This window comes from Mesocricetus auratus, unplaced genomic scaffold (assembly GCF_017639785.1).
Source record: "Mesocricetus auratus isolate SY011 unplaced genomic scaffold, BCM_Maur_2.0 Super-Scaffold_100020, whole genome shotgun sequence".
Classification (NCBI taxonomy): domain Eukaryota; kingdom Metazoa; phylum Chordata; class Mammalia; order Rodentia; family Cricetidae; genus Mesocricetus; species Mesocricetus auratus.
Genome location: NW_024429201.1, coordinates 33,798,262 through 33,870,350, shown reverse-complemented (window position 1 = coordinate 33,870,350; position 72,089 = coordinate 33,798,262). Strand labels below are relative to the sequence as shown.

General features: G+C 39.1%; 1 pseudogene; it reads right to left on the bottom strand.

The window, feature by feature from the left end:
- Positions 1-22,592: 22,592 nt before the first annotated feature.
- LOC101836772 lies at positions 22,593-71,473 on the bottom strand (annotated as a pseudogene).
- Between the last annotated feature and the right edge of the window lie 616 nt (positions 71,474-72,089).

The following is a 72,089-nucleotide window of genomic DNA, read 5'->3' as shown; positions in this document are numbered from 1 at the left end:
GTACACACATTTTCAATGTGCTATTGTCACTGAGATTACTATAATAACCAAAATTTTACTTGGGGTAGAGGCACTTAAACATAATTTTATTCAACATACATTTACTCAAGAAAGGTGGTATTGTGTAAAAGCAACTGTTTCTCCTTTTTATGTGCTGCTTCTAACTCAGACTTTGCATAAGAAGCACATACCTAAAGATAGCCTTTTCTTTATATGACCTAGTAATACAGAAATACCCAAAGATAACCCTTTCCTTATATGACACAGTAATACAGTAGTTCATTGTAACTTTCGATGATAACATAAGTGAAATGTATATTCTTAAGGTTAGAAAACAAATAATGGTTTCAGAATAAGATTATCTGACTGGTCCTGGAAGAGTCAATGGGATAAAAGATAATCTAACTATTTCTTTTCCAACATACTATTAATCAGAAATCAAAACTTCATAGTTATATAATTTAGTGTCATGGAAATTTTACTTGTGAGAAGTATAGTGTCACACAAGAAATTTGAACAAAATTGTAAAATGGATGTGAATTGCGTGTTTTCCTTTGAGCATAAGTATAGTTAGGAGATTTGTATGAATCATTTCCTTGTATTTTTAAAAATTAAATATTTGCCATTTTTAATTGTGTGTGCAAGTGAGTGTGTACATACATGCGAGCACAGTTGTCGGCAGAGGCTTGAATGAAGGATTCCGCCCCCCACCCCGTCTGCAGAGGCTAGAATGAAGGATTCCGCCCCCCACCCCGTCTGCAGAGGCTAGAATGAAGGATTTCCCCCCCACCCCACCCTGTCTGCAGAGGCTTGAATGAAGGATTCCGCCCCCCACCCCGTCTGCAGAGGCTAGAATGAAGGATTTTCCCCCCTACCCCACCCTGTCTGCAGAGGCTAGAATGAAGGATTCCTCCCCTACCCCGGAGTGGAGTTACAGATGGTTGTGAGCCACTCGATGTGAGCACTAGGAATGACCTCAGGTCCTCTGCAGGAGCAGTAAGCCCTCCTAACTGCTGAGCCATTTTTGCATCTCCCTTACTTTGGATTCTTAAAGACTTGGTTTCAAATCCTGTCTCCCACTTTTTGACACATGATTGGACAGTTTATTTGTCGTTATGAAGTATTTTGGACTTTCATCCCTATTTGCTAGTGCAGCTCCGTGGACTGAGTAGAATTAGAGAGTTTTATGATAAATGAAGCTGTTTCAAAGTACCGTCTTTCAAGTGAAGAGCAAATCCTGGTGTAGAAAGCAGCACTAAGTAAAAGCAAATATCACACCGAGTCGGAGTCTGTGCTCTTTGAATCATGACCCGTGCTGCAAGCAACCTAAAAGACTGGAGACTTTGGAGTTGACACACTCAAGTTCATATTTCTGCTCTGATGAGGGTTAGGTGTGAAGTCAAATGGAATGCTAGCAAGAGTGACACAGATTTTGAAGGCAAAGGGAAAGAAAAAGAAGAGAGGCTTGTCTCACATCTGGAAGACTGAGAATGGCCAATGGTTTTCAGAGGAAAATAAACAGCAAGTATCCTAAGCATTGATGAAATAGGATATCAACCACTTGCTGACTCACCATCCTTCAGGTTGTGCAAAGTGACAGGCAACTGTTTCTTTCAGCAGAAGAGGCACAGCTTGGTAAGTCCTGGGAGGTCCTGGGAATTTAAAGGGACAGACAAATGTCTTAGATGGATAGCAATAGTTTGGATATGACTCTTTGAGAACCTAAGCTGTCAAATGGCTGTGCAGGGAGACAATGTAAAAAGCAGAAGCTAATTGTGCTTGTCAATACATCATCTGGAATGAAAGGACATCAGAAAGCAAAGGAGATCGGGATTTTCCTTTTCGGGGGAAAGAGCAAGTGAAGTGTATCTTAGAGATAAAAACACTGTGTTGATCGAGGGAGTGTCAGCTTGTATTGCTGGCATTGGCCTCTCAGAAGTAGAGCTCATATGCTAAAGTCTTTGTCCCAACAGAATTCCCATCATACTTGGATTCAAATTATGAGGCAAACTTTCCACTTATGAGGATTGTTTCAGCCTTCATGCTGTCAACCAACACACTTAGATCTTGTTAAGCTGAACACAAGGAAAAATTGTAGATTTCACTTTTATTGTACTGGAACGTTCTTTGCATAGCTTTAGCTATGGCCACTTAAATGTCAACATTGTTAACAATGCTGTCTCTAAATGAGATACCTGCAGGAAAGCTCTTTTGCTTAGAGGACCTTGTGTGTGATAATGCTTCTTATATGTGAATGCATTATTAATAAGAAGTCACTTTCAAAGTATGTGTGCTCCCAGTGTAAGAAAGACATTTTTTTCAGCGTTCTAATCCACTGGTTTTTAAATTCAATTTAAAAAATTTTATGAGTAGTAAGAAAATCATCCTAAATATGAATGCATTAAAAAATAATTGGACATTAGGTGATTAAATATTTTTCACTGATCCTAGAACTAATTTTTAACAGAAATACATCTTGAGATAACTATTTGTATGAGAACATTTAGGTATTCTGAGTCACTGTCAATTTTTCAAGTGATTAAGATTGTTCCATATTTATCCAAAGTGGAACTCTTGGTTTATGTCTGTCCTTTGGTCTCTGTGAACTTACTTATCTGCCCCTCCCATCATTTCTGCTTAAGAAAGCTATGAATGGAGATATAGTGCAGCTTGTTAGAGCAACAGATGGAAACAGAGCACGAATTTCTCACTCCTTTCTGCATCCCACACATCTCTCACTTACCTAGCTTCCATGGTCATCTCTAGCAGCCTTCCTTACTCCTCTTAGGACCTCCTTGGATGTAAACTATTGGGTCATTTAGAAAATTACCTTCTATCATTCAGAGTGCTCCTCTTTCAAATGTCTATAAAGTAATAATGCCCATAATATAATGTTCCTGCCACCAAAGTAGAAAAAGGGTTGAAGGTAAATTTATTTGTGTTCTCTCAAATCCATGTGATCCTTTAAAATATAAGCCTTAAAAAAATTAATCAACGTTTTTCATACAAATATACATGTGCACCACATATGCTCAGTGCCTGCAGAGGCCAGAAGAAGGTGTTATATTTCTTGGAACTGAGGTATTTTGCTTTTTTCCAATTTAAATTTTTATTGATTCTTTGTGGATTTCACATCATGCATCTCACATCTCCTTGTCCTTTCCCATCTGCCCTCTGCCATTGCAACCCTCCAAGATAAAATAAAATTTAAAAGAAAAGGAATGAGAAAAAATGAAAAGAAAAATCTTGTTGTAGATGCTATAGTGTGATACAGCGAGTCCCACACTACACCTCTTAGCTCTTTACTTGCAAGCGTTCATTGCAATAAGTCATTGGTCTGGTTCAAAGCCTCTGGTTTTTGGTACCCAATAGATACTCTGGACTCTCACTGCGGATCCTCTTGGGCATCCTGTTGTTGCCCTGTGTCATGGAGATCCTGAAGCTTTGGGTCTGCAGGACTAGACCCTCCAGGTTCATGCTCCAGTAGATCATAGATGGGGTGGATGTTGGGATGGGCCAATTCCTGTATCTTGGCCTGGGTAGTTGTTGAGTTGATCAGTTCTGCAGCTGTCCCCCTATCCTCAACACTATGGTGAGCTCTCTAGCACTCCCTCAGCTAATTCACGCTATGTAGTAAGCAGGAAGAAGCAGGGCGTTTCTTCTGCTCTCGTGTCCTTGTGGCCAGCTTGCCCACACCAACACCGTCAGGACCAGCTCTACTATGCTACTATGCTGCCCAGGTGAGGTCCAGGGACCTGCTCTCTCCAGTGCCTGTGGGAATAAGACCAATTCTCTCTAGTGCTGCAGCCAGTGAGGGGCGGGTCTCTGTGCATCCCTATCGATGATAAAAGGTGCCACAGACATCAACAGTTACCAAGGCTGCAGCAGGGCCACGGATGGGCATTGACAGGGCCCTTGGCAGCAGCTCAGGCCCGGATATCGCTGGATGGCAAACAGGCACCAACTTCAGTGCCCTTACTGTTTTCACCTCTTTAGCTCTTCCTCTCTCCGCAGGAAATGAACCATTTTGTCTCTCTCTCATACCCCACCACATATCTGTTCACCGTAATAGAATTCATCAGCCTGGCATCTCGCGTGTTTTCTCCTCCTGCCCGGGGCCAGAGAGCCCCAGACAGGCCTGTGGGTCTTTGTCTCCCATTCAGTCTTATGGACACTGAGGAAGTTCCAGTGTTCTCGTCCAGGTCTGGGGTGGAGATCCCCGTGCTGTGTGCGGATCTTTGCCTCCCATTCAGGCACTGAGTCGGAACTGAGGTTCTGAGTTGCAGGCAACCAAACCCAGGTTCTCGGGAAGAGTAGGAAGTGCTCTTAGCCATACTTCCAGTCCCCAAACACAAGTTTTTAAAGGAACAAGCCTCACTACATATGGCAATATATATCTTTCAGGGTAGCACTTGGGTGCTGAGGGAGGACCACAAAGCTTGCAGCCAGACTCACAGACAACAAACAATTGTAATGTCATCTGCTCCCTGTTCCAGGCATTAGTCACAATAGGGATTCACAGAGATAGTCACACAAATATGTGAACCAAATAGCAACAAATACAAGCTTTAGAAACTAAATATTCATTTTGTAACAGAAATAGTTACATTTTCTGGTGTTCTTCCTTTCTCCATCGCGGGTTGTCTTCATTTTTAAAAAGCCTTTAAACTACACAGCAAAAACAGACTATTCAATAATTTAAAGTTTACATATAGAAAGTAAGATGAGATGTGAAACAAGCTTGTTTCTAATTTAAATCAAAAAATCAAAAAAGTAAGATATAGAATTATACTAAGCACAAAGCACAAGGCAAAGCATTATGTTTAGGTATACATTACAGATGTGTATAATCATATGTTATGTATACCTACATATGTAGATAAGGAGATTGTTAGAGATTACATATCTAATATATGTGTTCACAACTATAACTGTCAACCAATTTGTTACTATCTAGTATATAAATTTTCTGTATGTTCCTATATGTATATATTTGTTTTTAACTATAACCACTTGTAGATTTATTCATATTATATTTAACTTATTATCCCAATCTCCCCATTGTTCAGAAAAGTTACAATTTAAAAATGGTTAATTATGTTTTTCTTAACATGAAAACTAAAAGTTTTGCCTCAATTTAAAACTGGAAAGAGTTCAATTGAGAGTCTTCACTGGTCCCTCCTTATCAATTATGCCAACATTTGTTAAAAAAATAACACATGGATATTTCATCCTGTCGTGTTTAACAACAATATTGTGAGATGCTTTCAAATGAAAAACAATTTGTGAAGTTTGTGCCTGCATCTCAACACATCTCACTCCCTGCTCACTCTCACTCACTGTGTATTTGTGAGGCTTCAAAAAGAAACAAGAATGGATTGACATACCATCTTATATTGGACAGCCACACCCCAGAAGTCAGTGCACAATCAGTCTCCATTTAAATCGTAAGACTTTATCCTAAAGTCCATGTTACATCACTTGAGAAACCCACTCAGAATTCAGTCCCCAACTTCCAGTTTAGCTTGAAGACCTCTGGGGAAATCTCAGCTGGTAACTACCGAGTCTGCGTCTTTTCCCCACAATCCTGCAGAACACCACTCTAATAACACTACTACTTCCAACTTACTATAAATTGGGCACAGCACCAGACATTCAGGAAAGCTCTCTTGGCTCATGTCCTTGTAGACACACTGTTTTCTGCCAGGTGAGACTAACCTTACAACTTTTGCTTTTCACTCTTTAAAGATGAACAGTATACCCAAGACATAAATGAATACAGTTCAATTCACTGAACGTTGCCTTTCATGTAGGGCAGGGAGAGGTGCTCTGACTTATGTTTTAACACATCCTTATCCCATACCCAAATCCTGCTACTGACTTCCCCCTCCAACACAGCTGTGGGCAAAGTGGTAATTACTGCTTAGTTAGGAGACTGCTCTGTTAGACACATACAACTCACATTTGCTTTTGCTTTTCTCTCTCTCATCTTTCATTCTTTCTTTTGTCTCAAGACTTCTATGTCCATAGATTCTTTTTTTCTCCTTGTAAACGGAGGAGTCTCTCCAGGCTATTCCCACAGTGCTCTGTGTCAAATACGTTACAAAGGTGCCAACACGCTAAACAGAAATGATACCCTTGGGAAACCTCCTTTCTTCTATAGTTGTCCCTGTCGCATTGAATGAAAGATGTCTGTGAGGTTACAATATGTTTAGCAACATCTCCACACAAAGTTATTTCAGGTTGTTTCATTGAAATTCCATGGAGAAAGCATTCCTACCTAACATAGGCAAGAGGTTATGAATACACTCTCGGAACAAGGATGTTTTATTGAATAGGCTCTTTGTCTTCTTCTGAGGACCCTAATGAGCTTTCGAGGTTGGTGCATCAACATGGGAGCCAGGAGAGAAGTTCTGTGCCCTTTTGTCATTAGTCCTGCTCTTCTTTGTAACTGGGTTCCTTGTTGACTCACAGCACTCATGGCTGAATAGAAAAGAAGTGTATGACTTCCACTTTACAGTCCGGAGCACCCAAGGCATCGTCTTGTATCACCCTATGTGATGGCCATAAGGACCTGGTCTCTTTCCTTCATGCCTCTAAGAGACAGATTTTTTTTCCTGTTTCAAAACCAAATAAAATATAAATCAGACAGCTTAAGCGATATGCTCATTTGTTACTTTTTCCAGGCTTAGTATCAAACCACTGGAAGCTCAGTTTGCTTTCAGTCATTCATGAGGAAACTTTACAAATGAAGTGAACAACTGAGAACTTGTCAAGAGAATTTGGCATGAGTAATAACTTATTTTTTCCTTTATTCATATCATGCTTTAAGTCTTACCATGTAACATATGTGGATTCAGTCATCATGGTACTGTTTTCTTACCCTATATTCAAGGAAATAAAGTCTTACTGAGTTTATTTATTTGAGATATAATTTATAATTGCCCCTGCAATTTAGTAACTTTCAGAAATATTCTATCAGAAAAAAGAATTAAATCCATTCCTAGGTAAAGGCAAAAATAATTCCTTGCTTAGAATACACAGAGGGACTTCATGTGGTGGGCCTGTCCTAATAAGTATAGTTCTCACCCATCACCAAAGGGACTTCTGTTTGCAACAGATGGAGAGCATTACAGAAAACCATGACCAATCAAAATGCAGAGAACAAGTGATCCCCTAGTGCTCAGCCCCAGTTGATACAAGGCAACCTCCACACCTAAAGCTCAGGATATTTTGGAAGAGGGAACAGAAAGACTGCAAAAACCAGAGGGTTAGGGATTATGCTGTGAGAGTGTGTCTCCTAGAAATTACAGGGAAACTGCCCTCATAGTATTTTAACAATATGGTTGCCTTAAAATGACATGGACAATGACAACAGAGACGCTAGTGTGGGAGGGGATATCTCACAGAGTCCTGCCCATAGACAAAGAACTGTGGGTAACTAATGACTCCTGAGAGAGGAAGAATCAGTCTTCCTCAGGGCTAAACCAATGCCAAGTGATAAGCCCTGACACACACCCCCACCCCACTAACTAGACTCAGCAAATTAATTTATGTATTTATGCATATATTATATCAATAGTGATTGAAGAAACAGAGGCCATGTATGAGAAGGGAAGCCAGAAGGTCTATGGGAGGATAGGAGTGAAGAGGGATGATAGGGTTAGAATTTAATTAAAAATTAAAATAAATAAAACATACAGATATCTAAGTCCAGCTGTAAGCTTTTCTGAAATGATTTACCCAACTCTCTGAAACTGCACCTAACTGAACTCTCCTTTGGCACCACGTTCTGCAACAGTGCTACATTTGAAGACAACCTAGAAATGTGTTTCTTAGGCCATAAAAGTACAGATAGTACCTTTGCTGTAGTGTGTCATTTCTACCAAAATGTCATGAAGCATAGCAAACAAAAGCAATACATGTCTCACATGCTTTCACTGACCGGTAGCTACAGGCAACCAAAGACCAGTTTCTGAATGTAATTTTCCTGATGGAACTGAGCAGCTTGGTATGACACTTAACTGTCAGCCAAGTTGTGCTCACCTTTCTGTACGGTGTGTGCCCTTTCAAATAACGTAGGATATTTTTTAGCAGAAATGGATTACAACAGTTAGACCCAGTTATTTTTAAATCTAAAAGCACTTCGTTTTCATAATCATTGAAGGGAAGGAATTCCTTTTCTTTGATTACTTTTGTTTCATATATATGTAGTATATAAATTCACCCTGCTGAACCCATTTCCATTGTGCGTGTGTACATACAGATTCAGGGTTGGACACTTTGTATTGCGTAACCAACCAATAAGAGTACGCTTGAAAGGGGGGATTCTTAACCTCAAAATTAGACATTCAGTATAAATTTCACATATCTTTGTGTGTGTGTGTGTGTGTGTGTGTGTGTGTGTGTGTGTTAACAATCAAGTATTGCACCCTGTAAGTTATTCTTAGCTCTGTGGCATTCTGGCCCTCTGTTCTGTTATTTTATTATTTTGATGGAAACCTCAGTTACAAGATGTCTGTAGGACAAGCAATGCTACTACCTTAACTGAGCCATTTGCCTGGCGTTCATGGGTGATAAGTCACTGTGTTTTCCTGGCATATTCTGCAGAGATCCAGCATGTCCGGTGCATGCCTTGTGTGCACTGTACAGGATTGTTAGTAGCTTTAAGTTCTTAAATGGGCAGCTCCTAAAGCAGCTGAAATATAGTACTTGAGAGGGAAAGGATAAAAGCAAAACCAAGACAGGCATGTAAACTCCTGGGTGAATTCCTAGCCTCATGCCAAAGTTGCTGATTACACTTATGACAAGAATTTAAAGGCCTGTATTTATTCATATGAGGAGATGCTACACAGAGAGAGAAAGAAAAATAACTGGGCAAAAGTTATCCAGTTAGTCTTTATAATGAATGAAGAAACAGCCATAGTAATGTGGAATGTGAAGCATATACTCTATCTTAATTTAACTTGTGAGCTACTTTATTTCAACTTCCATAGGTTAATACATAGTCATTCTTTGATGAGTGTTCAACAAACTAAAACAGTATTTCAGCTGCCATGGGCTAGTCTTCATGTGGCCTAGAGAGTGCGTGTGTATGTAAATGGTAGGTTGAAATACACCACTTGTTTCATTAATTATAGGCTCAACAATGGCATTATAAGGAGAAAAGAGGGGAAGATTTATTAGATTATTTGTAGAGCTTTCTGGTGGGAACTTCTCTTGATTGACTTCAATATAAAATTAATGAACAATTTTTACTCATTATACTTTACGGATAGGATATAATACCCCATGTTTTGAAACTCAGAGAAAAGAGCTGAGGGTTGTTTTCTAAAAACAGAATTTTCTGGTGAGAGCGTGTAAAAATGTACCCTCTGCTGATGAGACAACTGGGGGCTGTAGTCTCACTGCCCTGACTTCAGTCACCCTGGGAACCCACATGTTTCAAGGTGGGCTTCCTCATAAGCCGGATTGTGTATTCTGAGTGTCTAACTTGACTTTATTCTATCTCTGTCCCCCCTCTGTGTACTTAATTTTAGCAATTAGAAAGGAAGATTTTATATGGCCTACTTTAAAAAGCAGCAACCTTCAGTCTAGCAATGAATCAAGTTATTTTTCTCCATGTTTATCCATTTAATTTTGTGTGCTTTCTCATCAAACAAGCAATTAAATCAAGCATTTTTTAACAATTGCAGATGATCAAATAGGAACTCAAAAGTGGTCATATGCAAAGCTTGGGTAAACGATATAGTAATAATAAAGTACATTTAAGATAACCTGGAAGAATGAACCATCAGTTTTATTTAAAGGGTGCTTTAATTTTGACCATAGAGGTAACATATTACAGCCTGAGAAACAAGCAAAATTGCTGAAAAAGAAACCAGAAATGTTTCTTTTGATTTGGAATTTCAATGGATGTTTGGTCATGAGTACATTCTTTTAAAAATATTTACTTAAAGACTACTAAATTATTTTCCCCATGATGCTTCCTCTCTCCACACCCACCCTCACCTTTGAAGTAATTTTTCTATATCAATAATAAATGTGTGTTTTAGTCATATGCATTTAACAAACTCAGCCCTTCAAGACATATTTATGTCTGAGAAAAATGAATTGCTTCTGGTTTGTTCTGACCCAACTTGACATTTCATTCAAGTGTCTCTTTTTAGGCTACACTATTTACTAAATGACATTTCTGCTAATCTAAAGGAAAATATCTGTTCTTCAAATATTGTCATTGCCAAGCTTTAAACAGATTTGATTGTACCATGTTAGGGAAACAGTGTCAGAATCCCCATCAAACTTTCTTCCGCTGTAATAAGGGAATACAAAAAAATGAACATTGAGTGATGAAATGGCTGGAAAGCAAATTAATGCAATCAAGTCATTAGCAACAACTCTGTCCATATCTGCTAAATATTTTCAAACGATTCTAAAGAAACACACCCAGAAGGCAAACTAACAGTGAATGGAAACAAAATGGTCAGCAGTGTGCGTTGCTTGTATTTCAATGGAAAGTAATTTATCGTGTCTGAAATAAAAGCTGTTTATTCTTGTGTTTCACTGTCTGTAACAATCTCTACCATTTATCTGTGAAAAAGTGAGAAACTGTACCGCTATTAGCATATGAATACTTGACACATCAAATTGTACAATAACAGAAGGGCATTTGCTATTGGTGTGTGCAACAGACAAAGCAGCCATTTTGAAGAAAAAAAATGAAATAGTGTGGGTGGGTTAACCCTTTCCTTCTCTTTTCGATTTCTTGATCTTGACCAGAACCGTCTGGCAGTCGGAATCAGAATTTTTTAAATAGCAAATAAAAGTAATCAGGGGCCATTATGTATGTGGCAATTATATTGATACATTCACTTCACTTGAAAAGTAGAAGCGGAACGATAATAAAGGGGTTTGTGTGAGTGTGTGCACTTGCATGTGCGAGTGGGGGAGTGCGTGAGTCTGGCAGCGTGTAGAGGGCCCAGAAATGAAACAATGCAGACGTACAGTTTTATTTCGTGGCAACAACATAGTGGTCTTTGGGTCAGATGTGTGAAACTATTTCTCAAAGAAGCTGCATACATAATTGAGGCCCTCTGAAGGGCTCCCCGTTGAAGTTGCCAGGCTGCATTCATTTCAAAAGCAGAGCCGTTTGTTATCAAATTTAAATTAACTCTCTGCACACTGAACTTGAATTTTAGAGCCCTGCTCTCTTACAATTGTTAAAATAGTTGAGAAAGCGGGAAACACATATTTGGAGAGTGGAAATAGATGGTCCCCATGAGGGGCTGCAGTGGTTCCCAGGTAGGCCTGTGTCCAGCAGCTTTTTTTAAACTGTGAAAACCCCATCTGTGGTTGCTAGGACCAAGGCTGTATCTTGTCATATAGTTCCTTCACAGATGCAGATTTTTATGAAGTCTTTTCTACTTGGATTTGTAACCTTATATTTCTCATCTCTAATATCCTAGATTGTTCTTTTCTGGAAGATTTAAAGAAAGATCATTTAAAGTAGTACAAAACTCATACTGATTTAATCTAGTAGTTGACTACAATTCTTGGCTGTTACATAATATTTCCTCCCATTTATTTGGATTTATTTACCTTCTTAAACAAGGTTTACATCAATATATTTTTAAAGGGTAAACAATCAACCAATATGTGCAAACTTAGTTTCTGGGAGATCTTGCCATGCTTATGTGAAGAAGTGTCCCAAATGAGAACGTATGCATGCTTTTTCACAGCACCGTGGCCCATTGTGGACACCTCGGAACCCATTAAAACATTTAACCTTGTTCCTTTACTAGGACTTGGTAAAATGCATTGCGGAATAGACTTTTATTCCTTCTAAACTTAATGCATAGAACTGCAGCCCAGCCTGCATATGCCTTTCCTATCTTCTCTGCTTTGAAACACAATCACCACTGCTTCATCATTGTGAGACACTGATTTCCTATTATCAAGTGAACCTATCTTCAGTGTAATGAAATAACGCTTTTTTCTGGACTGCTTAGCAGAGCTGGCTTTGAAGGCAATACAAAGAAGGAGGGAAAAGATAAAACAAAGCAGCAACAACCGAAAGGAAACTGGGAAACACCATTAAAAACTGTGACATGAACAGGGATCTTCAAAGTAGCCACAGAAAGATGTACATAGAAGACAAAGGACACTGCTCTGCTGCGTCTGAAGACCAGCAATGTGGAGTACTACTAGCATCACAAAAAGGAATGGATCACCTTATAGCAGCATCTGTTAACAATGTAATAATTGTTATGAAAGAAGGAAAGGGCAGAAATTATAGTTTTAAATTTCTCCAGTTGTTCGACACATGTAAAAGGCACCTGCATGTCTAGCTTTCTTTTCTTCTGAAAATATGTATTATTATAAACCCACAAACTATTTGCTTAAGATTATCTGCAGCCACCAACACTACAGATTAATGTGTTTTACAAAAATGCATTTTGCTTCCTTATTGGTGGATGCATGCTTGTGTATCCATGACAACACTGCAACACGCCAGAGTAGTAGTAGAACTTTTTCTATTATTTTTGTAACTGTGATATGAGATTAAAAGTAAGGGGTTAAAATTATTAAATATCAGCTTCTTTTCAAAAGATAAAATATAAAGCCTGTGAGAACATATGAGAACTGCCTGTAATGATATATTTCAGCTATTTTGAAGCTTTATCTAAATCTGTAAACTGACTATAAATAGTTCTGGATGGTAGGAAAAGGAGGACAGATGAAACTTGGGAAATTCTCCCTCATTTTTATATTATAATGACTCAATCACCATACTAGCTTCATATTAGATAACTGTTTCATATTCTTTTCTTTTTGAAGGCATTACGTTATTTGTCTTTAGTAAAGTCCTTTTTAAATAACACTTAGAGAATAGAGATTATTAATCTTTGAGTATTAACACTTAGAAGACATTCATTACCAATAATACATCTTGGTAACACTTTTATTTAAATATTTTAATTAATGTACAGAACAGAAACTTTTTAATGATATAGAGAGATTCTATTTTATTTGCTAAAGTTTTTTATTATTCTGAAGAATACTTTACAGTTTGTAAATATTTAAACAGTTCTAAGAATTGTATAAAAAGTGTGATTTTTCCCTTGACAGACAGGATTATTTCTTGGCTCTAACAAAAGGATGCTGCATTTAAGGTTTTATATTGAAAATTTTCAAAATGTGCCAAGCTTCCCTGAATCTGAAATTAGCATTTGAACTCAAATGGTTTGTCTCATTAGATAAATTTGTCATTTATCATATGAATAAGCTTCAAAATGATTAGAAATCCAAACATCTCAAAGACTTGGCTCATCTATTTTGCACTTGGATTTTCTTGATGTTCAATATCATTGAAAATTTCTAGTAGTAAGAAAACTACTGTGACATAACTGGAAATTTTCTCATCAACATTGACTGAAAAGTAAGTGAGCACACTAGAAAAACACAATGAAAACTAATTCCTCCTTTCTCCTCTTCTCTATAGCTCCCACCTTTTCCTTGCCTCTCAATTTCTGATTCTGCACGCATCTCCAGTTTACATCTTGTGAGTTAAGCCAATCAACTCATGTGCAGTACGCTGTGGAGAAGCCGTGGCACACATATGGTTGTGGACTGGTTTGGTAAACATATGTCTTTGCAGGCATTGCACAGCATGCCGGGAATGAGCTATTCCATTTTGGAGAAGGAGGTGGCAAGTGCTTAACCACCTACAGATGTTTTGCAGCGACGCAGAAGAACAGCAGTCAGGGCTGCAAAATGTGTAAATTTGGACATTTTCCAGGTTTCCTTTTTTTTTTTAATAAGAAAAAAGTTAACAGCTTTCCTATTCATCTCTTTTGAGAAAATTTACAGTCGTTTCCCAGTCTGGCCCCATTCTGAAGGAAGGACAAAGGACTGAACCTGAAGCTGTCCATCTGTCCATCTGCTCCATAACAGTAATGTTATAATGGGTGCTGTCTATTTTATGCCACTGCTCATGTGTGCCCAGGGGGAATGGAACTATTTAATTCACTGATTTCACAGCTCTGCTGTGTGTCACAAAAGGTTAAAAAAAATCCAACACACTTTTTAGCACCCTGTTTACAAGGACTCCCTGTAAATCTAACCAGAGTAACAGATTCCCACCCTGCCCCCCATGCCAGTCCCCCTAGATAATCCGGTGCATTCGGATAACAGGTAATAGATGGAAACTTGCACCATTGACTTGTTGTGTGCAAATAGTGGATATTTTAAATCTGCTGTGAATGTTACTTTCAAAGGCCACAGATTCCAGAAGTAGATTTGAAAAGAAAGATGTTTGCCTTTAAGATTTTAGGATTAGACAACTATGTTTTCCCAGAAGTCCAAGAATTAATGCTATAGATTAGAAGAGAGTTAATGAAAACCTGTAGAGGAAGAATGACACCTTCCAGTCCTCTCCACAGGGCAGGGGACTGAGCAGTCCCACATGCAGCTGGTGCATGCTGGTGTTTTGCCAAGGCCTTAATAAAGCCAGTTCACTCCAGGGCATTTTACTGGAAAGATGTTGGTGGCCAAGAAATATGCACTTGGGACAGCTCCGAGGTCTTCTCAAGAGCGCTGGTGTAGGATGTTGAAGCTGGCATTGATGTTTATCTTCAGAGAGAAAATGGAAACCTGAAGTCAAGGGAAATTTTTGTTCCCCACCAAAGAGGGTTCTCTGTATCAGTGTTTCAGTATATGATGTCCTTCCTGATGCTTATTATGACGACATACTTCTGCAATATTTTGGAGAGTCAAAACACTAACTATCTAGGTATAACTGTCACTTTCATTTTGATACCATTAATCAAATTCAATTCCAACTGGGGGAATTGCAAAGACGCTTTCACATATTCCCTTGAAAAACGAGCTTGTGGGTGAGCAGGCCTCCAGTCAGTGAGGAGACTCTTAGTTTGTAAAAGAAATTAATAACTGTTTTTGCTCACAAGGTAGAAAGAACTGGATGTTGTAAGAATCTTTGAAAACATCAATTAGAGCTTAAGGGGCACCATCATTTGCACGTCAGTCAGCACTTTCCCTTCTACTCACTCCTGGCTTTTCTGTAGAATCTGCTGTGTATAGAGCCCTGATTCTCAGAGATGCAAGGAGCAGCTCAGGAGATGAGTTCTTTTGCAAATTGAATTTGGGGAAGACCACGGATTAATTTCTTCTCTTCACCAGGGAAGATCCATTCCAATTTATTATACCTGGAAATAATTTAATTCACATTTCCCACAATTGTTGGACTTTTTGCTTTCTCTAATCTAGAATCCTAGAGTACTGAAGTTGAAGTTCAGTGACAACTGGTATAATATGGAAAAAAAATCAGGTAGGATGATTTCTATTGCACTGATTGTTAGTAGACTTGCAAACCGGTGAGGTGGCAACAGAAGAGCACATACAATATACTTCTTGACCACACATTCTTTAAAGAATTGACATTGTGGCTGTTTCAAGGTCTTTGAATCTTAAAATCAGCAGGAAAAATGCTGATTTTAAATATAAACTGATCCATCAGCTGTTTTAGTTGGATAAGCCTGAAGGTCCTCCACTACTGCATGCAAGTCCCTGGGTTCACTCCCTAAAGCTGCAAATCAGACAGGCAAAATGCAGAGAGGAGTCAAATTGTTTTTTTGTTTTTTTGTTTTTGTTTTTGAGACAGGTCTGTCCTGGCACTCACTCTGAAGATCAGGCTGGTCTTGAACTCACAGAGATCCACCTGCCTCTGACTCCCAAGTGCTGGAATTAAAGGCGTGTGCCACCAACGCCTGGCTGAGGAGTCAAGTTTTTAGAACTGAAATTTAAGCAACCAACAAGAAATCTTGAACTGGGTGTGATCCCATCTCTTGGCAGATGGAGATAGGAGGATTAGGGATCTTCTATTGAAAATATGAAAGAAGGGAAGGGGGAGGGTCAGGGAGGGAGGGAGGAAAGAATAAAACTAAAGAAGGAAATAAGCTTCAAACTAACTTAAGTCAAGTGTCTAGATATAGAATAAGCTAACAGGCAACTCCTTATCTCTTATTTTTAAAATCAAAAGTTCTTGTTCTATGGGAGTTCTATGATGAAATACATGTTGTTTGAAATAAATACTTTTTGTAGGCCACATAAATTGGTGCTCAAGATGATCAACAGTTTGTATTGTCAATTCTACTTCTGATGCTAGGCTGAAAAGAAATTTAGGTATACAGTCAACAGAATGTGACAGTAACAATAGCATTCCACGGATCTTTGTCATTCAGGAAGAAAAAAATATCCAATATCCAATTGGAAAAATTTATGAATTTTCTTACCCCAGTAAAGGACCTTCACATGCAACTACTATTATTATCATTCTGATATTATACTGAAAATGAAACTCACTCACCAATTCTCTGAAGGCAATTTCTCTTTACCTCAAATAAATCTTTCTTATAGGCCATATAAACAGAAATGAACTGGTTTGTAATGTTTTCATTTGTTTTCCTACAGAATAAACTCATTATAGTCAGCCCATTAGAAAATGATATTAAAGGATTTAATTGCCTGTGCATATTAAATATGTTTAAAGTTAGGAAAATAAACATTTTGAAATTGAATAAATATTCTGAAATAATAGAAATGTTGGTGCGAGCTCACTGATAATATTGAAGGTAACACTCACTGCAATACAAGACTGTATGTAACTGTGAGAAATATGGGGACCTGAGGTTGCAGGGTCAAAACCAAATAAGGGCAAAACTCCATTTTAGGAAGCACATGTGGTTTTGCTAATAGATTTTCAATGGCAATTTGGTTCATTTAGACAGTTTCTTTTTATGAAGTGTTGCTTTATGGTAATGAGGATGGATTTACCACAACTGACATGCTTGGTGTCTTCCGGGCATCATTTATCCCAAGGGAGCATATGTGATGACCACGTGTCGTTATACCCTCAGAATATCATGTTTCAAAACTGCCTGATTGACAGCTGCTTGTTATAAAAGTTAGCAGGACATGAAGACTTAAGCCAAAAATTTAACACTAATTAGGAGCAAATGCAAAACTAATGGCCAAGTAAACTTAGCTGAGTCTAAATGCTAAAGGTGCCGAGAAAGTCATCAAGCTTCTCAAGAACTTGGAGCATTTACCTTTGGGAGGCTATAGTCAGGTTGCAGAAAGAAGGAAAATGTGAAACAATGCAAACCCTATGTTAGTACGCACTCAACATCTATGCAGATTTGTTTGATCCTTTTATGGCAATGGAGCACACCTATGTGAATAAAATCTATCGTGTTGGAAAACTGAATCCGGGATCAATTGTGTAAGGTTTGATTTCTTCTTTGTTTTTCAAACCACTTCTTTGCTGTGAGCAGAAAAATGAGTGATTATTTCAATTCTAATTTCCTGTTTTTTATTTTTCATTTTCAGTTTTTATATAAACAAAATAACTAAGTAAAATACCTTCTGCAGTTCAGTAAACCACTTTCATCACTTCTAACATGCCCAATTCAATAAACAGAAGTTCCTAATACATAAGGGGTGCTGGGTCCTGAGAGCTGTGTATTGCTGGGTTTTTCTGTATGTCCTTACCCTGATTTCCCTGTGTCTCGAATTCCCCTCCCCTCATGGAATAGTTATGCTCTGAGACACCTAAATTGTTGACTGATGCTGCCTTGTTTCGGTTGGCATGAGTTCCTCGTTCTGTGTCACCTCCATGCCAGCAGCAATGTAGCCACAGAACCTCTGTCAAGATGGCAGATCTTTTAATACAAAATTCTACCCCCTAAACTGTTCCAAACAGACCTACCAAGTAGGGACCAAGTGCTCAAACCAGAGACTCTGAGGACATTTCTTTCTTAAGCCACCACAATAGGAAATGTCCATATCACATAGTTGCATGGAAGCTCCACTAAAGATTATTGGCTTTACTCTGAATGCAACGGGAATGCACTGGCAGGTAGTTATGACATTTACCTTTTTAAAAGATCACTGGCATCTTCCTTTGGGAAATAGATAGTAAAGGTGAAATTGGGAAATGTGGAAGGCTTGATTCAAATGGAAAAGCCAGAGTTTATAGTGACACAATGTCCTTCTTTCAGTACTGTCAGCAAGCTCTACAGCTGTATGTGTGACCTCATTCAGAAACAACGTCTGATCTGCATTTGAAATCACAGTGACTGTTGAGTCTAGTGGTGGTCCTTCCACTGGCTGGGTTAGTCCTCTGGAAGCAGGTGTACCTCTGTATGTACACCACAGAAACTTTCCTAAACTACAATAGAAACTGTACTCAGAAAATAATACCCAGTGACTCTGATTGCAACTTCTGTTTGCAATAAAAAAAGCCTTGTAGATTTCCTTGGGCTAGCATAAATGTTTTCTCATTTAGAAATAGGAGCAGATGGCCTTCAAGAACTCTCTTTGTCTTTTGGCCTGTAATTTTATAGTCTGTCTGTGCGTTCTGGGTAAGCAGGATTCTGGCCATAGTGGAGGATCCAGAACCATATTTACCTACTGAAATACCAGATAACTGCAGCCAAAGAGCTTGAAATCATTGGAAAACAGGAAGAGACTTTTCCCCCATCAGTCTTTCATAAATTCTCCACAAAAGATAAGTTAAACTCTTTAAGAAAAGAAGCAGTTTTGCTCATAATTCGGTTCTTTTTCTAGCAGTTATGTTATATTCATTTTTCATGATTTCTGACTTACTCACTGGGATGTAGAATTTCTTTCCTTCTTCCCCTTTTCCTCCAAGGACATACTATTATTTGAAAGCTTTCTACTAAAAGATTAAATTACTGCCACAAGTAGTGCAAAGCCACAGAAAGATCATATTCCAGATTGAGTAGTTTCTGAACAAAAAGGCTTTTTAGATTCTACTAAATGTGACTTTTTCAAGATCAGCATATACAGTCTGAGCACTGTGATTACACAGCCCACCTATGTATGGTAATGGGGAGCCAGTGCTCCCCAAGAAGCCTTCCAGCAACACACGAGACAGTCTGCTTAGGGTCAAACCTCAGGAACATGAGTTTTCTCTCCTTTCCCATCGCTGTGATTCTTGGTGACAGTAATACGTGAAATACTACATGGGAAGACAAGAAGCATCACACTTGTCACCTTAGAGTTTCAAAGTACTCTCATATGCAAAAGTATCTTGTAAACTGTAAAACACTATGCAAACAGACACTGCTCCTGTACCAACACTTTCATGAATTCCCAGAAAAGTGTTAAACTTAACTTTCATTATGCAAAGAAGTATACGACAGCAGACAAGATTTCCACTGGGGGAGAGTTGCTCGTAATCTCAGATTTGCTGTTCATTTTATTGGAAGGACCAAGACAAAAAACCTTTTGTGCCAGGTTGGAGAGCAGCCACACAGATCAGGTATGGAAGCTTCTCGTTATGTGTTCCCTATCTCTGTTTGAGCTGACAAAACTTCTAAATTCATCAGATCAAAGAAATCTGGGTATGGTAGTACATCCCTGCAATCCCAGAAGTCAGTGATCTCCATGAATCAGGAGGAACACTGTGTTCAAGGCTAACCAGGACTGTAAAATAAAGCAGTATCTCATAAAACAAATAGGTGCACAGATAACTAATGATAAAACATAAAGATGGGATATGGCGGACAACCCAGAAAAAACCCAAATGCTATAGCATATATGAAAACAACAACAAACCCCCATTGAAGAAGGCAGTTACGAAATTGGTAGAGTAGAGCTGGGGCTGTAGGTGAGTGGTAGAGTGCTTCTTAGCAGGCATGTGATAACAAAAGAAGGAGAAGGAAGAGAGCAAGGAGGCAGAGGGGAGGAAGGAAAAGAGATGGGGATTGAGGTGAGGAGAAACAGCTCTTGGAGCTAAAGGGCTTCTAGTGTGAAGTGTTTCTCTTCCAACAGTGCTAGGGTAAGTTGCGTGAATTAATTGCATTTTCAACTAACATATTTTCTGTGTGTACCCCTTGGATGTATTTACATTGTAAGTTCAGTTCACTCATACACCAGCCTTAGGAAACTAAAACTTCCTTTGCCTACTTGTGCCTACTTGGCTTCAGGAATTACTTTCTGATTTCTGGTTAACAAATACCTTAAAAGTTGTCCTAAACTGTTGTGAGTCCATTTTCATGGACACATACACTGTAATGTTCAAGGTTAAAAACTGAAGACAGAAGACTCAGTGAATAAGGTACCTGCTACACATCTTGACGATCTGGATTCAATCCCCAGGATTCATATGGTGGAAGGAGAGAATAGAGGACACTAGTAAGGTGTCCTCTCACCACAGGAACAATAACTCACCTGGAACACACACACACACACACACACACACACACATATGCACACATGCACACACAAATAAATATGCAATAATAACAAAAACAACACCCTTGAGTCATGAGAAATCAGTTCCGAGCTGCAGGAAAAGGAGGAGAGAAAGGTGGAGGAAAGGAGGGAGAAAAAAGGATGAGAGAGAGAGAGAGAGAGAGAGAGAGAGAGAGAGAGAGAGAGAGAGAGAGAGAGAGAGAGAGAGAGAGAGAGACTAATATTAAATTAACCTGGGCAAAGTTGGCAATCATTAGAATGGAGAAAAAATGAGGCATTAAAAAAGACATCCTGAAGACAGAATCAGACATTCCGGTTGATTAGGTGAGGGGTATGAAAAGGAGGGGTTCTGCCTCTAATTGGGTAATGGTGGTGTGATGTGCTATGATAAGGAGCTAAGAAGCAGGCACAGGTTCAGGAGATGATTTACATTTGAACACACTGAATTTTATACATCAGAGCGACATGAGAAGAACCCAGTAGGCAGTTGGATATGAGTATGGCGTATGGGTCAAATAGATCTTAGTTAAAAGTACAAATTTATAAATTAGCATATTGGTAGTATGTCGAGAAGATTATTATAATGTTGTATAAAATGAAGGAAAGCTTCTTATCTTGTGAAATAGCTTAAATGGTGCAGATTTTTTTTTGGTCTACACCCAGGGGCATACTCTTGGAGTTAGTGCACAAAATTTTTATTTTCAGTGATTTTCAAGGAATAAAAAAATGAGAAACCACTGATATAAAGTAAAAAGAAAGGGACATCTGATGCAAGACACTGAAGCATATACATTATTAAAGTATATATATGTATATAAATTATGAAAGCAAATCTCAAGTCATATGCCAAGGGGCAATGGCAAATAATAGTGACAAAAGATCAAAATTAGGTTGTGGACTTGTCTTTAGGAGGTTATTGTGAGTATGTTGAGAGCAATTAAAATGCATCATAAATTTCTAAGTTTATAAATAAGAAGTGAAAGACAAGATCCTAACCAAGTTTACTGTAACCAAATTCTGTCCTTTAGTTAATTAATAATCAGAATGAACTTCATGTTTTTGAAAAATGGGTAAATCAGAGGCTAGATATATGGCTTTGTTGGTGAAGTCCTTGGTATGCAAACATGATGACCTGAGTTCAAATCCCCATCCTCCATGTAAAAAGGTGGGCTTGAGGGCATGCACCAGTAACCCCTGTCAGTGTTATGGAGACAGACAGGAGTATCCCTGGAACTCATATACCCTCATGTACACATGCGTGCATATACATACACCACAAACCAAAGCAAAGAGGGATGAGGGAAGGAGACTATACATTCAGGGTTTCTTCTTCCCTTTCTTATTTCATTGTCCTTTGAAGCTTTGCTTATTTCCCCCTAGTTTTTAGGGAGCTTCTTTTTGTTCTCTAATAAAAACATGCTACATGGAAGACAGCCACAGTGAAAGCTTTTAGTCTTACGTAGAACTCAAAACAGGGGAATTCATGTGGTCCTCAGAAGAAACTTACAACTGAATTGTCCATAGCTATGGGTTGACTTTCAAGAGTGCTGAATTAAGCTTAGTCATATTGAGAGATCATATTTGCTGGAGAACAACACAATGCTACAGTTTCAAAGGGTTTGAGCATTCTAGCCCAAAGCTAGGGCTATGTTGAAAACATGTCCAACTTTTATTGTAATTATTCACTAATGACTCAAGGAAAGTATCCTGGTAGACCGTAAGAATGATAGATATTTTTTTCTGAAGTAAAATCTTGCTGTGTAGCTCAAATTAATGTTGAACTCAGTATCTTCTTGACTTAGCTTCCTAAGTGCTGAGATTATAAGTGTGTACCACCATCCTAAAATGAAAATATTGGCAATTATTGCTCATAAAACTTTTTGATTGAAGTAATGAAAATTATAATGTTCTCTATTGGGGGAGAAGTCTGTTATGGTACAACCAAAACCACTCCAAACGTCTCTGTACACATTGTTCATGTTACAGCTTGGTGTGTCTACTCTTTATATGTCCATTTCCCTTTGCTGTCTCCTGTGACTTAGGAGCAGAACTTTATCTTTTATCTTTCTAGTTATTGGGACTTTAAACTGCATGAAACGAATACATTAATTTTAACTATTTACCTAAACATATTTATTAATCTTATTTTGAATTTTCATTGTGCAACAATGATTGAAATTTTCTGTTGTCTTATGCTTAAAAATAACTACTTTTCCCATAATACATTTGAAACATTATTAATAAGATGATGGAAAAGAAAATGCTACAACTTATTTGAAATGCACAGTGTAAATAACAGTTAAATCATAGACATTAAATGTTACACATGTGTCAAGTAATAACAAGAATGTTTTCCTTAGAACCTGAAACATTGACAAGGGAATTATGTGTCACAGATTTTTTTAAATAGAAGTAAGCCTTTGTTTCCATACTTCTCAAATTAAGCTGACTGAGTTGGTTGCTTTGAGTGGATTAGTCAAAGAGAGCAAATCCTGTATCTTCATCTGACGCCTCAGTGTCCTCCTTGGCGTTAGCCTTGTCTGAGGTTGCAGCAGCAACAAAAGCAACAGTGGTGACTGCAGCTACAGGGGCACATGGATCAGCCAAGAAGGCTATGACCTTTTCAGCAAGTGGAAAGGTATAGCGAGTCTCCACAGACAACGCCAGGACCAGCTTGTACCCATTGATGACAGAGTGCGGCACTGAGGTAACAGGTAACTAATCCGCAAACACTGGCAACATTTCAGACAACCTCTAGGAAGCAAGACTGCAGTCTGCTCTGTGATGTCAAGCACTTCTGGGTTGTGACTGCTGCCGTTGTCATACATGCTGGATGATCAACCCAAAGGAGAAGGGGGAGATGAAGACCACGTTCAGCAGTGTGACTTCACGGGCTCCTGCCTTGTCTCCAGTTTATATCAGCGGCACATCAAAATTTCAATGGTACTTCTGGAGATCTACTGACAGAAGACTACATGGTTTCAAAGCTTGTCACTTGACAGTTCAAGAGTGACTGGGATGAGTAAGCCTGGGGAAAAACAAAGACGCCTTCCAGAGTGGCTTCGCTTCTAATTCTTCATCAGTGGACATGCCCAGCGAGGAGCTTCTGCTACACTGAAACAGGGCACACAGCAAGAAAACTTGAAGCACCAGAAGAGAAACAGTTCATGCGCACACACATCACTGGAAAAGTCACTGGATCTGAAATTTATTTGTTCATCTCTATCTGCAATCGTGATATAATAGAGAATTTTACAACTATTTTGATCAATTTATAATTAATAACAATATTGAAAGATGAGACCTTATTTCCATATCAAAACTTTTAATATGGAAATATTCTTTGGAATGTTACCAAAAAACAAAACATAAGTCTCATAATTTTCACAGATTTTAAAATTGTGGATTTTGGCATGTAGGGTCACCAAAAAGTGTACATATGTGCCAGACTGAAGACAGTGACTGGAACATGTTGAGGGATGGTACTTGTCATCTGTATACTTAGTATGCAATCATATAGCTATTGGATATCAGGCCCTGATATCAGTATTCTAGTGAAAACAAAAGGTGTTGGTGGCGCATGCCTTTAATGCCAGCACTCGAGAGGCAGAGGCAGGTTGATCTCTGTGAGTTCAAGGCCAACCTGGGCTACAGAGCAAGTTCCAGGACAGCCTCCAAAGCAATACAGAGAAACCCTGTCTCAGAAAAAAAAAAAAGAAAAAAGAAGTCACTTTATATACAAAATGTGATTTTCTTTCTAGAGAAGCCTATGGAAGCATTCATGCATTTATAATTCAGCACCAACTTTTCTCTCAGGATGTTTTGCCAGGCAGTGGCAGTGTGTGCCTTTAATCACAACACTTGGCAGGCAGAGGCAAGCGCATTTCTGAGTTTGAGGCTAGACTGGTCTGCATAGTCAGGTCCAGGGCAGCCTGGGCTACCCAGAGAAACTCAAAGCATCTTCAACAAATGGTGCTGGCATAACTGGAGACTGGCATGTAGAAGAATACGGATCGATCCATGTTTATCGCCATGCACAAAACTTAAGTCCAAATGGATCAAAGACCTCAACATAAATCCAGCCACACTGAACCTCTTAGAAGAGAAAGTGGGTGGTACCCTTGAACGAATTGGTACAGGAGACAGCTTCCTGAACATAACACCAGTAGCACAGACAGTGAGATCAACAATTAATAAATGGGACCTACTGAAACTGAGAAGCTTCTGTAAGGCAAAGGACACAGTCAGCAAGACAAAAAGGCAGCCCACAGAATGGGAAAAAATATTCACTAATCCCACATCTGACAGAGGGTTGATCTCCAAAATTTACAAAGAACTCAAGAAGCAAGTCTCCAAAACAGCAAAGGACCCAATTAAGAAGTGGGCTGCAGAACTAAATAGAGAGTTTTCAATAGAGGAGTCTAAAATGGCTGAGAGGCACTTGAGAAAGTGCTCAACATCCTTAGCCATCCGGGAAATGCAAATCAAAGCAACTCTGAGATACCATCTCACTCCTGTCAGAATGGCTAAAATCAAAAACAACAATGACAATTTATGCTGGAGAGGATGTGGTGAAAGGGGGACACCCCTCCATTGCTGGTGGGAGTGCCAACTGGTTCAGCCACTTTGGAAAGCAGTATGGAGATTCCTCAGAAAAATGGGAATAAACCTACCACAAGACCCAGCAACTCCACTCTTAGGCATATATCCAAAAGATGCCCATTCATATAACAAAGATGTCTGTTCCACTATGTTCATAGCAGCTTTATTTGTAATAGCCAGAACTTGGAAGCAACCTAGATGTCCCTCACCCGAAGAGTGGATAGAGAAAATGTGGTACATCTACACAATGGAGTACTATTCAGCAGAAAAAAATTATGGAATCATGAGATTCGCAGGCAAATGGATGACACTAGAAGAAACCATCCTGAGTGAGGTAACCCAGTCACAAAAAGAGAAACATGGCATGTACTCTCTCATATATGGATTTTAGACATAGATCTGGGGAGTGCCAGCCTACAATCCTATGGCCAGAGAGTCTGGGAAACAGAAACTTCATTTAGTGGCTGGTTAAGTACTGAGCTGAACTCAAGAAAGCCAGTATCAGAGAGGGAGGACTGATGATCAAAGGGATTAAGACTGGGCTGGTTTAACCCCCAGAAACAGCTGACCAGACAAAGGTTAACTCTTGAATCCCAGGCATCAGCCTGGGTATCCAGCATGGGACTGATCAAGACCCCCTGAATTTGGGTGTCAGTGAGGAGGCCTAGGGAACCTATTGAGCCTTGGGCAACAGATCAGTACCCATCCCAAGTATACACATGGACTTTGGACTCCAATAGAACAATGTGAGGTGCACTCTCACCCTGAACTCTTGGGGAAGGGTCTAGGCCCTGCCCTATATGAAATGACAGACTATGGACACCCCCATGGAGGGCCTCACCCTCCCTGGGGGAATGAGGGGATAACGGGGGGGGGGGGGACGGGGGGAGGACACGGGAGGAGGGGAGGGAAAGGGAGAGGGACCTCGAACTGACTTGTGAAGCAACCTTGTTTCTTATCTAAATTTAAAATGGAAAATAAAAAAATAATAATAAATAAAAAAAATTGAGAAATCAAAAAAAAAAAAAAAACAATGAACAAGCAAGAAGAACCTGAACATGAAGAAAAGTCTGCTTTTCCTTCAGTCATGGAAACACCTCAACGTGAAGTCTCTATCCTTACAGCAAATATGTTTGGAAAGGGCTGCTTTAAAGACCTGCCTTTTTGTGTACAGTTCCACTTTCAGAATATGTGGTTTAGGATCCCTTTACAGTTCCATATTTAAATATGGAAAAACAAAGGAAATCATATAAAATAAGACATTCAAATTTCTCATTTTAAAAGTAGCATTCATTATAACCTCTTGGCTTTTCTTTCCTGCTTGGAGGTTTTAATAAGTATATTTAGGGGTGCTGGAGAGGTGGCTCAGGGGTTAAAAGCACTTTTTGCTCACCCAGAGGACCTGGGTTGGATTTCAGTACTGATATCTGGAAACTCAAAATCTCCCAACGCTTCAATTCCTGGGGATCCAATGCCTGTGTACTCCACAAACACCTGCATTCATTCTTGCATACCTACACATATACACACACAATGCATATAGTGAAAACACATAAAAATGTATTTAGAGACCTAATAATCAGTAATTACCATCCTGAAAGTAATAGTTGGTTGAACCTTTTTATAAGAAATGTTAATATTTCAGTTACAAAGACTAATAAGTCTATGAGATAGTGATTCAGTGGTCAGAATATATTATACTTCACAGGAAAGTTGTCCTGTGAAATATTATATTAGGCAAAAATCAAACAGTTTGAGGCTGTTGGCTTAAATAAGCTCTTAAGTATGTAAAATGGAGCTTGGATATAATTCAGAGGTAAGCACCCGTTTACTATGCGTCAGGTCATGATTCAAGTCCAAGCGCCAAAGACAGCAATCAACAAGCACAGTTTTAGACTGGGGTGTAGTTTACTCTGTGGCTAGAATGGGAATGTTCCTTGTAGGCTGAGGGATTTGAAGACTTGTTTCTAGTTGGTGGTGCTGTTTGGAGAGATCATGTGGACACTCAGCCTTCCTAGAGGAAGCAAGTCACTGGAGATGGGCTGTTGGTATTCATAACCTCCACCTACTTCTAGACGGTTCTCTCTGCTTCATGACAGCAGTTAAAATTGTGTTCTCTGGAATTCTTCTTGTAACAGATAGGAACAAATATAGAGACCCACCTAGAGTGAGAGACCTTGGACACTCAGTCCTAAATGGAATGTTTCCTTTAGAAAGAGATCTTTGAATTTAACTCTTGTTTAGCTGTTTTTTTTTTTACTATGATCAATAACAATTTGTAAACAAACCATCTAAACAACAAATATCCATAAACCATTGGGGGGGAATGCAGGCATAGTTTTCTAGGCTATTTCCTGCTGATTGGAGCACTGGTAATCTTTGGGGCGTCCTGAGAAAATTTAGGATTATGGCCAAGACCTTACTGGAGTGTTGTTTGAGGCTGGATTCCCTCAGCCAGTTACCCTGAAGTTATTCTGGATACCAGATCACCTAGCTCGTTGCTTTTATAGGAGACCCCACAGGGATCTTACTTGATCAAACCATATTATCCTGGAAGCAATCCACAGCTCTTCATCTTCTGGGGAAACAAAAGCAGAACCTCTTTTCCAAAGCAACATATCCTTAGACCCAAATTTTGAAGTCAACTTTTATGTTGGTTTAGCTTAGCAAGCCACACAATCAAATTTATCTTTATAGTTAGCTCATTAATGGTCGAAAAATTCAAAGAAAACAATAATATACATAATCCAGACTCTGTGTGTATTTTCCAACTTTACATGGCTTATTTTTATATCACTTTTGCTGTCACTTTAAAAACTTTATTTTTTAAACACATTGATTTCTTTCTATAGTTTATACTGTTTCTTTTTCCTAAGCCTGTGCTCATTTTTTAAACACACTGTGACCTGTTTAGAGTTTTTTCTCAGTCTTTCTTTATTGTGTATCTGCAATCTTTTATTTTTGATCACTGCTTTGAACTGTTAAGTGGGTGTGGTTCAGCCCCTTTGCCTTCTGGTTCCACCCTGCTGGGCTTTTAACATGGCGGAGGTAGCAATGTGTGTCACATTTACCTCTCCGTGCGGATAGTGTGCAGCCGACCCACAAACAGTTTTTGTCTGTATGAGCAAAAGCTAAATCCACCACACAGTGTGGGCGTGTTTGATTGGCCTCTCTGTACTAAGGCCTGTGTGAGACTGTGGAAGTCCATCAAGCCGCTTAGCTAATGGAGGCTGGGGGCCAGCTCCACGCATCCATCCATCTTTCGGGAAGCTGTTGGGAGATTCATCTCTACACTGCTGCTGGCATGAGACTGTGAGACTCGGATGCCCAGTGAGGATGCTTTTGTTTTTTGAAAGCTTTCTGAAGCCCTATGGAAATTTAAGAGTCAAATGTTGATACACCATTTGTATGTGGAGGATTTTTATTAGTCCCACCAGATTCCTCAGCTTCTTATAAAATAAGTACTCTGAAGCTTAATTTTAATTACTAACTGTTTGGTCAGTGGCACAGGCATATTACTGACTAACTCTTACAATTAAATTGACCCATTTAGTTGACATTTTACCACGATGCTCGCGGTTTGTTACCTCACAGTTTGCTTCTCCAGTGGTTATATGGCGGCTCCTAGACTCTGCCTTCTTTTTCCCTGTATCTTTGTTTGGATTTCCCACCTAGCTCTATTCTCCCTGGCTACCGGCCAAATCAGATTCTTTATTAGCTAATGGTAATAAAACATAATCACAGCATACAGAAGGGCGTCTCTCATCAGGGTACTGACAATTAAGGAAAGCTTTTAGGCTGACCAACCCAGGCCCAGAATCAGGGCTATGAGTTGGCTCACCCACCATTCTCCTCAGGTGAACTGCAGATTCAAAACTTCAAGACCTCCATAACACAAGTTAACTACAAGACATCCAAGAGGAGCCCCAGTGAGCGTCCAGTATTGATGGTGTAGCAGAAACCAGAGGCTTCAAACCAGACTGATGAATACTTACAGTTAAAGATGTATGAACTGAAGGGTACATTGTGTGACTCACTGGGCCACACTGCAGCTTCCATGATGAGAATTTGTTTGTTTGTTTTTTTTTTTGGCTGTTCTTTTAAATTTTGTTTTGTTTTGGGGGAGGAGGTTGCAAAGGCAGAGGTCGGATGTGTAGGGATGGTGAAATGAGTGATAATGGGATACATAATGAGAAACCCACAGAGAAACAATAAAAAGTAACAAAAATACCTAACACAAATCAATCAATAGTAATAAGTAACAGATAAACAAAAGAAAACCAATGGGTAGGGTAGAATGGGCTGGCCAGGGAGAAAATACATAGAGTGAGCAATGTGATTTCAGCAAGCAGTGAGTGAGCTACTCAAAGTTTTGATAGTGGATGTAAGCAGTGGGTTTCCTAATTCACCAAACAAGAGGAGAATTCTTTCAGTGCTTGAACCCATGGCCTTGCGCATGCTGTAGGCACATGCTCACCAATGAGGTAGACCCTAAGCCCTCTAAGAGCATTTTCACCTAGGCTGTCAAGACTTGTTTTTATTTATGATGAAAGTTTGGGGAGATGACTAGAATTATTCTTAAACAAGTATTACAAAAGTAAGATTTCTCTTTCTAAAGGATTTCCTACCTGTGTTGTGACAGGTAACTCTGCCAGAAACAGATTGTTTATTGCTCCTGGGGAATATGGGAAACACATCTTACAGCAGAGTACACACACACACTGAAGACTCTGCAAAGGAAAAGTGAGATTGTGATAATGTCATAAAAAAGTAGACAACAACCTATATTGGTAAGAGTGATATCAAATACAGAATAAAAGACACAGGAAATCAATCCTAATTATCCATGGCAACACAGCAAATATTAACCCTGGGTGGTTTCCCCTCATCACCCAGCAGTCAGAATACAGTGTGAGTTTGAAATAGAAACTCATTTCACTCTCACACAACATAATTATGAGGTAAATTTTCTGGAAAAACAATGCATGCAATAGATTCCAAAGTCAAGTGGAAGTGATTTTTAAATTATTTGCTATTTTGGGTTATTCAAAACAGGCAAATGATGATTTTATAGTTACATTATCACATTTGAAATGAATGAAAGAATAAATGAATTCATATAAAGTGAAGCATATTGAGATGGTAATTGGCTGTAAACAGAAAGGTGGGATAGTTTTTTGTATAAGCTTTCATCTCTGGTGTAACTTTGTGTTTTAAAATTTACAAGTGTTTTATGAACAACTATAAATAAACAAACACATAGCAAATAAATTTCTGAGCAAAATGTTCATGATAGATTACAAATCCAAGCTTTCATTGTTAAGGGCTTACATAGTCCCACTTGACCTATAATCATGTGCTGATTGAAGATAATGTAAAAAGTGCGAGTAGGCAGCCTTACTCAGCTCAGAGAGGGCCAGGCTTTTACCAAGGTCACATTTGAGTTGAACATTGCAGAGGCTCTTCAGGTCCCCCAATACAAACTATGTAATCTTTATTTTGAGAATGATGAAAAACTATTTATGACTATTTGAGGACAATATTTCTCTGTCAATTGGGTTGTTTTAAATTTTAGTATCTGCTTTTTAAAAAATGTAGTATTTACATTCTCTTGTTATTTTTTATTTTTACATTCTTTTTTGTTATCTTCTAGAGATGCCTATTCTTTGGGGGGGAATCAGAAGTATGGGACTATTTTCTGCCTATCATAGTTAAAATAATTCAAGTTAAAAGCCCTAATATTGGAAAAGATAATTCTTTATTCTTTAGCTCATACAACTAATCATTTAATTAAAAAAACTGGATATGACTTGTCCAGCCCTTTTTCTTTTCTTTTAATTTTTCTTTTTTTCTCTTAAATATTGTTTGTGAGGTGTGTGCGGGTGGAGGGCAGATTCAAAGGGATGTGGAAATGAATGGGATCAAGATACATGATATAGATGACACATAAAATAAGTAAATTAAAAAATTATATATTGAGTTCAGCATCTTTAAACTGAAGAGATGGCTTTTCAGCTATTCTATAAACATTTTGTGGATGTTTTTGAACCAAAAGAATGTCTTCCTTTCTTCCAGGAACTCTGAAATGGAGAAGCGACTGTTGACACCTGATTTCCCTTTAGCAAATGACTGGGTAGAATCAACGTTAACAACTTGCAGAAAATGACAAATTCAGGGGAAATATCAAATGTACCAGATGATTTAGTATCAAGTAAAAGTAAAGGTGAACAGATTTGTAATTTTTCTTCTTCATTCTCAAAATAAGTTAAAAGTGTGTCTTCCAAAATACAAAGAAAATTTAGCACCAAGACAGCAATGTTTAGTACCACTCAGCAGAGCATTTGTTATGTGCTGTTAGCTACACAGTAGTTTTTATCAGTTTATATTCAATAGTTAAGGCCAGATTTTGAAGAACTAGATGATAATCAGATAATGACTGCCTCCAAGTATGCTGAGAGATAATAATCATACCTGATTATAGGATCAATCAGGGCTTGGGGAAAAAAGCTAACCATGTCATGTCCTGTCCTCCAGTTCTTCAATGGCAAAAGATGGTGGGTTGGCACAAACTTGGCATCTTGCTCAGGAACAGAGTAGGGAGTATTTTTGCATGAATTGTTTCTCTTGTCCTTAATAAGATATCATTGTAATATTTTTATGTTTTGAAAACAGTCAGTTTTCCATTGGAGGGAAGCATAAAAGAAAGATTCAAAATCACTACCAATATGAGCATTTAAATATGACTCTGGTAAGATCTTGGTATGCCATTGACAGAAACCCAAAGTATATACTACATTTTTTGGCAAAATCAACCTCCCATATCAATAAGTATTTTATAAGATCCCTTAGATTGCTGCATGGGTATACTATACATTAACCAATGTTTGATAATTAGATGTTTAATGTACTCTAGCTTTCACTATTATTAGTTATGTCAACCTATTCAATTTATTCTCTGGTATTCTAACTTTATTTTAAATAAGGATACATAGGCTGATACTGGGCCCCAGGAATCTTTGTTGTGGTGCCATTATCCTTTGTTTTCCTGGCTCCCACCCTTTATCAGTCCTCTGATTATGCTATGTTTGATGCTTGCCCTCTGCTTCATTCGGTTCTTATGGCAACAGATCACCACCATTGCTAAAATTATCACCAATCAGGTCCTGGTTCACTACCAGGCCCTGGACTCTCCTGACATAGATGGCATGTTCCTCAGGGCTTAAGATGACACCTTGCCATTATAAAATAAAACAGGAGATGTTGGAAGACGTTGATACTCATGACCTGGCAGCTTTTGTCAAAGCTTGGCAAGATGGAGACTCCCTCCCTAGTGAAACTTCCTTATATCTACCTGTCCTTATCTAGAGAATATCCCTTGGTCCAAAGAATTGATCTTCTATGAAAGCTGTTTCTAAGCCTGGATGCCTGGTTTATCTCTAGGGTGAACCTTGGCACAGTTTCCTGCTATAAGCCTCCCCTGCTGCAATAAGGTAACTAAAACTTGTGCTAGGAACTTTACTATAGGATTCTGCTGCCGCATACACAGCCCTATGATAGGATCGTGCCACCTAATGCAAATTAAGGTTTGTGCCCAGGTTTCCCAATACTATGTATTTCCCAGACTTTGGAATAAAGTTGAGCTGATTCACTGAGGTCATCTCCTGGAGTGCTATCATACCCACAGCCATCTGAACCCTGTTCCCTCTTCTGCTCCCTCCACCCTGGTGGACCAAGGTAACCAACTATCCAGAGGAAGAAACTGAACCATATATTAATCCTGCTGATCCGTGAGCGTGGAAGATTGAAGATGGGGGTTTCTGCCTCGCCTGGTCCCACAGCTGCTTTGCCACACATAAGTACACAAGGACTTCTATTAAGTTATAAAATGTTTGGTTGATGACTCAGGCTTCTTATTTGTCTATCTCTGTCTTAATTATTAACCCATCTCTGTTAATCTATGTATTGTCACGAGTCTGTGGCTTACCTGTAATCCAGAATGTTACTCCTTCGGCAGCATGGCATCTCTGACTTTCTCTGCCATCCTCTCCCCAGCCTTCTGACCCGGTATACCCGCCTATGCCTCCTGACTGGCTACTGGCAAATCAATATTTTATTCATCAACCAATAAGAGAAACATATATACAGAAGGACATCCCCCATCAAAAGATCTACCCATCTTTTGACATATTTTGCAATTTCTTTCTTCAAAAGACAGGAAGTTATTATCATAAAAATCTTCCATTTCAGAGTTAGAGTTACCTCAAGATATTTTATGATACGTGGGGCTATTGAGAAAGTTGTTGTTTCCAGGATTACTGTCACAGCCCTTTTATCATTTGTATATAGTAGGGATATTGGTTTTTATGAGTTAATATTGTATTCAGCTACTTTGCTGAAAGTGTTTATCAGATATAGGAGTCTCAGTTGAGTTTTTAGGGTCACTTATGTATATATATATATATATATATGTACATATATATATATATCATGTCATCTTCAAAAAATACTTTGAGTTCTTTTGTGTCCAATTTGTATCCCTTTGATTTCCTTCAGTTTTCTAATTGCCCTAGCTAAGACTTCAAGTACTATATTGAATAGTTTGGAAAGAGTGGACAGCCTTATTTATTACATACTCAGACACAAAGCAAGTCTCAACAGATACAAGAAAACTGAAATACCTCCTTGCATGCTATTGACCAACATGGATTAAAGCTGGCTATCAACAACAATAGAAACAACAGAAAGATTATAAACAAATGAAACTGAACCCTCTACTGACTGAAAAATGGGTCAAGAAAGAAATTAAAGATCTGGAATTCAATGATAGCACTAAATGCCTACATAACAACAACAAAAACAAGACAAAAGAACAACAACAAAATGGAGAGATCCCATATTAGTAATTTAAAATCATTCCTTAAAGCGCTAGAACAAAAAGAAGAAATAACATTCAAAAGGATTATATGGAAAGAAATAATCACCCAGGGCTGAAATCAATAAAATAAAAACAAAAATAACACAAAGAATCAATGGAAAAAATTGGTTCTTTTGAGATAATCAATAAGATTGACAAACTTTTATTCAAATTAATTAAAAGTCAGAGAGGGAGGAAGGAAGAATAGAAGAAGAAGGAGAGAAAGAGAGAGAGAGAGAGAGAGAGAGAGAGAGAGAGAGAGAGAGAGAGAGAGAGAGAGAATTCAAATTAACAAAATCAGAAATGGAAAGGGGCCTTCTGAGTCTGGGTTACATCATTCATGTTTATATTTTTCTAGTTCCATTCATTTGCCTGGAAAATTTTTGATACCATTTTTTTTTACAGTTGAGTATTACTTCATTGGGTAAATATACCACATTTTCTTTACCCATTCATTGGTTGAGGGACATCTTTATTGTTTCCAGTTTCTTTCTATAATGAATCAAGCCACTATGAACATAGTTTAACAAGTGTCCTCATGGTAGGATCGGTGTCTTTTGTGTATATGGCCAAGAGTGGTATAACTTGATCTTGAGGTAGATTGACTTTCATTTTTCGGAAGAACTGTCACATTTATTTCCATAGTGCCTCTATGAGTTTGTACCCCCACCAACAATGGAGTGTCCTCCTTGCTACACATCTCATCAGCATGAGCTGTCACTTGTACTTTTGACCTTAGCCGTTCTGACAGGTATAGGATGGAATCTCAGAGTCATTTTGATTTTCATTGTCCAAATGACTAATGAAATTGAATATTTCTGTAGTGTTTCTCATCCACTTGAGTTTTCTATTGAGAATTTTCTGTTAGATCTGTATCCCATTGTAAAATTGAACAGCTTGGATTTTTGATATCTAGTTTCTTGAGTTCCTTATGTATTTTGGATATTAGTTCTCTATCTGATGTAGAGTTGGTAAAAGTTTTTTTTTCCATTTTGCAGGCTGATGTTTTGTTTTATTGATGGTGTCCTTTATCTTACAAAAGTTTTTCAGTTTCATGAAGACCCATTTGTTAATTATGCATCTTAGTGCCTGTGCTTTTAGTGTTCTGTTCAGAAAGTCTTCTCATGTACAAATGCATTCAGGGCTATTCTCTTCTATCAGGCTCAATGTATCTGGTGTAATATGAAGAACTGATCCATTTTGAGTTGAGTTTTGTGTCAGATGAAAAGTATGGATCTATTTGGATTTTTCTACATACAGACATCCAGATTGAACAGTACCATTTGTTAAAGATGCTATCTTTTTTCCAGTGTGTATTTCTGGCTTCTTTATAAAAATCAGTATTCATATATATGTGGATTTATGTTTGGGTCCTGAATTAGCTTCCATTGATCAATGTGTTTTTTTTCATGTCAATATCATGCTGTTTTTATTACCATAGCTTTGTAATACAACTTGAAATTGGGAATGGTAAGAACTCCAGCAGTAGATAGTAGATAAAGAGACCCCCACAGACAAACCTCAGGCAGAGCTCTGGCAAACCCAAAGAATAGGGGGAGGAAGGATTGTAGGAACCAGAGGTTCAAGGACACCAGGAGAATACAACCCATAGAATCATCTAAGCAGGGCTCATAGGGGCCCACAGAGACTAAAGCAGCAATCATGGAGCCTGCATGGGTCTGCACCAGGCCCTGTGCACACATGCTGTGGTTCTTTAGCTTGGATTTTTGTGGAACTCCTAACATGAATGTAGGGGTATTTCTGACTCGTTAGCTGGGTGTGGGGCCTATTTCCTCCTACTGTGTTGCCTTGTCCATCCCTGATAGGAAGTTTTGAGCTTAATCATATTGCATCTTGTTATGCTGTGTTCAGTTTCTAGTGTGAGGCTTCTCCAAATTCTTTATGTAGGCACTTAGTGCTATGAACTTTTCTCTTAGCACTGCTCTAATTGTGTCCCATAAGTTTGAGTATGTTGCACATTTATTTTCATTGAATTCTAGAAAATCTTTAATGTCTTTTTTCTTCCTTGACACACTGATAATTCAGTTGAGAATTGTTCAGTTTCCATGAGTTTGTAGGCTTCCTTTTGTGTTGTTGTGTTGAGATTTGCTTTGTGACCAAGTATGTTGTCAACTTTAGAGAAGGTTTCGTGTGATGCTTAGAATAAGGGATATTCTTTTATGTTTGGCTGAAATTTTCGATAGATGCCTGTAAAGTTCATTTGAGTAATAATGCCTTTTATTTTCCTTATGTTTCTGTTTAGTTTCTGTCTGGCAGAGCTGTCCATTGATGGTAGTGGTATGTTGAAGTGTCCCACTATTAATGTGCACTAGAGGGGTATATAAGACAGGAGCAAGAGTCAGTATGAGGCAGTCATTCTCCAGCCACACTGAGGAGAGGTTACAGTCTGAGGCTTGGTGAGAGATGGTGGAGACAAGATCAGTCCATTCTGCCTGAGGTAAAGGTAAGAAGATAGTGGCTAGCTGCTTTGCTTTTCTGACATTCATCTTAAAGTTTGAACCCCAATATTTGTCTCTGGGTCATTTATTTGTTTGTGTTATATAGTCTCTTGGCTTTTTTTTACTTTGCAGATCTTAATATTCTTTGTTTATTCCGTATTTTTTCATGTTTTGAATATTATGTGTCAAGGGGACTTTACTTTTGATCGCGTGTATTATTTGGTGTTCCATAAGAGTCCTATACCTTTATAGGTATGTCCTTCTTTAGGTTGGGAAATTTTCTTTTATGGATTTTATTGAATATATTTTCTGGGTCTTTAAGCTAGGATTTTTTTCTTCTATCCCTATTATTCTTAGGTTTGGTCTTTTCATATTGTCCCAGATTTCCTGGATGTTTTGTATAAGGAAATTTTTGGATTTAACATTTTCTTTGACCAATTAATCTATTTCCTCTCCTGTATCTTTAACACCCAAGATTCTTTCTCCTATCTCTTGTATTGTCACAAAACCTGCAGGCAGTGCTCTCATTTGTTGGCTGGCTGCTGTGAAGTGTCCAGGATCAACAAAATTTTAACTTGCATTTCTTTGGTGGCTAAGAATGTTAAATAATCTCCCAAGCATTAATTGCCTGTATGTATTCTTTAAGTTAAATATATATTTTATATTTTTCACATCCTGTGCATGTAGTAGTCTTTTGTTTTATAGATAAGTCTATTAACCTCACTTGCTCATTTGATGATTGGATTTGAGGGAGTACTCATTTTTAAACATTTTTAAAGATTATGGAAATTAATCTCCTGCTACATGTAAAGTTGGCAAAGGTTTTCTCCCATCCTGTTTGTTGCCTCTCTAGCAATCATTTATTATGGTTGTTTCTTTGCTCTCTAGAGGTTTTTAAAAATTTCATACAATTTCCATTTAAATTTCTTGACAGTATTTTCTGTTCTGTTGAAGCCCTTAGAAAGTCCTTACTTGTGTGCCTGCATCGTGGAGTATTTTACCCATTTTCCTTTAGCAGTTTCAAAGTGCTAAGTGTTACATTAAGATCTTTGACCTTATTTGAATAGGTTTCTCTTTTGTTTAACATGAAGAGGAAGTTTTATTGGGAAGGGATGGGAGTGGAGGAAGGGATAGAGAGAGGTGGGAGACAAGAAAGAAAAAGAGAGAAAAGAGAGGGAGGAAGATACAGATAGAGATCTGTCTGCATCCGAATAGATTTCTTTCATGCAAGGTGAAAGGTATGCATTTAATTTCATTCTTATACATGTAAATACCCAGTTTTCCCTGCACTATTTTTAATGAGGTGTCATCTCAAGGTATTCTTGAAAAGCATTGTGAAAGATTAGGTAGTTATAGTTATATATAATCGTGTAGGTTTGTTTCTTGGTCCTCTGTTCTGTTCTATTGGACTACACTCTATGTATTTGTTTTTGTTCCATTATTGTTATGGGTCTGTAGTATAATTTGAGGTCAGTTGTGGCATCTCTTTCTCTTAGAATTTCTTTAAATTTTTTATTTCATTTTATATTCCAACCACAGTTCTCCCTCCCACCCCTCATCCCACCCTCCCTTCTCTCCACCCACTCCCTCACCTCTCCCCCACCCCACTCCCAATCCACTCTTCCTCACAGTTAAGGGCTCCTATGAAGACTCAACATGGGTTGGGGCAGGGCCAGGCCCCTCTCCCATGCATTAAGACTGAGTATGGCATCCCACCACAGTGAATGGGCTCCAACAAGCTAGCTCATGTACCAGGTTTGTATTGGGGTTCTACTGCCAGGGAACCTTTGATAGGCAAAGATTCACTCACAACTGTCTCCCACATGTGAATGGTCAAGTTTGGTCCCCTGGAGTCTCCACAGTTATAGATCTAGAGTTCACACGTTTTCAAGGGCTTGGTTCAGGTGTCTCTATAGATTTCTCCATCATGATCTTGACTTCCCTTGCTCATATGTTACCTCCTTCCTCTCTTCACCTGGATTCCCAGAGTTGGACCTGGTTCTTGGTTGCGGGTCTTTGTGTCTGGTTCCATCAATTTCTGTGTAAGGGCTTGTGTTTGTTATTCTGAGGCTGGGTTTCCTCATTCAAGATTGTTTTTTTCTATTTCCATCCATTTGCCTGAAAATTTTATGAGGTCATCCTTTTTTTCACCACTGTGTAATACTCTATTGTGTAAATGTACCACATTTCCTTATCCACTCTTTGGTGTAGGGGCATCTATGCTGTCTCCAGGTTCCGGCTATTATGAATAATGCTGTATGAACATTGTTGAGCAAATGTCCTTGTGGTATGATTGAACTTCCTTTGGGTAAATGTCTAGGAGTGGTATTGCTGGGTCTTGAGGTAGATTGATACCCAATTTTTTTTAGAAACCACCATACTGATTTCCAAAATGGCTGTACGAATTTGCACTCCTACCAGCAGAGGAGGAGTGTTCCCCTTTCTCCACATCCTCTCCAACATACTACTTAGCATTTCTTGCTCTTAAGGGACATTTATACTTTCATATGAATTTTAAGATCACTTTTTTTAGTTCTTCATAGAATGTTGGAATTTTGATGAGGGTTGCATTGAATCTGCAGATTATTTTCAACAATGTAGCTACTTTCACACTATTAATTCTGCTAATTCACAAGCACTGTAGGTCTTTCCATCAAGTGTGTTCATTTTCTGTCTTTGGTGAGTTCAATGTTTTGATTGTAGAGGCTTTTCATTTCCTTCCTCAAGTTTGCTACCAGTTACTTTATTCATTCATAAGTATTTGAGGCTATTGTGATTGGAATCATTATTTCTGAATTCTTGCTTTAAATGTTTGCTATTGTTATATAGAAAAGATACTAGCTTTTTATGTTGATTTGGTTTCCTATAGCTTTGTTAAAATGCTCATCATAGACAAGTTTTTGGTAGTATCTTTAGGTTACCTTAAATATATAATCACGTCATCTGTAAGCATAGATAATATGACTTCTTTTCCTGTATGTATCCCTTTTATTTTTTCTCTCACCTTCTTGCTGTTGCTGACTTCAAGCACTATATTGAATAAGAGCTGAGAGAGTGAACACCCTTGTGAAGTTTTTTATTTTAGATGGAACACTTTTAGTTTTGCTCTATTTAGTATAATGAGGTTTATAAGCTATAATATATAGGCTTTGCTGACCTGAACAAGGGGGAGCTCATGGACCCCAGACTGATAGCTGAGAAACCAGCATAGGACCAACCCAGATGCCCTGAATGTGGGTAGTCTATGGGGCCTCTGGTAGTGGATCAGTATTTATCCCTAGTTTACAAATGGACTTTGGAAGCCTATTCTACATACAGGGCTACTCTCTCAGCCTAGAAACACAAGGGAGGGCCTATGCCCTGCTCAAAATGATGTAACAGATTTTAAAGATCCTCCTTGTTCGGCCTCACCCCCCCCATGGGGAGCAGAAAGGGGATGAGATAGGGGGCCAGTGGGGGACAGGGAAGGAGGGGAGGGAGAGGGAACTGAGAGTGACATGTAAAACAGGATTGTTTCTAATTTAAATTTAAAAATTGTATTAAAATATATATGTAGGCTTTATATACTGAGATCATTTTTTCATCCTGAGCATAAAGCAATGTTAAATTTCAGCAATGGTGTTTAAAGTCTTGTGACATTAATTTCAGTATTGTTAAACTTCTGTAGTTACTAAAATGGTCATATAATTGTTATTTTTCTTTTTTTTAGAGATAGGTTTCTCTCTGTAGCTTTGGAGCCTGTCCTGGAACTTGTTCTGTAGACCAGGGCCTCAAATTCACAGAGCTCTGACTGCTTCTGTCTGTGGTGATATATTGTTTATACTCTAACAAATAAAGATCAGAGGGCAGAGATAGCCACTAGTTAACCATAGAGGTCTGGAGGTCTGTACAGACAGACAGGAAGTGATATGGTGGGGGCAGAGAGAGTAATATAAGGCAGGAGGAGACAGGAACTGGGTCGCTTGTGGCTGAGTTAGCAAGGTTAAGAGTTGGTTTGCTCTTTTCTCTCTCTGATCTTTCAGCAATTACACCAATATCTGACTTCATGTTTTTATTATTAAGACCAATTAGAACTTTTCTACATCTGCTTTAAGTGCTGGGATCAAAGGCATGTGCCCCTACCACCCAACTATCCTAATTCTATCTTTAAGTTTAAGTGTATGTGTCCCATTATACTTACTCATTTGCACATGCAGAACTATTCTTGTATCCTAGAAACCAGTTCAGTTATGATATAGGATTTTCTTAATGTGCTTTTAAGTTCAGGTTGCAAGTATTTTGTTGAGCATTTGTGTTTCTCTGTTTATCAGGAAAAATGTCATATAATGGTCCTTCTTGTCTATATCCAGTTTTGGTATGGGTAATACTGGGTTCAGAGAATGAGGTTGGTAATGTTCCTTCCCTTTCTATTTTATGGAAAATTTTGAGAATCAACATTAGTCCTTTGAAGGCTTGATAGGATTTAGCAGTGAACACATCTAGTCCTGGGCTTGTTGGGAGTCTATTACTGCTTCAATATCTTTGCTTGATGTCCTACTTAGAGTTACTATTGCTGTGATGAAACGTTGTGATCAAAAGCAACTTGGAGAGGAAAGGGTTTATTTGGCATTATGTTTCCATACCACTATTCTTCATCAACGGAAGGCAGGGCAGGGCAGGAACCTGGAGGTAGGAGCTGATACAGAAGCTATGGAGGCGTACTGCTTACTGACTTGCTCCTCACGGGTTGTTCAGCCTGAATTCTTATACAAACTGCAACCATAAGTCCGGGAATGGCACCACCCACAATGGGCTAGGCCCTACCCTATAAATCACTAATTAAGAAAATGTTCTACAGGCTTGCCTACAGCCAGATCTTATGGAAGCATTTTCTCAATTGACATTTCCTTTGTTTGATGAGTATAGTTTGTTTCAAGTTTCCATAACATTAGCCAGCTCACTTGTTATGGGTTTGTTCATATTACTTATATATTCTCTATTTACTTTTAGTAGGTAATATGATTCCAAAATCTTGTCAATTTCCTCTAGATTTTGTATTTGGGGAGATTTAAGTTTTTAACGTGGTCCACAGAGATCTTCTGGACTTAAATTGTATCCATCATAATGTTCCCTTTTTTACATCTCTCATTGTATTAGTTTGGTCTTCTCCCACTTACTGTTAGCTAATTTTACTAGCAGTTTGTCAGCGGCTCTCCTCACTTCCCCAGTGGTTCCTAAACTTTGGGAGGAGGGAATATGCTATGAATGTTCTTTCCATTTGAATTGAGTCTTCTGTAGTCTCTATAATCACATTCCTATTAGCCAGTTATGGCCTTCTGTGTGAATCACTATCTAGTATAAATAGAAGTTCTTTGGTGAGGGTGGAGAGATATAGTCATCTATGGGTATAAGTCATTGGTGATCAGTTTAATGCTGTTCCCATTTAACAGAGTGATAGTGGTGGTTGCCCCCTAGTGCTTACAACTTCCCTATCCATGAGGGAAGGGAAGGAGATAAAATGTGTAGATATAAAGGGCAAAGGGGAATAACTGTAAAGGTATAGTTAAATGGGAGTGGGGAGAGGAGAGTATCGTGAAGAAGGAATAAGGTAAGGAATCAATAAAACTAAGGACCCTCCACAAATCATATGGAAACCCACTTCTATATAATAACACACACACACACACACACACACACACACACACACACGATTCAAGCCCAAAGCTCTCAATTTATGATGCAATTGTGTTAGACACAATACTATATGAAGAACCCCAACACTCACATATACAGGTACACATTTTCTACAAATCTAGGAAGCCATTCTTTACCATTTAGAAAAGTTCTAATGTAGTCAATCATCTTATAAACTAGAACATATTAGTTGAGAGTCTTCTTTCAAGTAATGACATTTCACAGCCAATAATACAAAAATGAAGAAATGCATACAAACCAATGAAACACTTTGTTATATTTCAGAAAAGGATGTTTCCTTTCCTTGGAATCAATTTTTCTCCACATTATAGTCACTTCTATTTTCTTTCCATGGCTATTATGGATCAGAAAACAAGCAGTTGAAATATATGTATAAAAAAACTCTTCTAGGTCTCCTTTATGTTTGTTTGGTTAGCTACCAGGAAGCGTTTACACAGACACAGAAGTACAGAGAGAATTCCACCCAGCCATATCTAGCATATTCTCTTGTATAATATTAGAAGGAGAAATAAGTACATATTGTTCTCAAGATTAGATTCTTTAAGGCTGATGCATATTATGGTAATCTGATAATAAATACCTAAACCAAGAGACATATAATCACATCTTTGAACATTTTTTGCATTATATGGATCATTCAAATATGTTGTGCATTTTGAGATTAGTATGGCCAATAAATAATGATGTCAGTGACACTACAATATTAAAAATAGGGAAAAACTCCTGTTGCGTTTGGTCTCCATTTGTAGACATGATCACAGCATCAATTTTAAGGTGCTATATTATTCATTACCAAAATACATTTACAGACATGGCCAATCTGTAAGAGACCAAAGAACCAGATCAGCTCATATGTTTATTGTGAGATGTTGTGTGTATACATGTATGTTGGGGGGTAATTATATAAATTAAACTGTTTTTTACTGATTTTTCAAAGGCTGTTGAAATGGTAATTTCTGACACACATAATGATTTGTCAACAGTTTTACTGTTTTCTATCAATATAATTAAGATTGCATGTGATTTAAAAATATGAGCGACACAATTGGAAATGATGCCTATATCTCAAGAATATCCTAGCTTAACACAAAATAATGCATTTCCTTTCTCTGTTTACTGAAAGCTACAAAATTCTATTAGTTTCTCAGAGTACATCAATAGGAAGCAAAATAGGTGAATTTTAGAAATATTCCAAAATGTTGATGACACAATTGGTGAGATTCTGCTTTAGAAAGAGGAGGAAACTCAATGCTTACAAAGCAGATCTCCTGGACTCTCATAAGACCAGAGTTTACATAGATTTGAAAACAAATACATGAATAAATGACCAGTAAGTCATGTCACTTATAGTGCTCAATCTGGTTTCAGACAGCTTGATTGTGGATTTGAGGTGAGGCAGAAGGGTGGGGAGGAGGCACGTCCTGTTGGTGTGTCTGGGTCCATCCTGTCTCCTGCCCTTCTTACCTTGGTTCATCCTCACAGCTTTATGTTACTCCTTTAATGGTCGTGTAGAGAGTTTTTTTGTTTGTTTTGTGAGTGCGTGCGTGCGTGTGCGTGCATGTGTGTGTGTGTGTGTGTGTGTGTGTGTGATCTGTTCTGAAATCACAAAGGCTAGAATGAGTATCCGAACTTGCAGGTAAGATCCATCCTTTGTCCTTGCAACATTTTGTCTGGTTCCATGACATTCAATTACATTTCTCGCATGTATGTTTGCTCATGTTTGCAAGGAGGATAAGAGTCCTGTGTTATATGCATGGTCCCCTGGAAGAAGGGGAAAGGGATAAGATCTCCTGAGCAAATTGGGAGCATGTGGGGAGGGGAGAGGGAGTTAGCAGAAAGAGAAGGGGAGAAGAGGAAGGGGGAGAAGGACATGAAGGAGCAAGAAGAATAGAGGAGAGCAAGAAAAGAAATACTTTAATATAGGGAGCCTTTACAGGTTTGAAGAGAAATCTGGCATTCGGGAAATGTCCAGACATCTACAAGGATGATGCCATCTAAGAATATAAGCAATAGTGGAGAGGCTACCTTAAATGTCCTTCCCCTATAATGAGATTAATGACTACCTTATGTGCCACCCTAGAATCTTCATCCAATAGCTGATGGAAGCAGAAGCAGAGACCCACAGCTAAGCACTGAACTCCTGGAAACCAGTTGCAGAGAGGGAGGAGTGATGAACAAAGGGCTCAAGACTGGGCTGGGGAATCCCACAAAAACAGCTGACCTGAACAAAGGGGAGCTCATGGACCCCAGACTGATGGCCGAGAGGCCAGAATCAGACTGATCCAGATCCCCTGAACATGGGTGTCAGTTAGGAGGCCTAGGCAGTCTATGGGGCCTCTGGTAGTGGAACAGCATTTATCCATAGTACATGAATGAACATTGGGGGCCTATACCCCATAGAGGGATACTATTTCAGTCAAGACATATGGGGGGATCTAGGTCCTGCCCCAAATGATGTGACAGACTTTAATGATCCCCCATGGAAGGCCTCATCGTCCCTGGGAAGCAGAAGGGGGATGGAATGGAGGGGTCAGTTGGAGGCAGGGGAGGATGGGAGGGAGAGAGAACTGGGATTGCTATGTAAAATAAGATTGTTTCTAATTTAAATAAAAACAAAATATAAACAAGAATCCTGTGTTAATATGTCTTCCAATTTTTAAACAATCAAATGCAAGATTGTTTAAACACTATGTGAAGCTACACAAAAATAAAAGTTAAAAGAATAAACAACTTGATGCAATCCATATTCTACAATGCCTTTCTCTTGCTCTTTGTTCCTCCATCTTTACCTGTGCAATACTTGATTTCTGGCAATCTGGAGTTGCCCAGTAGGATTCCGCAACTTCTTGCTTCACCTCTCTATAATAGGACTTTGCCCAAGTTAGGAAAATAGATTCCATACTCTAGGAATGTCTGAATGAATGGAATGTAAGTTAGTGACTTTGTTTATCTAACAAGTTGTACACCTCCTTTTGACAAATGAAAATTACTTTGGTAAAGTTATTAATGACTTTCTATTGTAAAATACAGTGAGCAATTTAAAATTTATCTTAAGTCCTAGAGTCACACTAAACAACAAGCTCCTGTGTGGAAAACTTGCTCTTAATGTGCAGAGTGGGACATTAAGAGGGAATTAAGTCAACAGGAATCATATCCACAAATGGATTAATGCTGTTCTAGTAGGAATGGATTCCTTCTTGTGGTCTCTCTCTTCTTTGTCTTTTCATCTCGTAACAATGCAACAAGAGGACTCTCATGTGAAGTAGACCCATGGTCCTGGACTTCTCAGCCTTCAGGGCCGTGAGTTAATCCATTTCTATGCATCATAAATTACTCAGCCTTGGGTTGGCAAGACGTTTCAGCAGATAAAACAGTGGCTGCACAAGCCCAACAGCCCTAGTTCAGTCCCTGTATAGCATGGTGGAATGAATGAACCAGTTCCCAAAAGCACATTCACACCACAACATACATGTACAGTACAATAATAAAAGAGGTAAAAGTGTATAAATTTACTGTCAGCCTGAAGTGATCTCATTTAGGAACACAGACCAGACTAAGATAGAGACATCTAATAACTCTTTTTTTTTTTAATTTTATTTTCCAGTTTAAATTTAGATAAGAATCAAGGTTGCTTCACAAGTCAGTTCCAGGTCCCTCTCCCATTCCCTCCCTTCCTCCCGTGCCCTCCCCCCCCGTTATCCTCTCATTTCTCCAGGGAGGGTGAGGCCCTCCATGGGGGTGTCCATAGTGTGTCATTTCATATAGGGCAGGGCCTAGACCCTTTCCCAAGAGTTCTGGGTGAGAGTGCACCTCACATTGTTCTATTGGAGTCCAAAGTCCGTGTGTATACTTGGGATGGGTACTGATCTGCTGCCCAAGGCTCAATAGATTCCCTAGGCCTCTTCACTGACACCCAGATTCAGGGGGTCTTGATCAGTCCCATGCTGGCTTCCCAGGCTAATGCCTGGGATTCAAGAGTTAACCTTTGTCTGGTCAGCTGTTTCTGGGGGTTAAACCAGCCCAGTCTTAATCCCTTTGATCATCAGTCCTCCCTCTCTGTTACTGGCTTTCTTGAGTTCAGCTCAGTACTTAACCAAGGGAGACTGCCTCTTCTTCGATCAGCCACTAAATAAAGTTTCTGTTTCCCAGACTCTCTGGCCATAGGATTGTAGGCTGGCACTCCCCAGATCTATGTCTAAAATCCATATATGAGAGAGTACATGCCATGTTTCTCTTTTTGTGACTGGGTTACCTCACTCAGGATGGTTTCTTCTAGTGTCATCCATTTGCCTGTGAATCTCAGGATTCCATTACTTTTTTCTGCTGAATAGTACTCCCTTGTGTAGATGTACCACATTTTCTCTATGCACTCTTCGGTTGAGGGACATCTAGGTTGCTTCCAAGTTCTCTAAGTAACTCTTAGGATTATCTTCTAAAACCAGGCCCCTTCCTCAGTGAAAGTTGGCACTGGTGTCTCCTGGTTCTTTCCTTGACCCCTGGTCATTTTCTTTCATCTTCTTAATAAGTCCTTCTTCCTCATGGTGCTTCCATGCTCTGAGGTAAATATCCCCTCTCCCTTACTACATACTAATAATGAGAAATTCATTAAATGGCGCTATATGTGCTTTATACTAAGGCCTGAAGCAGACAGAAATCTGTGGGTGTGAGGAAACACCTACACTTGGAAAATGTGTAGCACTGTGGGAGCTTGGATGTTTTGTTTTGCATGGTTGATCTTATAGTGCCATGCATCCTTGAAGTTTTGCTGTCCTATAGGGGGTCTTATCACCCCAGCATGAAAAAGACTGGTGGTGACAGGAAGCGTCTCGTTATCTCACTTGTTGAAAAGCCTGTTAATATCAACTAGTGGGAGGATGTTTCATAGAATTGAATGAATGATTTTGGTCTTTGTATCCACAACCTAGTAGGGCTGGAACATTAGGGTATAGGTGACCAGGAGACAGAAGAAAGCACCTAGGGACTGTCCATAGGATGTGTGTTGTATGGAAACTTACTAACAGGGAAACTAACAGGAAAGACAAGCTTGATGGGGGATGTCCTTCTGTATATATGTTTCTCTTATTGGTTACTGAATTAAACACTGGTCAGTAGCCAGGCAGGAAGCATAGTCAGGTCCATGAGACCAGGAGAAGACTGGAGAGAGGAGGGCAGAAAGGGGCCATCAGGGAGAGATGCCATGCTGAGGAAGGAGTAACATGCCTGATTATGGGTGAGCAACAGCCTCGTGGCAATACATAGATTAATAGAAATGTGTTAATAACTAAGACAGAGCTAGCCAATGAGGAGCCTGAGACATCAGTCTACAGTTTAATAATTAATATGTCTCTGTTTGCTTATTTGGGGTTGAAGGGCAGTGGGACCTGACAAGAAAGAAATTCCAGACTACACAAGACTACTAACAAGGTTAGCCCAATGGCAGCTAGGTGGGCAAGGGAACATCCGCAGGGAGATCCTCTGTTGGTTTTCATTATGAAAGTCAGTAGTGTGGATCAGAAGGTCTGGTGGGGAAGTGGTGGATAGGCAGCATTTATTCTTTCCACAGTGCTCTGATCTGCTAAAACCTGGAAAAATGTTTAACCTCTCTATGGTGTTGCTAAGATCCCATGACAACCAGCTCACCCAAGGACATCTTTCTTTCATGATGTTCTTCCATTTACTACTTTGGTAGAGGTTGAACTACATAAGCAATAACATTACTAGCTTACCTTACTTTGTGCAACCAGCATCACAAGTAGGCTAACTTAGAAAGTGGGTAGGAATCAGTTTCTCTTTAGATGGTACTAATTTACCCCTTCACAATTAACATGAAAGATCATCAGTGGCTCCCCATATAGACTTTATCCATTCATCTGACTCACTTCGTGGCTCCCTTTCCTTGGTGAGATCCTTTGGAATGGAAAAGGGTCATGAAGCTGATGCTGATGTCCTGTTGTTCTCAGAGATCAACAGAGACACGCCATTTTGAGGTGATGCATGTTCTAAGAAAAAACATTTCTAACTCTCTAGAGCAACATTTTTATGTTTAAAATGAGGAAAAAATAATAAAAATAATTTCAACAATATGAGGCTGAATATGTATTTGTTAATTTAAAAATACAATGCAAATATAAAGATTAAATGATGAAGCAATCTGTTATTTCTTAATGTGTGTGACAGAAATGTTCTCATTTGTTTTCTTCTTTCTTTTTTTTAAAGATAACCTATATAGTTGTAATTCATGGTTTTCTTATAGAATTAAATTAGGTTGCTTTAAATTATTAAAACATTTATATGCAGCTAACATGCTTATGATTCTTGAATTTAACTCAGACCTGAAAAGTACACCCATGTCTATTCAGTGGTATCTGGGAGACCATGGACATCAGTGTCTCAGATTTCTATTCTGAGCTGTTCATTTTGAAATGATGAAAGGAAGTCTTTTATTTACATAAGACAGTTTTTGTAAAGATGATCAAAACATTTCCCCTAAACCTCAGAGCTCTTCCTGTAGCTGGTAATACTAACAGCATCCAACATGCTTAGCCAGCCCTTATTGAAACATTTTCCTAGTATGGCATCTGAAGCATTGCACCCACCAGTTTCCTTTACATTTAAAGAATTTCTCCTGGGTTCTTTTTGATCACTCAACTAACCATCCAGAAGCTACCTGGCTTGTTCCTTGAGTTTTTTCCTTCCATTGAGTATTTCCTAGTCAGGGAACTCACACATCCAGGTTTTCCTACATGGTCTGTATGTGGTTATTCTCAAGCCTCTTCTCTATCCACACCCAAATCTTAGCTGTGCTCTTGAAAGAAAAGTCACTTAGATGTGCACAGATTATTAAACTTTCTGTGTCTGAAATTGAGCCCATCATTCTTTCCCTTCCTTGATATATTTCTGTTGTTTCTGGGTTAGCAAATGGTCTGTGGGACAGTCAAGGTTCAATGCAGGAAAAAAAGACCGATTCATAAACTGAAGGAATAGAATTCAAGGCTTCTGCAGGTTTCCACTCAACTTGCAATTCCTTCTCTCAACAGTTATCATCTTTGTTAACTGATACTGATTCCGAGGTTCATAATTTATGTATAACCGGTCCTGGAAAATTCTGTTGTATTTTCTAGAAAACTCATAATAGACACTTTTCTATCAAAGCTATTTATAAGCATTGTATTATAATTATATGCTGGTGTGTCTCCTTTGTTAGGCTTTCAGCTCCATGAAGATAGAGACCTGCTGTGTCCGTGTTCACATCTTTGTCCCTAGTACAATAGCAGACACAGGCTATGAAATGTCTTTGCCTTATTTTATCTGCTGAAATTGTAGTTTTTCAGTGGCACACTTTATCGACCTACTCAGCTCTCTTATTTAGTATTTCTATTTGCTGTGAAGGGACATCATGACCATGGCACCACTTATAAAGGAAAAACATATAATTGAGGTGGCTTACATTTTCAGAGGTTCAGTTCATAGTGATCGTGGCGAGACATGGTGGGGCGCAGGTAAACGTGGGGCTGGAGCTGAGAGTCCCACATCTCAATAGGCAGGCAGCAGAAGTGTTCTGTCTCACTAGGCGTGGCTTGAGCACATATGAGGCCTCAAAGCCCATCTACACAGTGAAATACTTCCTCTAATAATACCATACATACTCCAACAAGGCCACACCTCCTAATAGTACCACTCCTTTTGGAGGCTGTTTTCTTTCAAACTACCACACTGACACAGCTCAGTGTTACCGCATCATGCATCTTTCATATAAAACCCACCATTTATCTCTTCTCCAAGACCCATGCCTTACTTAGATACTATTTGCTTGCAAGTTAATGGAATCCGATTTGTACTATTTTCTTTTCATTTTAAAAATGCATTTTAATTGAAATAGAATTACATAATTTTCCCCTTCCTTTCCTCCCTCCAAGTACCTTCCCTCCAACCCCTTCCTTGTCCCCTAAATCTTAAGTTGATAGCCTTATTTTCTTTGATTATTGCTGTTGTGTATATGTTTATGTGTGTGTCCACAAATACATAAATACAACCTACTGAGTCCATTTTTATTTGAAGATCAAATATCTAACATTTGACTAATCTTATAGGTAAGAAGCATGGGTAACTATAATTTGTAATTCTCAGACACATAATTGCTCAGTAGCTAAAGCTTCCCAAAGTAATTTAGCAAGGACAATGACTTCAAAAAATGAATATATATAATATATGTATATATATTCATTACATATATTTGCTGTTTGTGTATGTATGGTTTCAGAGAGGAACACTCTGCATTGGACAGTCAAGAAGGGGGTCATCTCTGAGAGAAGCTAATGCTCCCAGCAGTCATTTGATTTTTATTGTTCTTGGTCTAGAAGTGGGACAAGTACAAAATTTTCCCTCTTCCACATTGAAAGGTGAGGAATATGTATAGGTACCACAGTGGACAAAACCTTGAGAAGGTTCCTACTTTGCCTGCCCAGGCCTGTGTGTCTCTCACCACTAACCCTCACCAACTGAATAAATGTGAGAAAGATACCAGGGATTCTGCAATTTCTGTTTCAGTACCAATGATAGTGGTTATGAGCTCCAGGGCATGAGTGATCCTTCATTTCTCTGGAGCTTCAGGTTCTCTGAGCTCTTGATTCTGGGAGAATCTGTTTATGCCTTCCATCTGAACAATAATCCCTGTTCATCACTACACACATGAGAGCAAATATAGTTCTTTGGTTTCCTATTCCTTCCCAACACCAGCAAAGAATAATATCTGTGACTGGTAAATTAAAACCCTGAGAGTAACCTTACAATGGTTACTAATCTGGACTACTTTTAAGTGCTGACAGGTATTACTGTATATTCCAACTTTATACCTGAAATATCTCATCCCAAGATAAAGAAATTTAGTTAAGAACTCAGACCAAAAAGTGTCAGCATATCTCATGAACACTACCTACACTGCTGTTCTACAACCTAAACAATTTTTGGCACTTGTTACACATACTGGACATGTTATGACAGCAGGAAGGAGGCTGGAGATACCAGGATCATTTATCTGTGAAAGGAGCCAAGATGGAAATAGAACTCAGTAAAGGATATGAAACACATGTGCACACACACATATACACACACACACACACACACACACTTGACTCACACATATATATCCATAGTGCATAGGACATATCAACTCATTTAATGTGTAAATGAAGATGAGAGAGCAGACAATCAACTAGAAACCAGTGTCACTGGAAAATGTGTTCTCTATGGCTAAAAAAAGAAAGGTCTGTTCATATGTAACCAATATGTTAATTCAAATCATCTAATGTGTTTATGCTTTAATAACCAACAAGGCAGAGTATCCCCCAGAATATCCTACAGCATGGCATCTGAAGATATGTCTTTGACTTTAGTACTATAAAGCAACAATTGTGTATCTGTATCTTTTAACTATAACAGAATTAATATATCCAGAAAGCAGAGAAATGTTCTGTTTCTTGGATATTTCATTGTGTGTATTTTTGGATCAAAGAGACCTGTGGAAATGGTTTATTATTTGTTTAACAGTGATTTCCAAGCAGATATTTAGTAGACACCTGTTTTGTCTGTTCAGTTCTGCTACCTGCACGTCTGTGACATTCTGGAACTGTCCCTCTGTCTAGATCTCTGGGTACAGTTGGTAGGGAGGGAGTGTTCTAGGAATAGGCATGTGACTTATGTCAATAGTCCTAGATACTGTTCCAGGAGAGACACACGATCCACTTACAGTGAGTAGGAACTAAGCCAGGAATCTTTCCAGAACATACTGGACCTGTTATGACAGCAAGAAGGAGTCCAGAGCTGCCAGCACTAATTAGCTTTTAAAAGGAGACAGAGTCCAGTAGCGGGTGTGGAGCAAGCTTGTGCTGGCATTTGTCCACTGTTGCTATTGTCACCAATTTCCACATAATTGCTGTACTAACATAGTGTGGATTACTGTCTAGAAGCACTGGAGACCAAGTATGATACAAGACACTGAGCTAAATCACGGAGTCAAGTGGGCTGTCTCCTCTGGAGGCTCCAGTAGAGTGTGTTTTGTACTAGTTTGGATTGTGGTTGCATGGCTGGGGTCTCCGTTTACAATCTGGATGCTCATATAAGGCCTGTGCCTAATAGGAAGCCTCTGCTTTCGAAAGGTATTCTGGTTTGGGGGCTTGGGGAGCTTTGGGGGCTTGGTTCTCCCTCTCCCTCTTTTTCCCTTCCCCTCCTCTCTTCCCCCTCTCTCTCGTGTGTGTGTGTGTGTGTGTGTGTGCATGTGTGTGTGTTGTCAGTACTTATGTACATCACTTACATGCCTGGCAATCATGGAGGTCAGAAAAGAGCATTGGACACCCAGGAACTAGAGTGACAGACATTGTGAATCACCATGTGGGAGCTGAGAATCAATCTCTCTCTCTTCTCTCTCTCTGTGTGTGTGTGTGTGTGTGTGTGTGTGTGTCTGTGTGTGTGTTCACAGACATATGGGTACACATGTGTTGGAGGGTGCATATGCCAAAGATTAATGTTGGGTGTGCTTTTCTATCACTCTTGAGATAGGGTCTTTCATTGACCCTGGACCTGTTCATTGCGGTTAGTCTTTCTAGGTAGCTCACCATGGAGGTTCGCTGTCTTAGCCTCCTACATTGAGCCCTCTCCTCGGACCCTGCCCACTTTAGTTTATGACACCATTTGTCTTCCTTCAAAATCAGCAAGCTTGTGCTGAGTTATCCTATCACTTCCCTTCTGCCTTCCTTTTCTGGTTTTAAAGGTTAGTATGGTTGGGTTGGGCTTAGATAATTCTCTGCCCAAAAGCTTAATAAGTTCTTCAAGTGCCTTTTGCCATGTTAAGATATTATTTCCCAGTCTCCAGTGATTGGAGGATGGAAATCTTTGGGATATATTCTTATGCCTGTTAATAATTAGGCTACAGAGTCAGCTATGCCATATGCCAACTTAATCCTTGGAATTTCAGCTATTGAAAACATGACCTCTCTCATGTGGCTGAGAGACACTTAAGAAAGTGTTCAACATCCCTAGCCATCTGGGAAATGCAAATCAAAACAACTCTGAGATATCATCTTACTCCTGTCAGAATGGCTAAAATAAAAAACACCAATGGCAGTTCATGCTGGAGAGGATTTGGAGAAAGGGGAACACTCGTCCATTGCTGGTGGGAGTGTGAACTTTTACAGCCACTTTGGAAATCAGTATGGAGATTCCTCAGGAAAATGGGAATCAGTCTACTACAAGACCCAGCAATTCCACTCCTAGGCATATACCCAAAAGATACACATTCATACAAGGATGTCAGTTCCAGTATGTTCATAGCAGCATTATATGTAATAGCTAGATCCTGGAAGCAACCTAGATGCCCCACAACCAAAAAGTGGATAGAGAAAATGTGGTACATTTACACAATGGAGTTCTACTCAGCGGAAAAAAAAACAATGGAATCTTGAAATTTGCAGGCAAATGGATGGCACTAGAAGAAATCATCCTGAGTGAGGCAACCCAGTCACAAAAAGACAAACATGGTATGTACTCACTCATATATGGATTTTAGACATGGATCAGGGGAGTGTCAGCCTACAATCCTAGTGCCAGTGAGTCTGGGAAACAGGGAGTTTCCTAAGAGAGATGCATGATACCCCAAAGAAGTGGAATGAGGCAAGATCTCCTGAGCAGATTGTAAAAATGGAGGGAGGGGAGAGGGAACCAGGAAAAAGAGAGGGGGATAAGAGGAAGGGAGAAGAAGGCATGGGGGAGCAGGAAGATTGAGTCAGGGGAAGGATAGAGGAGAGCAGTATGAGAGATACCACAATATATGGAGTCGAGGAGAGTGCTGACACTAGTGAGATTTCCAGAGATCTACAAGGATAAAACCAACTGGCAAACTAAGCAATAGGGGAGAGAGTCCATTAATAGCCCCTCCCTGATGATAGGGTTGATGATGACCTTATATGCCATCCTGGAACCTTCATCCAGTGACTGATGGAAGCAGAGACAGATACTCACAGCTAAACACTGAACTGAACTCCTGGAACCCAGTGACTGAGATGGAGGAGTGATGAGCAAAGGGGTTAAGACTGTGCTGGCAAAACCCACAAAGACAGCTGATCAGACAAGGGGGAGCTCTTGAACCCAAGACTGATGGCTGAAAGGCCAACAGGGGTCTGATCCAGACTCCATGAATGTAGTGTCAGTGAGGAGGCCTCAGACATCTCTGGGGCTTTGGGTAGTAGATCAGTGTTTACCATGGCATACGAATGAACTCTGGGAGCCCATTCCACAAGGAGGGATGCTCTCTTAGCCTGGACACTTGGGGAAAGGCCTAGGTCCTAACCTGGATGAAATGACAGACTCTGGAGGTCCCCCCAAGAAGGACCTCACCCTCCCTGGGGAATGATGTGGGGATTGGATAGGGGACTGGGGGGGGCTGGTGTAGGGACAAGGGAGGAGGAGTGGGAGAGGGAGCTGGGATTGACATGTGAAGCATGCATGTTTCTATTTTAAATGAAACATATATTGAGGGAAAAAAACCATGACCCCTCTCTTTGCTAACAGCTTGAGACAGGCACTTCTTTACTTGTAATTTTGAGGAATAATACCTAGCTCATAATAAGAGTAATCTAGGTTTCCTTAAATATTGTATATATTTATATCCAAAGAGATGGGAATTTCAAAAACATGGTCTAGAGAATGTTGAGTTTTTTTCCCTCAGATCCATGGTTCCACAGAGGAAAAGCCAAGAGCCAAAGAAGAAAAGTAGCTATCCCAGTCCACACGCTACTGTATTTCAAAATCCATTATTGATCACCAAATGAGAAACCTTTCTAGCATTTGTCAATGAATTATTTTTCATGTTGTTTTAAATATCTGTTCCCACAAAAAATAAAAAAGCAAGCATTATGGAAGAATCTAGGTATTAGAGTCTTCTCCTGTAAAAACCTTCCCAGGTCTCTTCTGGGTTTTATGTGATATTTTAATTGATGCTTTTCCATCTATAGTAAGTCAAGCCTGTACTCATGTGTTGGAGTAGACCTCCATTTGCATTGTTCACCTCCTCTTTAACAGAATTGCTTAGCTGGTATGAAATACATTAAAAAGGACATTTACTAAATCAAGCTAGCTAATCCATAGTTCTCAACCTTCAGAAATCTCCACAAGTTTCTTGTTTTTCTTTTTAAAGAGATGTCAAAAATGTTTAATAACAGCATGGGCATCTTCCTGTAGACAGTGTCTGTCTGTTACTGTTTTAGTTCCTGACAACCTGGGTCATCGTGACCTTGTTCATTCCCTCCAAAGGAAATGTATCTTTTTTGCTGGCAAGTGCTACAAACACATTCTGGAAAGATGTTTCTAATTTATGGCATCAAAACAGCTCATAACATCTTGTAAAGTCTCAGAGTCACTCAAGAGGTATTTGTGGTGTTTGATTCTCTTCCCATTCTGTAGGCTTCCAGAATGTGGAGTAAGGGGAACACTCCACCACTGCTGGTGGGAGTGCAAACTTGTATAGATGCTTTGGAAATAAGTATGGCAGTTTTTCAGAAAACTGAGAATCAGTCTACCTCAAGACCCAGATATACCAAACTTGGGCATGTACCCAAAGGATGCACAACCATATCACAAGGACATTTGTTCAACCATGTTCATAGCAACATTATTTGTAGTAGCCACAACCTGTAAACACCCTAAATGCCCATTAAGCAAGAATGGATAAAGAAAATGTGGTACATTTACACACCAAAGTATTACTCAGTGGTAAAAATCAAAGGCATCTTGAAATTTGCAGGCAAATGGATGGAACTAGGAAAAAAATCCTGAATGAGGTAACCCAAACTGAGAAAGACAATTATAGTGTACAATCAGTTATAAGTGGATATTAGCTGTAAATCAAAGGATAACAATCCACAATCCCAGAGAAGCTAAGTAAAAAGGGAGACCCTAAGAGGGACACACATGGAGGGCTCCAGGAAGGGAAATAGTTAAGCTCTCCTGGGTAAACTAGGGAGAATGGGGAAGAGACAGGGGATGGGAACATGATGGATCAAGAAGATCAAGTTGAGGGAGACACCAAGGGGGAGAGCAATGAAAGATAGAAGGAGCCATTATGGGGTTAGGGAAAAACCTGGTGTTAGAGAAATTCTCAGGAATCCACAAGGATGACCCCAGCTAAGACTCCTAGCAATATCAGAGAGGGTATCTAAATGGCCTTCCCCTTTAATCAGATTAGTGACTACCCTAATTGTCTTCATAGAACCTACATCCAGTAACTAATGGAAGCAGATACAGTGACCCTAGCCAAGCAATGGGCTAAGATCCTGGAGTTCAATTGACGAGAGGGAGGAGGGATCCTATAGCCAAGGGGGACTCAAGATCACGATGGGGAAAACCACAGAGACAACTGACCTGAGCTAGTGGGATCTCATGGACTATTGACCGACAGCTGGGGAACCTGCATGGGACCGAACTAGACCTTCTGATTGTGGGTGACTGTTATGTGGCTTGATCTGTTGGGGGAGGCTGCAGTGGCACCAGGATGGATCTCAGGGACAACAATTGGCTTTTTGGAGCCCATTTCCTATGAAGGAATACCTTGTTCAGCTTTGATACAGGTGGGAGGAGCTTTGTCCTGCCTCAACTTGGTATGCCAGACTTTGTTGACACCCCAAGGAAGGCTTTACCCCCTCTGGGGAGTAAATGGGGGTGGGATGTAGGGAAGCAGGAGAGGGGAAGGAGAAGGAACTGGGGGTGGTATGTAAACTGAAAAATATTTTTAAATAACTTTTAAGTTAGAAAAATAATTAGTAAAAATATTCAATATTAGCTATTATTGTAAGTATTGTTGAAGTTACTTACATCTCCACTATACCAAGGAAGGAGAGTAATGCTGAACATAACCAAAGAACACAGTAATAGTAAGAAAAGCAGATTAATCTTGGTCGTAAGGAAGGAAATTATAATTTCTCAATTACATGGCAAGATGGTGTAGCCACGCCCTGTCACTCAGGCCTAGGTTTGAGTTTTCTCACACTGGAGAGTTGTCTAGTTAAGATGGATTTTGAGAACTTACTTGGGCTCTTTACTGTCATACTTAACATTGTGTTGTGGAGAAATATAAGCAAACTGAAGAAGAAAATAACACTTATGTGAGATAGACCAAACCAGTGTATTTGGATAGCCAAGAGAATATATTTCTTGCTGAAACTAGTAGAATATAGGAACTGGATAGTTGTCATAGTCACTATACAATGTGTTCCTATAGAATTTTGAAAAAAGGAGGAAAGGAAAAAGAATGAAGCCAGTGGTAGGAAAGAAAACTAACCTCTCAAACATTAATATCAAACATGAGTGAAGACACCTTTACTATCAATTTGTATGTTAAATATTCGATTATATAAGTCTTCCCTTTTCTGAGTTTTGCTATCTATAATTTCATTTAGGCTTCAGTCTGAAAACAGTCAATAGAAAATAACAATAATAAATAATCCTCAAGTTTTACTGTATGATAGTCTGATGAAATGTTAAAATGTCCTGCTCAGGATTGTGAGTGTTGGTAATCATTGTCCCTCTGTTCAGTGTATTCACTGTGTGTACTACCTATTTGCTAGTTACTCCAGGACTACCAAGGTGACTGGGTAGACTATCAAGGTATTTCAGAGCTTGCATTCAAATAGTCTTACTTTACTCAGTAATGGCCCCAGAAGGCATTCATGGTGTTTGCAACTGAGACACACAAATGAGAAGCATAGCATGCCTTGTTTGTGTGAAATTATACCAGTTCTCAGCAATAAGGTAAACACAATCCTATGCTGAGGTTGCTAAGGCATGGTAAAAGTGAATCTTCAGTCTGTCAAACCATAAATACAGAAAAAGAAATGGGCATTTTTATTGGAAACTTGACCATGATGCTCGATAAACGCTTAGTCATTCACCTCATTTCATTTCCTAGCATAGGCTTCAAAGCATTGGTGGATTCATACATTAAACAGCTGAAGTGTCAGTTGGTGGTGTACATCTGTAGTTCCAGTATGCAGGAGGCTGAGAGAAAAGAATCCTGAGCTCCAGGACAGCCTGACTGTGTAGCATCCATAGCCCCTACCCTTCTCCTTGTCTATCTCTCATCTGAGTGCATCAGAAAGAAAGAGGATGTTGGTAACTAAGTATGTGAATAATCATTTAACACACAGATGAATAAGAGAGGTTCTACAGTTGTGTGTAGTTCGTTAGTCTTCCAGGTGCCTTGAGGACTACAAAAGCTCAACAAGTTCCTACAGTGGCCTCCTTAACTAGTTTCTGTCCTTAGAAATCCCTGGATCTAGGCCAGAAGTGGGCCAGCCTCAAATCTTGAATTATTGGAAAATCATGTTTATTCAATTCTGGACCACTGAACTTGACATTTTTTCAGCTCTGTGAAAGGTCCTTCTCTATAAATTGTAGCATTTTCTTCTGTTAAAAATTCATTATAGTCATAACCCTGTCCATATGACACAGCACTATTAACTCATGAACATTATTACTAGCAGAATGTATTTTCTTTGCATATCAATTACTGTCAATTTCCCCATCTGATGGTTTCTTGTCCTCATATGTAACTTACAGGAGCAGAGAATATTTTTAAATTGTGTTTTATTGAATATATACATGTTTCCTATCATAATTCTCTTAAGAATACATACAACTATTTTCCTAGCATTGACATTGTAGTAGCTGTTACAAGTAATACACAGATGACTAAAATTAAGCAGAAGTGTGTGAAATATATTGCACAGTTCTCTACACAGTCTATAAACACTTGAGAATCTATGGATTTTGGCATTTGATAGGTGGTCTGATGACCGATATCAACTAAAATAAATGATGCTTTCTTTTTTTGAATTTTTGTGGTCATGTTTTTATATTTTAAACTTATTTTTATTACTTCTTTTCTATAGAATTTTCCTCATTTCGTGGACTCTTTCCTTTCATGTGTGAAGATGAAAGTAATTTTGGCTATTTTTCTAAGAGTTTTTTTAAATTTTTATTTCACATTCATTGGTGGTTTTGCCTGCATGTATGCCTGTGTGAGGGTGTTTGATCGTCTGGGACTGGAGTTAAAGATAGTTGTGAGCTGTCATGTGGGTGTTGGGAATTGAACCTGGGTCCTCTGGAAGTGCTCTTAACCAATGTGCCATCTCTCCAGCACCTAATTTTGATTTTTTTCCTCTGGTTTTTAGATCTTTCTGACTTTGGTTTTCTTTGCAGGTTTTTCATGTTAGAAACTTTCCATGTATACTAAGTGATTCTTGGATGCTCAGCTATGTTTAAGTGTAGGTCTTTATAAAGCAGCATAAAGTATCTGAATATATCTATTCAGAGCTTAAACTTCACTGTTAGTGCATGGGCTGGTAAACCAGAAGTTTCTTAGAGAACCCCAAATTTCAGCTTGTGTATATTTTCTCTTAGGGTGCACTCAATTTCTTCAGAGGTCTTGAGGTCTCCCATCTAGGAAGATGAATGCCTGACTGTAAGTATGTTGCCAGCACAGTCAGAGAAGGGAGTAGAGGTTCTACGGGTTTATAGGTCAGCATTACACTTGCATTTATTTCAGTTCTGTTTCTTCATCTTTGCTATGCCTAGAGTCCTTCTTTCAACTGAGCTACAGCTCTTCAGTTTCTCAGAAGGGAGAGTGGAGAGAGAGAGAGAGAGAGAGAGAGAGAGAGAGAGAGAGAGAGAGAGAGAGAGAGAGAGAGAGATAGTCTGGTAGTATGTCTAGAATACATTCAAAATTGCCCATACTGATCTAGCTTTCAGCTATGCCCTTCACTCTCCAGTGTATGTTCAATCTCTCTGGGTTCTTGATTTATTATAACCCAAACCCATCGTTCTGCCCTGACTATACAACTGTACCTACCCTGTCATCCAAATAGTTACTGAAATTGTGTGACTACTATTTCTATTCCCTAGACAAATATCATTTGATATTATTTTGGTAGAGTTTTTGGAAGTACAAGTGACAAGCACACACAATTAATTTGCAGTTTATTAGAAGCTCTTCATGCTTTTTGTCTATAAGCTTCAAGGAAATCAAAACTTTTCAAAAGGACTAGAAAGATGGTTCAGAAGTTATGAGCACTGGTGCTCTTCCAGAGGATGCAAATTTGACTCCCAGCACTCACAGAGCAATTTACAACCATCTGTAACTCCAGTTCCACAGGGTTCAATATCCTCTCCTAGCCTCTGTGGTAACTGTACACACATGTATAGATATACATGCAGACAAAATACCTTTACACATAAAATTACAAATAAAAAACTAAAACAAATCCAAACCAAAAAAAACACAAACAAATAATTTTTTTCTTTTTTACAATAATCCTTTGTCCATTATTGTGGAGATGTCTTAGTTGGTAAAGGGCTTGACTTGTAATCATGAGGACCTTAGTCTGGGTCTTAGAACCTATGTTTAAAAGCTAGGTATGGTGGTTCATGCATGTAATTCTCCTGCTGCTGAAGCAGATACATAGGAAGATCCCTGGGGCTCACTTTCCAATCCAGCTAGTCTAATTGGCAAGTTTCATGCCAGTAGGACATCCTGCTTCAAAACACAAGATGGAGAGTGTGAAAGAAAGAGTGTGGACTTGGATGGAGGGGGGTGTGGAGAACCTGGGAGTAGTTGGGGGAGGGGAAATTATAATCAAAATATATTATATGAAAAATATATTTTAATAAAGAAAAATAGAGAAAAACAAAAGTCTATAAGGTTGGTGCTTGAAAGTCAATACTGAAACCTGCCATCTTGTCCTTGAATGCAGGCACACACACTCACATACCTACTACACACTTCCACATTCATGAACACCTACATATACATACAAAGAAAGCCCTTTATCCTTCATTTTTTTCAAGTAAAAATGAATTTATTGTTTTGACCTATGAAAACAGATTAAAAATACAAATAAATAAAAACAGAGGAAAAAACTTTATATTAAATTTTATAAACTCTAAAATATTATTAAGCATCCTTAGATTTTATACTTTAAGAAAAACATAAAAATATACCTCTGACTTGCTATCATCCCCTGAATAAATATTATACTTTATGAAGTATTGACTATTTACAGCTATATTTAGTGTTTTGTACCTATAATCTAAGATCTGAGGAGCCAGAACTGGCAGTATAGGGAGTCCTGGGCAGACCGCCCATGGTAGAATCCCTTTTTTCTTAATAATTGTTCACAGTTATAGTCTTTGTTTACCTTCTTGCTTTTTACCTAAGGTCATATTATTTTACACATGTAAATATCAACTGTTCTATTACTAGTTCTTTGATAAAGGGTATTTCAGTGGGATATTTGCAAACATTCCCAATGTGCTTTTCTGTTTGTACAGTTTTCAGACCTCAGTTACTCCACTGGTATGATTTCAAAGTAGGTATACAGAAATTCAACATTCCTAGTATGGGTAGTCTTACTTATCTCAATATCTGTGATTATTAGTATTGAAAATAATATGTTAAACAAGTTGTTAGCTAAAAATCTATAGTCTGAGGAATGACAAGGCAGAAACCTAACTATGAAGAAATGTTTCCACTGGGAAGGACACCAGTTAAAAGAGGATTTGTCACTTGTTTAGAGGAAATGACCAGTTACTATGGTGATATCTTGTCTGTATAATTAAAGCCTGGCTGAAGATCAGAGAATTGAGCTTGCCATTTTCTAACCATAGGAGTCTAGAGGTCTGTACAGACAGTCAGGAAGTGAGATGGCTGGGAGGAGATATGATACAGGCAGGGAGAACAGGAGCGCACTCTCTTCTCTGCTGAGATGCTAAGGAGGTAAGAGGTGTGGCTGTGGTTTTGCTCCATCTTCTCTCTGATCTCTCAGCATTTTCCTCTGTATTCGACTCTGGGTTTTTATTATTTAGACCAATTAAGAACTTCACTTAAAAGTTATATTTGTCAAGGTGGAATCTGTGTTTTCACTTATCAATTGTTGATCATTTTCCCCTAATCCTTTGCCTTAGACAAGCAAATAAAAGCAGAATAGAAATGAAGACATGTGGGTTCTGGTGTGAGGTCTGCTTTGCAAGGTCTGCTTCATGAGCTCAAAGCAACCAAATGACTCCCCTTTTCTGTTCTGAAAGTGACACTTTCAGTACACCAGTGCCATAGGGATTTGTCATAAATGAGTCAAGCAAAAGGAGAACAGAGCCAAAATGGGATGAATTCATTTTGAAGCACGTACAATTTCATACTTGAGTATTGTATTTACATCATCTCCACCTCAAAGTCTCTCTGCCTACTTCAACTCCTCACATAACCCCCAAGTTCCTCTCAATTTCATGACATCTTCTTTAGTTGCTATTGTTTTGTATTTAAACTGGGCAGTGGTGGTGTATGCCTTTAATTCAAGCACTTGGAAGACAGAGGCAAATGTATCACTGAGTTCAAGGTCAGCCTGATCTGCAGAGTGAATTCCAGTACAGTTAGAGCTACACAGATAAACCCTGTCTCAAAAAAATACTCCCAGCCTGGACTCTTAGGGGAGAGCCTAGGCCCTGCCCTGAACAAAATGACAGACTCTGGAGGTTCCCCCTTGGAGGGCCTTACCCTCCCTGGGGAATGGAGTGGGGAGTGGGTGGGGGGTTAGGGAGTATGTTGGGTGGTGGGGGAAGAGGAGAGGGAGAAGGAGCTGGGATTGACATGTGAGGAAAGCTTGTTTCTAATTTAAATAAAAGAATAAAATAAAAAAGAAAAAGCATATAATAATAATAATGATAACAATAATAAACTTTATATTCATCACACACACACATATGTATATATGAGAGAGAGAAAAAGAGGGAGAGAGAGCCTACTGAGTTCATTAATGTTGCTCATATGGCATAGGTCGTGGGTCCGGTTAAGTGGTTGTTGGTTACCCCAGTATAAAAGTGCCATTATTACACTCTTGGATATATTGTGCCATAATGATCATTGTTGCAGTTTGTAGGGTTTATAGGTTGATATGCTCCTTTAGTAGCTTGTATAGCAGCTTCAGACACTGAAAGTAAGACCTCAGGGAAGAGGTTTCAAGGAGGGAAGGAAATACTGAGTGAGACAGAGGGAGGATGGATAAGGAATACTAAGGATGTTTGAAAAATCCTAAGAGAAATGTTATTTTATAGTTTCTTGTTACTGATAAACATACCATACTATAACCTCACAGGCCACATTCTGAACACAGAACTAATTTCATCCTCTTGCGTCAGATTACTTCCAACTGAATAATGGAGCCTCAAATTTCAAATGCTAAAGTCCATGTCTTACTTGATAAGTGACTGATTCTGAGCATGAAAAAGAAAAAAGTTTGTTCTGGCTAGTGACTGTGACCATTTTGGGTAACTTACAGAAACAAAGTCAAGAGAGTGTGTATAAGGAAATGAAGAGAAGGGGTATAAAATATATAGACAGATTTGAAAAGTGGCCATTCATTTATTAATAATGTTAGTTATGTGTGTCAGAAACAACATAACTAAATGATGAGGGCCAGTCCACATATTCCAGAATACGTGGGTAAAATGATAATGAATCATTTTCATTTTGATACAATGGCCACTTTTTTTCTCAGAAATTATCATCCTGGGGATGCGCTGCCCTTCTCACTCACGTGGACACACACGAGAGAAGAGAATTTGGAAGTATACTTCCAGTGTCCTGTAAATTCGGTGACAGATTCCTAGAGAATTATGGGCAGATTTGGAGGGAAACAAGGACAGATGATAGACTTAAAAAGAAAACCCTCAAAGAGTTGCATGACCCTAACCTCAGCTACCAGCGCCATAGAGAAGCTAAAGACTTTGTTATACAGGGGAATATAATAACAAATGCGTGTGTGATCCTAGTAAGTATTTTTCTCAAAAGGAGAGAATGGGTAAGGCTGAAAGTATCCACACAAACCAATCTTTTTGATGAAAACATATTTCCTTTTTTCCTCCCAGTCTCTACAAGGCACTGCACAAAGTGCTCATTTATATGTTCTTTGTTTTCATCCCAAAGCGAGAAGATCAAAGAGTTAATAAAACCTTTTTGCCATAGAAGGTCATTACAAAACTAAATGCAGCAATTCAAAGTGGAAAATAGAATGAATGCCAAGGAGATGTTTAACGAAGTAGCATGCTAGATGTATTCTTTGAAGAACATTTGCAGACTCGTTTGATTGCTTCAGCGTGCACAGGGAACAATGTGTCTGCGTGGAGCTAACACTGACTGATGGTTGTGCTCTGTGGCACAACTAGTTCGCTAGGAATCAGAAGTGTATTTGATATAGAATTACCTAATGTTGCTGAAAATATTCATGAATGTTTTGCATAGTAAAATGGTATTTAAAACTTCCATACCTTTTGCCCCTTGGGCTTAATTAAATTCCCAAATATGGGACATGACTGTATTCATTTGAAAATTACTTGAAATACTATTTTTCTAAGACTTGACAACGTTGAACTGCGAGATGAAGGGATTTTTTTTCTTTTTTGTCTCCCATGAGCCACTTCAGTTTCTCTTTTACTCTTTCTTAGCCTTCACATCTTTAAGGTGGGAACATACACAGATTGTATAGAGTGGTGACCTCAGACATTGCCAGTCTTGCTATGTGTCTATTCAAAAGAGGTTAGGGCACTGGACTCTAATCTTAATGCCACATGTCACAGCCTGCTATTCACTATCTGTACTCTGAATCTTGTGGCCTGTTTCAAGTGCTGAAACCTAATTCTTAATGTAATATTGAGATGAAGACAGGTAGAGTTTTTAAAAGGCAAGCGAGTCATGAACACAAAGAATGAAAGATGATATTGATTATCTTGCAAGAAGTCTGAAGAGTTTCTTGGACCCTTCTGCTATGTGAAGGCAAGCTCGATGACACTGTCTATGAATCAGGAATGGAGGTCCTCAGCAGGCACGAATCTGCTAGTCTCTTGGTCTTGGATTTCCTTGTCTCCAGAACCATGAGAAACAATTCCTGTTATGTATACATTGGCCAGTGTAAGATATTTTGTTATACCAGTCTGAATAAACTACGATAATATAGATGTGGAATATCAGCCACAGGACCCATTAGACAGATTGCTTCCACAATAAGGAGCAGCAGCACGGCCTTGGGTATCAGAACTGTTCATCATCTGGTAGATTCATAGTTGTATTTCTTCCATGTTGAAATAAAAAGAGTTGCCTCCGGGGGTGTTTTGGTGACAGACCACAATGAAGGCATAGTTAAGGTTCGAGCAAAGATTTTCAAAAGAATATAATGTAGTATAATAACATCATTGAAATTTTAAAGTCAGTAAACTAAGCTAAAGCACTGGAGCTTTTATCTGGAGGCAAATAGTTGACCTGCTTCATGACAAAATGAATGTTCCGATCGCCCCTGCAAGTTGTATTTCTGCCTGCTAAGGGTCCTTCTTCCCTTCTCGCAGCAGTGGAGTGTGTCGTCTTCCTGCAGGGCCACAGGCTTGCAGATCTGGACAACAAAATGAAAGGGGGATATCAGGCAGCCCAGAGCTCTGTGCCCCAGGAAAGGAAACTGCCCTCCCGCTCATAAAAGGGCAATTGTACTCAGCACCACTTATCCAGTGCCAACAATCTGGCAGGACTTCTATTCAGTTTTATACCAGTGCTCCAGCAAGGTGACCCCAGAGTGAGGCTGAGGTCAGGGAAAGGTCATTGCCTGAAAAATGAAACTAGTCAAATGGAAAGAATCTTAGGAATGGGGGAGGCTGGGCATCCACAAAGTAACCTCCTGTAGACTGTAGAAGGTAGCATAGAGAGGCATTTGAAAGAAATACTACTGGCTGTTGCAAGCTGGTACTAGGGAGCTTAGAAATATGGTCATACAGTTTCTCTCTACTCCAGCTGTCTGCTTTTTAGCTTCCTCTGTTGCATCCTCTCTTTCTGTCTACTATCACCCCTAATGTCCAAACCAAGCACAAAGTGCCATCAATGGGACAGTTGTGTCACGGTCAGCTTTCTCCTCCTCAGGACCTTCCAGTGCCTCCCATAACAGCCTCGTGGCACACACATGCCTCCACAATGATGCTGGTTGGCCACGTGTGACCTGAGGGGTCCATTTAAAGAAATTTCTGAAGTGCCAAAGGAAGCTTTGTGACTGGAGTGTCCATTTGCTCTGTCTTAACTTCTCATATCTCATGAGACATGAGTGGATGCTCACAGGTGGGTGGCCAGGGAAGGCAACAGAAGACAGGAATATGGAGTCATTGTTAACTCATTTTAGCCATCCAAAAAAGCAATAGATGGCATTCTTTGAATTGCCAAAAACAAACATTTCACAAATAAATCTACAAATAAAACCATACAACTTTTAAGGTACACGAAGAACACATATAGATTGGAAAGGAATTTATGTTAAAGAGATGACTAAACCCAGGCTATACATGCAGAGTGTTTGCTAGCCATCTGACTTTTTTCTTTTGAGAAACATAAAGCTCATCAGGTTAGGAAGTATTCATTTACTTTTCTTAAATGTGTAAAAAGATAGAGGAGTTCCAACTTTTCATTTTATACTTGTTATCAGGATTTCATAGGAGAAAGTTAATTTTTAAATACAATAATTATGAAAACTTATTTTTAAGAGAGTCAGTTTCCATAGGTCATCCTCAGCAGTCTTACATCTTTTAATATGAGATCCTTAGTTTGATTAGTGCATTGTAAATTATTTATCTTGCAAAAATGCATTAAAATAGAATTAGGATATCTTTGGTTTGTATGACTCATGATACTAAGTCAAAAATAATATAATACGTGTTATTCAGAAAGAAATGTAAATGTGGCCTAAAAAGAACATTTGTGAGTCGGCTTCACATTAAACATTGAGCAGAAAAGTTGACTTATTTAAAATAAAGCTAGTCACTGAATCACTATGCTACATGTAAACATTTCTTTGTAAATAAAGAAGAACTGACAATGCTTGAAAGTATTGCTCATCAAAATCACAACAAGAAACCAAATGTTATGAACATGTAAAATTCCATGTTTATTTAATATCCGTTACATAGCTGGTTCATTGAAACCAGAGTTTGTGAAGACAAATAACATTTCTGATGAACATAAACAATTTCATACAGTTGAAATGCATTCTGCGTTTTCACATGAATAAAGCTGTCATTATGCAGCAGTTCCAGCAATAAAGACCTTGCCTGGAATTGGCATGGCATCTCTCAGTGTTGCAAGGCAGCCTGGGCCTCCATCCAGCTCTGGAGGAGAAATTAACAGCTCTACATCCGGGAGCCTGCCGAGCAGCACATCCACACTGAGTTGCAGGAATCTTCACTCAGGATCAGTGCTGACCTCCAGAGCACTTGGTGTCATGGGAACCTTCTCAGAGGACACATCCAGAGCTCCAGACGGGCATCCCTAGCACACACATTTTTGGAATGCTAAAAGCAATATACCAAGAATTCATAAAGGCTCAACTCTAGTTGAGTTTATTCATAGTATTAATAATTGTGTATTCTTATAATTGCTTGTGTGCCAGGCATTGGGCTAAGGACATTTACTAGTTCATAAAATGAACAAAAAACTCCGATAAATGCTGTGATTATTTTTCCCTAAAGCCCCAAAGAGTGAATATAGGGTCATAGAAAATAGCTGGTAGAAGCCCATGGCCTTTTGTGTCGTCAAGACTAACCTGGAAGAACTAGTGGCTTCCTATGTCCAGCATGATAGACTAGTTAAAAATATCCACAAGGCCATTCACATTTATTCGATTCGTTTTAATATAGACTGGAAAACTGAAATTCTTCATGCTCTTGAAAGGCCTCCTTTTTTTCCTTTGTTAACATTTTTCTTTTAATTTGTATTATTTTTTTACAGTGAGTTTTGATCATAGTAAACTTCCTTCCCCTTTCCTCATATTTACTACCACTTTCCTACACCCTACTTTGTGTCATGTTTTGAAAACCGGTCAACTGCAGTTAGTGATGTCTTATAATCTTGCAAGAGTGCTCTTCCGCTGGTACACAGTCAACCCACCAAGGGCCACACCCTTGAAGAAAAGGGACTGTCCTTCTCTGAGCAGCTACCAGTTGCCAACAGTTCTTCCGTTCCAACTTTCCCCTCTCCTTGCTGGGATTTCATGTGTTCTGAACTTCCACAGATGCTGTATGTGCTATCTCAACAGCTGTGAATTCGTATGTACATTCCAAACAATGGTACAAACATCTTTGCTGCTAGGAGTGGCCATGTGATATCCTCTGGTCAGTAAGAACTAAGCTGTTAGACAGACTTACAAGAATACTTTTCTTTAAAAAAAATAGATGTGTTAGGTATGGTAGTTCATGCTTATAATTCCAGTACTTAGGAGGCCGAAGCAGGAAGATGGCAAGGGTTATAGTTATAGTTTTATATAGTTACAGCTATAGTTATAGTTGTTAGAGCTATAGCCAACCAAGACTAGAAGAAGACCCTGTTTCAAAACAAACGGTCAAATGACAACAACCAAACCAAGGGTATGTAAAACAAAAGATGCAGGCCTGAGATCTTTTTACCCTTCTACCTGATATATTCTGGATTATCTATACTCATACTTCCTGATTCATGTTTTTGTTAGGCCGTATTAATTCAGTTTCCCCCTACTTGTAGCTGACAATGATGAGGCTGTTTTGCAAAGCATTAAGACTAATTAGGGAATATTAGAGAAAATCACTTATATTTGTTAAGTAAAAGGATAAATAAATTGATTGTTTTGATCTGGGATATTCTGTACTACATTTTTACTGCTGAATTGGTGTCGGGCACATTTTCTGCCTATGGTAATACACATTCACCTCTTAGAAATGACTGTTCATTCTCCTTATTATGTACACAAGAGGAATGGCTACAGCCCTTGTCCTCATTAGACAAGTCCACAATTAGCAATGTTTGGGGGTCCAACAGTCACAAGAAGGTATATTTGAGGAGAGAAAATAAGATATTGATGGAAAAAGTAAGATACTCAAATACTTATGTAGGATTTGCCATTAAATTACATAAACTAAATGTGTTTTCCCCCTTTCTATTGTTAGTAACGGAAATCTCATTTCCAGTATGTAATCTCAGACAAGGTAGCCTCTCCATTCTGGAAACAGTTAAGCCATTATTCTGCATTGTTTAACATACAACATATAAAGATACCAAAAATATCACACTGTACTTTGCAGAGACTTGCAGTGACCGGGATATGAAGTAGGAAAAGGAAAATGATTTAGGGGTTGTACAGAAGTCCTATTGGAATCAAAAGGTAATTGATTATCCATCTTCTGACTGGCACAGCTGGGAGAGAAAGCAGCAGCTCTTCCTAGGCTGTAAGCCTCCTGAAGCCAGTGACTATGTCTTATAGATGTTTAACTTCCTCATAGAACCTAGAATTCCAAAATAATTTGCAGCTATTTGGCTAGAAAACTGTTTTTATATATGTTAAATATTTTCATAATAACTTAATGATTATCAACCTAAATAATTCATGTTTTTCTAGAAGCAACCTTATTTACATTAAGTACAATGCTTGGATTAGAAGGCCACAGTGAGGAGACTATCCAATACTGTGGATGATGAGATGAAGGCATTGCAGTCCCCAACCTCACTGTCCCATAATGGTGTGCTCTGCTGTGTATTCAGCAAGCATCTTCCAAGCACCCCAGAAGTCATGCCAAATAGGTGCTTCCAGCATAAAGGGAAATTTTAATGAAAGCAAAGCTTTGTGGCTTTAACTATCCTAATATATAACATCAAATTTACTTATTGTAAATAACAACAGGAAAAGAGAGCTGCTTCAACAGTTAAGCGTGAGTATACACTGCTTTTGTAGAGGATGAGGTCAGTTTCTGACACCCTCATTGGGTAGGTACACTTACAATGCCTTTAACTCTTGCCAAAGGGGGTCAAACCTTTTCTGGTGTCAGTGGCGCTGTACCCACTGGCACACAACCACATTACAGATACACATCAGCACACATAGTGAAGTGGAAATCTAACCTTCAACTTTTTTACATGTGGCTGTGGGGTGGATATTCCTGCCACATGCAATTCAGAAAGACAATCCGCTTTCCTAAGTAACTGCCTTAGTCCACACTTTGACCCCAGAGGTCTTTGCGCTGTTCTATCAGATGCTATTGGATTGTTGTTTTGCCCAATTCCAATAAAGGGTGTAAAAAAGAGGATAAACCTACAATCTAATCACTGCCCTAAATCCCACTCTACTAACAAGGACTTTTCTTAACAAGAGGTCTTCTGAGAAGTCATTCTGATAAAGAATGCATTCACTCAACCAGTCTTCTCACTGAGCATGCTTGGACAAGAATCAGAGTGATTTTCGAAAGGTCTTCAGTTCGTGCTGGTTTTTCAGGGCTCCTTTTTTCTCCTCTTTAATGTCCATTTTCAAAGGAGCATTGAAGAGTAACTCTAAGTGCTAGGATTGCTCTGGGGTATTTAACAGGTGTTAAACTTGTGTCCAGGTCATAGGTTCAGGTGCAAAAACACACGGCTTTCTCCTCTGCTAAGCTGTGATTGCACACAGGAGGACCAGACCAGAGTCTTTAAATGACATGTCTCCCTATAAAACTGTTCACCCTGTGCTTGCAGAGGTTCTCATGTGGAGTCAGCTGAGATTGTTGCCACTGAGAACTGACAAGGCAGAAACATCAGCTACTCCTATGACAGGTGACGTTTCTTATGCTGTAGCAAAGACAGCAGGATATAAGCAACCACATGACATGGAATTTTATATATTTCTTAAAATAGTCCTTGGGGATGCTGAGATCATTCGTCAGGTAAAGGCATTTTCTGCCAGGCTTGTCAAGCAGAGTTCCGTCCCCAGAACCCACGTGGTGGGAGAAGAGAATGAACTCCCACAAGTTGTCCTCAGACCTCTGAATGTGTTGCCCCACTATACACAATAGAGATGTAAAAAAGTTTATTCACAGAAACACTACTCCCCCCTCCAAAGTTTGAGACAGGAAGGAATAAGGTGAACAGCAGAAAGAACTAAAAGAAGAAAATTGGTACACAAGTCTAGACTAAGTTAGATAAGACAAAACATGGTCTAATGGGCTAATAGCTAATCATGACATAAACTCTGGGTCATAAAGGCAAAGGCCAAAACAGAAGACAGTTCGGGACACATGCATTATAAACCCACTTTTTATCATCTGTAAATGTCTTAAAAATTGTCTCCAGTTACTGTTAATCAGGGAAGATCAGGAGGTTCACTATAGATGAAATTAGTATCTTCAATTCTAGATAGGACCAAAGGTGCTGTGAAGACTTCTTTCTGTTTGGTTGTGCCGAAGAGCTACAGTTCCCAGTGCTGGCCACTGCAATGCCTTGTTGCCAGAAGCAACCACATCACCTGTGAAAGCAATGACTGTGAAACACTCAGTGTCCCTTTACATCTGAGAAAACTGTCACAGGACACTTCATCCTCTCTGCATGTGCCACAGAAGGACACTGCAGCTTTGTCACTGAAGGACACTGCATCTTTGTCACTGAAGGACGCTGCATCCCGGTAGCTGAAGTCACTGCATCCCTGTCACAGAAGGACACTGCATCTTTGTCACTGAAGGACACCGCATCCCTGTAGCTGAAGGACACTGCATCCCTGTAGCTGAAGTCACTGCATCCCTGTCACAGAAGGACACTGCATCTTTGTCACTGAAGGACACTGCATCCCTGTCACTGAAGAACACCACATCCCTGTCACAGAAGGACACTGCATCCCTGTAGCTGAAGGTCACTGCATCCCTGTCACTGAAGAACACCACATCCCTGTCACAGAAGGACACTGCATCCCTGTAGCTGAAGGTCACTGCATCCCTGTCACAGAAGGACACTGCATCCCTGTCACTGAAGGACACTGCATCCCTGTCACTGAAGGACACTGCATCTTTGTCACTGAAGGACACCGCATCCCTGTAGCTGAAGGACACTGCATCCCTGTAGCTGAAGGACACTGCATCCCTGTCACTGAAGGACACTGCATCCTCTCTGCATGTGCTACAGGAGGACACTACATCCCTGTCACTGAAGGACACTGCATCTTTGTCACTGAAGGACACTGCATCTTTGTCACTGAAGGACACTGCATCCCTGTCACTGAAGGACACTGCATCCCTGTCAC